Here is a 60,948-nt window from a genome sequence, read left to right on the forward strand (position 1 = left end):
ATTCCGTCCTCCCCAAAGCCCTTGGCAACCAGCAATCAGCTCTCTGTCTCTGTGGATTTACCTATTCTGGATATTTCATATAAATGGAATCATGCCGTATGTGGTCTTTTGTGTCACCTCCATTCACTCAGCATAAAGTTTTCAAGGTCCATCCACCTTGAAGCATCCGTCAGGAGGCCTCCATTCCTTTTTATAGCTGAATATTCCATTATGAGGTAGAGTGCTTATCCATTCATCCTTTGGTGAGCACTCCCATCTTACAGGCGGGGAGACAGGCTCAGAGAGGTGCATGGGGGAAGGTCCCCCTCTCCTCCGGTCTGGTCCTCACAGGCAAGGACCCCACCTGTGCTTCCCGCATACCTAGGACAGGGCGAGACCCTCAGAAAGTGAACCTGATTGCCAACAGCAGAAGTGCTGCCCCAGGGAGGTGTGATGTGCGGTCAGGAGGCTGCCTCTGAAGCCGGTTCCCAGGTCCGAGGCCTGGCTCCGCCCCTCACTGACCACCTGGCCTCACCCCTCAGTAGCTGGCCCCGCCCCTCACCAACCTCCTGGCTCCGCCCCTCACTACCTGTCTGGCTCTGCCCCTCAGTAACTGCACCGTGTTTCAGGCCAGTCATCCAACTCCTCTGTGCCTTTGTCGTCTCATCTCTGAAAGGGGGGGGGGTGACAATAACAACACCTCAGAGGGTGTTGCAAATATTAAATGAGCTACTCCTGTTTGCAATTCTAAAAAATGAAAACTAGTCTATAGCGGCAGAAAGCATCTCTGTCAGTGGCTGCCTGGGCATGGGAGGAGGGGTGTGGAGGGAGAGATTCCAAAGGAAGGGTTCTGAGGAAGTTCTTGGGGCAATGGATTCATCCAGTGCATGAACTGCAGTGAAGATTTCAAGATTGTGCATGTGTGTCAACATCTATCTAATGATACACTTTAAATACACATCATTTATCATCTATCGACTCTGCCTTAGTAATGCTGTGTAAAAATCTCCCCTGAGCTAATCCATGGAATTAGCACTGGGTGCAGCCCGGTGAGAGCTGTGCGTTCTCCTCTCCTGGCCCTGCCACCAACAACCCCTACCCCTGCCAGGGCTCCTCCTTGTCTTTTCCTCATCAACATTTCAGGGTGTCCCAAAGCCCCCACAGGCTCTAGGCAGCCAACCCTGTGTCTGCTAACATGCGGGTACCTGCTATCCAACTCCCGAAATTCTTCAAGGGCGATTGCTCAACAGCTCCCCCTTCCAGCACCCCTCAATTCCCACCATCACCTCAGCTGCCTGCATCTACTAACCCGGGGACTCTGTCCCAGCTCGAGCCTCATCACTCACTACCACCAGATACCAATGTTTTAAATATCACCCGGTCTTGGAGCACCTTCACTCAAGATCCGGCCACACAGTTGGGATACCGTGGCCACGCAGGCCCCTCCCAAACCCAGGTGTCCTGCGGTGCCACCATCCGGGAACCCCGCCACAGCAGAGGAAAGGAAGCCCCGAGAACATCAAAGACTCTCAAAGACTATCTGGCCCGGGGACTAATGAGTCATGTCATATCTGCATATAGGTTATTATTTGGTTTTCTTGGCTTTCGTAAACATTTCCTCTTCCTTAAACTGCTCAAAACTCTGAGCAAAGGACTTTTGCTGAACTGAGAGGCAAAGAGAGTGTAGACTTTGACTCTATTTCAGAGGCTGGGCTTGGGGGGGAGGAAGAGGACGAGCAGGGGGCAGTACCCCAGACAGGGGGACTGGCGTCCTCCTGATACGTGCCCTTCCCAAAGGACACCTGTCGCGCTTGGATAGGATGCTGCCCCAGGTCAGGAAACGAAGCACTGCCCTCGCTGTCTTCTAGGGCTACGTGAGTGTGCTATGGAGCAAGGGAGTGTGAAGGACAGAAGAAGGAGACAAAAGGACATAGGCATTCACTGGCGGTTCACTGGCCCGGCGAGAGATCCTGGGAGCCCAGAGCCTACAGAGCACTTGTGTCTTTTTGCATCCAGAGGGGGCTGCAGGCCTTGTAGCCCCCGCCCTCACCTCCTCCACAGGGGACCTTCCACCCTGCCTTTGCCTGCTGGGCAGCCGCCTTCCCCAGCACCGAGGGGAGGGCCGGGCTTTGCCCTGCAGCATGATCCGGGCCATCTCCACCCTCTTATCTCAGTGCCTTCATAAATACCAGGAGGCAGGCCAGAACAGAGGTTTGAACCTGGAGTCTGGGACACAGGGCAGGCAGGGTGGAGGGCAAGCTGGGCCTGGCCTGCCTTGTCCTGGGCACCCTTTGGTTTTAGTCTGATTTACATATGGGGGCTGGTGACAAGCTACTTTAGAAATCCTTGAAAACTACTGGCTCGGGACATTTTAAAAATCCTATAGAAATTCCTATCCTAACAGACAATGTTCCTGTAGGCACACGTGCTGACAAGTGACCCAGAAGGCCCCCCAGACACAGGCTGGGCAGGGAGAACCAGAGCTGCCTGAGCCAAGAAAGGTGCCCCAGGATGCCCCCTTGCCTTCCTCCCATCCTCTTTCCATCAGGGGCTCATGGGCTCCTCCTCCTCCTCCTCCCCAAGGCTTTGAGGTGGTACATGGGGCCTCGGAATTCCCACACACCCACCCAGCTACCCCAGCCTCATGGGGTAGGTGCCTCCGAACCAAAAGCTGCATGTACATGCCACTCAGCAGCTGGGATAGCATTCCTGTCGGAAGGAGAGCTCCATTTTTCATAGTCCTTTGGCAAGTGGCCCCTTCCCACCTACCCCGCTCGGGCTGCGGAAGAGGGTCCCCTTCATCCCTGGCCACCTCTCCAGCCACACACCCCCAACAATCTATGGATGGTTTCAGGAAGCTCCTCCCTGGCAAGGGGAAGCCATGTTGGGGACAGACCAGGCACCAACCCCCAGGCCTAGGCTCTTTGGACTTTTCGGGATCCCAGGGCTGTCTGAGAATCTGAGGAATACTAAGGATCTTTTTTTTGGAAAAACAATCACACACTTGCAGTCTTCTACTCTAATTTCAGAAGCCTTTCAAGGACAGCCATCAGTACCATTTGTATCCTCAGACCCCAGCTGATGGCACTGGAGCCCTTGTCATCAAAGCAGCCCAGAATGGTTTTAGGTGGCAGGGAACTGGGCTAGAATCACAACACACAGAAGGTGCTGGATAAGCTTGGATGAATGAATACACTCCCTCCCTGGCCGTGGTGTGGGAGGTGAGAACAGTGGACCAGGAGTCAACAACCTGGCATCTCCGCCTCCACCATAAACAACTTTGGGGCTTGAGTTTTTATTTATTCCTTCAAAGTTTGCCCGCCCACTCTGTGCCCAGTAGAGGGATATGGCGAGGAATCAAACATGGAGATTTTAGACGTGTTCTCCACCCTTGCGTTGCCTATAGTCTGCAAACCATCATCCAGAAAATTAACATGCAAGCACAGAAATAAATATGTGCTTTTAGGAGGTGGGTAGGACTCTTGACCAAGCTATGGGGCTTCCGGTTCCTCACCTACACAGTGAAGGTAAGTGGAGCTATTTGCTATGTTTCTAAGATGAAGAAATGAGACCACTTTTGTGAAACACTCAGCACCCAGCCTGGCGCAGGAGGGCTCCGTCCGCAGGGGGTGTGGCGGAGAGAAGTAGGCCCCTCCCTGTGCTGCAGAAACCAGACCACCAGCAACCTGGCCTGTCCAAACTCTGGCTGCACCGTTAGGCAGCATGGAGGGCAAGCAGGGGCCCAGGACCGGGGGCGGGGCGGGGGGCGGGGGGGCACTCCACTCAGGGTGAGACTGGCCCCTTTGAAGGTGAGGTTAAAGCTGTGGACTAGAATTGCATTTTTTCAGGGCTGGGTCCTAAGGGCAGTGCAGATTTCTACTTGTGGCTTCTGTGGATCAACTTTCCCACCAAAAACAACTGAAAAAAATATGAGTAGAATACATTTTTAAAATTTGTTTGGGGCCATTATAGAGGCCATGATCCAAAAGAGAAGAGAAATCCAAAGAAATGAGCTCAACATTTTGGCCTCTCCCCACCACCCCTCTCAAAGTAGCCATGAAGCTGAGAATATGCAATTTCATGGGGTTAGGAAAAGGGGTGAATGGAGTTCATATATCTTCAAGGAAGAGGAGCAGTCCTTATTAAAAAAAAAAAAAAAGAAAGAAAGAAAGAAGAGAAAAATCTTTTAGTTGGGACCCTTGAAAAATGCATGAGAAATAGATCAGCCTTCACAAAATTGAACTTAATTCCAGATTGGCTTAAAATGAGCTGCACGTACTCTCCCTTCCAGAAACAAGGGTAAATCCTCTCTGGGCCATCCAGCATCTCACACTATCTCTGTAATCTTTCCATACACATGGCTGGCAGTCAACAAAGCTTACCAGGCATACCAGGAGACAAGATCATATGACGGAAACCATGAGGGGAAAAAAAAATCACAGATAATAGCAACAGATGTACAGGAGATCCAGATACTAACATTTAAAATAACACTTTAGAGATGCCTAGTTGGCTCAATGGTTTGGTGCCTGCCTTTGGCCCAGGATGTGACTCTGGAGACCCAGGATCAAGTCCCACCTGGGACTTCCAGCATGGAACCGGATTCTCCCTCTGCCTGTGTCTCTGCCTCTGTGTGTGTCTCTCACGAATAAATAAATTATTTTTTAAAATTAATTAATTAATTAATTAAAATAAAAAATAAAAATAATAAAAATAAATAAATAAAATACAATAACACTTTAAAATAACTGTGATTAATATATTTAAAAATCAGATGAGATTAAAAAAATAAAGCAAAGAACTAGAATTTTTTTTTTTACAATATCAAATGGAAATTCTGGAAAAGAAGAGTATAAGAGTCATAATTAACAATGTAATGGTTGGGTTTTAATAGCAGCTTGATGCAGCTGATAGAGGATTAGTGAGCTGGAAAACAAGGCAGCATAAAATACTGAACACTGAAGTACAATGAGAACATCTGATGGAATGCAGAATCAGGGTCTAAGAAAAAAAGCACCTTTTCAAAAAAAAAAATCTCTAAATTTGCACCTTCCCCCCCACAAAGCACAGTATACATGGTGTGCATGTTCAGCGTTCCCCAGTGCTGTGTGTGTGCACACAACACATGTGCTTGTGGACAATATATAATAAAGAGTACACCTGTAAAATTTAATTAAAGCATTTAATTCCATAAAAAGTTAAGAAGCTGGAAGCCTGACGCATCAAATAGAAGTTCGATGAGACTCCGCGGAGTACCCGCCCGGGGCAGAGAGTGGGCTCTGGAACCTGTTGCCTGAATCCTGTGGTCTCCTACTGTCCCGTGGACCTTGGCCACGTCGCCTAACCTCTCAGAGGCTGCTTCATCCTCTGTGGGGCCGAGGCAGCATCTTCCTGAGGATTAACGGAGGCCACACACGTGCCTGATTCCCAGTGGGCTCTTCACAAGCGATGGCTTTGTTTGCATCTCCAGGAGCTGACTTCTCCTGGATCTCTCTCTAGCCCTAGAGCTGTGACTCCAGGAAAATGTTTCCATTTCAGGTCCCCACCCCACCTGGGGGAAGCATGTGATACAGTCGTTTACACCTGGAAAGTCCTCAATGCAATGTTTGCTTAACAAACAAACTGGGACAACACTTAGCGACTAGGGAATGGAGAGGGGCTTTGGGTAGGGGATTCTTCCTCAGGTTCCTTGACCCCCAGCGTGCGGGGGGCCTCCCCAGGCCCCACCTGTGCCTCTCACCTGCCTGACCACCCTGATCAAATCACTGGCCTTCTTTCAATTCCATAACTGACCGCTCTCCTTTCTGCCTCACGGCCTTTCCCATGCCGTTCCGTGTGCCTGGCAGGTGCTTGTCCCTGCCCTTAGCACGCCCCACTCCTGCTCATCCTTCAGGTCTCAACTCACATCCCACATCTGACAGGGGCCTTCCCTGACCATCCCAGCTGAATTGCATCCCTTTTCCTGACCCTGACCATACTAAGAAGTCATGTTGTGTTATTGCTTGTCTATAAATTCCCTCTATGGCTGAAGACAGCTTCTCTGGGCCCCTGAATATTATCTTCCCTCTGAGTTTGAGCCCAGGAGTGTCAACCCCCGGTTGTCCATTCACAACACGTCTCTGGAGCATTGATTCTGCTCGGCATGGCAAAGGCACTGGGGGTGTAGGGTGAACAAAAGAGACCATGTCCCTACCCTTGGGGATCTGGAAAGACACAGACACAAACAAACACAAAATCTGTGGGAGGTGCTACGTGCAATTGAGGAAAATTCATCTGTAAAAGGAGACGCAGAGGGGCCACCAAGCGGAGAGGTGCCATTGAATAAGGAGGGGGCACACACCAACCCCTCTGGTGGGGCGATACTCAAGTACCCTGCAGGGAAGGCTGGTGCTGGCCACGCACAGAGAGAGGGGGGCCGAGCCTTCCAGAGCTTCAGAGTAGGGTTTGTTATGCTTGGCAAAATAGGAGATTGTGTTTGTGTTTCTTTGGTTTCCAAAGCAAATTGTCTCTTGTGATTTAATAACATAAATCAAAAGCCTGAAAATATGCATACCCTTTGACCCACAAGTCCACTTAGGAATCCAGCTGCAGGAAAAATAATGTATACACATATTATTTGTGTATAAAGATACTAAGTAAATCAGAAAAACTTAAAGCATGGAGATAGTACCAAATGTTCAACACGACGGGAGTGGCCAAGTGAATGAAGGTCATCCTGCACAATGGACTACAGTGTGATTATTAAAAATATGTAGAAAAAGAATTTAATGACTTAGGGAAATGTTCACAACCAATTGTTAAGTCCAAATCAAGCTACGCACTATTTTGTGAGGAAAAAACTGTATGTGTAGAAACCGTTCAAAGGCATAAATACCAAAGTGTTGACAGTAGTTAAATCCATGAATGATAGAATTATGGTGGGCTCCCGCTTTTCCTTCTTTTTACTGTTCTGTTGTGTCAAGCATCTTGCGTTGAGCGTGTTCCACATTAATTTTGCAACTTGGAAATGTTATTCAATAAACGTAACCGTCCCTCATGCATATTTGTTTATACACTGAAGAGGTCTGTACTGAGGCCTACCTCGTGCCAGTAGCTAACCTGGTGTTCACGAACAGCAAACGGCAACACAACTAAGGCATTCACATCTTGTGCTTAGTGCCAGGAAGAGCGTCGCTGTAGGGGCGGAAAGGTGCCAGCAGGCCTCCACTCTGACCGTGGGATGACAGGGACAGTGAGGTTCTGAGGATGTGATGCAGGCAGGAGGGACGCTCTGCTTGACGCATGAGGCTAGGTCAACTGCTGAGCGTGGACAGAGGTGGGAGGTCTGAGGAAGTTTGAGTCTGAAGGATGGCACAGTTCCCCAGAAGCACGAGCAGACCTTGCAGGCCATGATACCTGAAAGTCTGCAACGTGCCCAACCAGCCCAGCTCCAGCATTCTCTCTGCCAAAATTCCACTGTTTGGGAAAGGAGGGGATTCTCCAAAGAGACACAAGAGAGAAAGAGAGAAGCCAGAAATGGTGGGTGAAAGCCCAGAAACGGCAAGGTGGAAAAGCAAGTGCTGTGGAGGGTGCACCTAAGGGCCAGTGGGTAGAGCTAGAGGCCCAGAGGCCGGGCAGGCGGTCAGAGACAGAGAGGCCCGAGACCAGATCTCCGGTGGAGACGAAGGTCAAGCTGTGCCTCTGGGCTGCGGGGAGAATGACGGTGCTGGAGGTGAGGCAGTCAAGGAACTGAGAACTGGACGTCCAGGGGAGGGGAGGAGGGGGAGAAGAGGGAGGAGGGGGAGGGAGGCAGGGGGAAGGGGGAGAGGAGAAGGAAGGGGGGGTGGGGAACAGGAGGAGGGGAAGAGAGGTTCTCCACTAAGGAGAGGAAACAAGGCCCCAGGGTGTGCCCTGCTGTCGGGGGACCAACAGACCTCTCCACCTCCCCCGGGAGGCCCGGCCACCTGACCCCCGGCCTCCCCCCATGGAAGCTGCTGGCTCCTGAGGCCTGTGGGTTCCCAGGCAGGCAGGCTGGCCTCCGTAACCGGGGGCTCCGGGCAGCCAGGGCAGGCCGCCCGTCTACCCGCTGGGGTGGTTCACCCTGTCACCTGCCCTGCCCAGTGAGCATCGGGGCTCTCGACCCTCTTGGGCCTTAGCCTGCACCTTGTTCCTGGACAGCCGGGCCCCCACCCCGCCCAGGAGATGCAGCCTCGAACAGCCACAGTAGTCAGCTGTGGGATCCTCCTTGGCTCTCCCAATGGTAAAAAAAATGCCCGCATGGACTGCTCGTTGCAAAACCCACTCATAATGCTCCAGCAGGTTCCTGTAGGGCCTCTAAACCCAACCCAGGAGGTGTCAGCGCAGCCTCTCCCTCCTCCCTGCCCCTTCCCCTGGGCCCTTCGTATCCCTGCATGACTCCCCCCTTAGCTGCCTGGCCCCCCTGCTGCACCCTGCGATCGGCTCCTGCTCCCACACAGCTGCCCAGGCCCCCGTGGCAGGGAGCTGCCTTAAGCCTTACATCAAAGCCGGGAGACCCCAGGGGGCTGGGGGGCCAGGTGGGCAGGCGGGCAGGCGGTCGGGGCATCTGTGAGGCACCAGGTGAGGGGCGGCGGCTGTCGGGGAGGAGGAGCAGGGTGCAGAGGTAGTACCCCTCCAGACCTCCGGGCACCTGGCAGTGGGCACCCGGCTCCTGCCCCGGAAGCCCCGGGGCTCTAGGAATCGTCCAGGGCCCTACGCCCGTCCTCAGGTTGTGCAGGATCCAGGCCGGCATCTCATCTTCTCCCAGCAGAAGCCTTCGAGGTGGGCCTTTCTAGCCCTACATGGCAGATGAGGAACCTGAGGCTCAGAAAGTGTATGCTCCCCAAGAGCCTTGCTTAGAACGTGGCTAAGGCAGAACTCGAACCCAGCTCTCATTTTACTCTGAAGCTCTCCATCCTTCCCGGGACCTCTCTGCCCCCTGGTCTCCGCTGCAATCCTCGATGCCCCGCTCCTTCCCCTGATCCTGCAGGGCAGCAGGAAGCAGGCATATGTGGCCACAGGGCCTGTGGCCTCCCCAGGTTGGATGGAACATGGCCAAGCCCCCCAAGAAGCCTGTCAGGGTCGTGCCACAGGACCTGGGACCTTCCCTGTGTGATCTGCAGAAGCTCTCTGCATGGAGTCAAGACTCGGGGTTCTCCACATGGCTGCTGGCAAGCTCCGGGGCCTCCCATGATGCTCTCTGTTGAGATCACACCTCGGGCTGGAGGCTGCAGGTCGCCCGCACGCAGGCCTTGTCATCTGGGCCCATTGGGGTCGTCTTCTGAGTGGCCCAGAGCAGCCTTGGCCATGTGCCTTAGAAGTGGCCCTTAGAGCCCAGGGGCCCCCAGGGGCACCCGGAGGTGCCTACAGGTAGAGGGCCCCCAGGGACGGCCAACATGTAGCCCCAGGGTCACTGTCGGTTCTGGAAAGCTCATGCCTCTCAGGCAGTCCTGAAGAGCCAATCCCCCGGGCCCGCGGGAGGGGGTGCGCTGCGCCCAAGGACGGGGCAGGGGCCCGGCAGCCACAGGCTTTGGGCTTCCAACCCCAGCAGACCACCTACCTCGGCCGGGCTGCACTCTCCTCATCGACGCAGCTGGTATTAAAACCCACTTCATTTTGAATTTCTATGGTCTCTAAAAAGTAAGAGACAATGACACAGTGTTTCCCCAGCCTTGGCGAGTGGGAAGTGGCCCGTGAAGTTAGCCGTTGGCAGGTGAACACAGCTGAGGAGCTGGACGTTGCCAGCCACGCACCCGGACCCCCAGGGGCAGGAGCAAGGCGTTGGGCCTGCTCAGAGTGCTGGGCCCCGGCCTGCAGGGCGGAGGGAGGCAGAGTCGGGGATCCGGCCTGTGGACCCCAACTCTCAGGAGCACGGTGTGATGTTCAAGTCCCCGTCCTGGGGGTAGAGTCAGGCAGGGGCACATGGATGGGGGCCTGCAACACAGGAGTCCTCTGAGGGCCGCTCTCGTGTCAGCAGCACACTCGGGCCACACCTCAGACGCACACGCAGCCGGGCCTGGCCGGTGCACGCGTCCCGGCCCGGGATGGGCCAGACGCCAGCGGGGTCGCGGTGGAGGAAGAAGGCATCTCCGCACGGTGCTGCCAGTCCTCACCGTGTTCCAGCTTGTTGACATGGTGATGGCATAATTATAGTTTCGATCGCAGATTAATAATAAGTCGTTTTTGCAAACAAGGAAGCAGGTCTGCACTGGAAAGGGCCCCAAAGGGCCTGTCGCCTCTGCTATCTGAAGCCACTGGCCGCCGTTTGATTTTTTTTTTTTCCTAGTTGAGACTTTTCTAAGGTGGATCGTAACAACAACAACCACCCAGGTAATAATATCCCTGCCTGCCCCGCTGGGCTCCAGATGGAAGGGGACCATGGTGGAATTTGCTTTGGAGAAGGCGAGAGATCCCCCGCGTCGGTCAAGGTCTGGGGGGGATGCCCGCAGGTGCCGGTTTGTGTGTATCGATGTGTCCACGTGTGAGCACGCGCGTGTGTTCCCATCCGACGTGAGCAGTGCCAGGGGAGCCCCGCCCCGGAGCAGCCAACGCCCCTCCTCACCCCGGGGCTGTGTCGGGAGCCTGAGAGCAACGAGGCAGGTCTGGACCCTCAAGGGGCCCCTGAGAAGAGTGCTGGGGTGCAGCAGGGGTCCCCACAGGGTACAGGCGGCCTGGCACCCCCAGGGCTCCCAGCGGGGCTGAGAGCCGCCCGGCGGCTCTGCCCTGAGTGGGGTTGGCGACAAGCTAACTAACAATAACAACGGTGACAATAGCAACCACTTACGTGCCTTCTGAGCTTTCTTCTTCTCATGACCTCCTTTGCTCATACACCCACCCCGGAGGGAAAGTGCACAAACCTCGTGGCTCCCGCGGGCCCCATGGGAAGGGGGTCGAGGAGATGCGGGGCCGCGCAAGGGGACCCCGCTGCTGGCCGGGGAGCCTCGGGCATTGCCACAGACCGGGCGAGAATCCTGGCCCCGTGCTGGGGGCCTCTGCCAGACTGGCCACCCTCCCCGTGACAGGTGGCCCCAGGTGGCCCCCAGCCCGGGCAGACCGCAGAAGCCCGCCTCGCACTCCCGGGGATCGCTCTGGAACGAAGGGGCGACAGCATGAACCTGTAGCCGGAGGTCCCAGGGCTGGAGCACCTTGGCCTCGCTCTCAGGCCCGGCCCCACACCCCGCTCCAGGGGGACCGGCCGCACTCAAGCAGGCTGCGCCTGGCCCCGCGTCCCCCCGGGAGTGACTTGGGAGCTCATGCCCGTGGCCCAGCCTGGCCCAGGTGGGCTTAGCCGCCCGTGGGAGAGGCCCTGCCTGGGTGCTGTCCTCCCGCCGCCCTGGTGACAGCGTGGCGTCCAGCGGAGGGGTGGCCAAGATGGACAGGGGGAGGAGGAGGCGCCCACACAGACTGGCTCCCGGCTCCCTGGCCCCACTCCAGGCCCGTGGGGTCCCACTCTCCCCATGGGCTCCCAGCCACCGTACGTGCCTGGAGGTCAGGCCTGGTGTCTGGCCCACGAGCAATGGGGCCACCATGCTGTTCTTGCTTAGCTCCTGACTGCCCTGCACTTTGAGGCAACCGGGGCAAGGGCACCGACACCCAAGCTTGGGGGACGGCCATTGGGGGAGGGGGTGGAGGGTTCCATTTCCCAGCAGGGGAGGCAGAGGTGGAGCATCACGAAGAGGAGACTTGGGCATCAGGCCAGGGCACTGCATGGGCGGCCCCATGGGGCCCCTCAGGCCAGAAGAGGAGCTGAGTACAAGCCCCGCCTGACGGGCTCCCCTCGCAGCCCTGTCCCGCAGGCCTGTGCCCCAGATGGAACCAAGCCCCTTGTCCTCCGGGGCTACCTGGGGTCATCCACACCTCTGTCCGGGACCCTCACCTGCTGCTCCATGTCCCTGCAACTGGCCCCAACCCTTGGCTAGAACTCTCCAGCCCTTCCAGGGAGTCACCTTCCTACGGCCTTGGCCTGATGAGCGCCCTGGCCCCTCTGCCTCCTCCCTGCTCCGTGCCATCCCTCCTCCCCTCTGCCTCAGCCAGCTTTCAGCCCCTGTGCACACCTCCACTTCCTCCTGCCTGCCCAGCAGGGCCAGCACCGGGCTGGTGTGCTCCCAGCGTTCCCAGGACTAGCAAGTGTGCAGCCAGTTGGCCCCCTTAGCCGACGGCTCTGCCCTCTGAGCCTTTGGAAAGTGAAGTACATGAGCTTGTCCAAGTAAAGTCTAAGCCCCAGAAGCCAGGCGGGGCCAAGTATCCCCCTCCCTGTGTCATCAGAGGCTCCGGCACGACCCCCACACCCACAGGAGGCTCCAGATTCACACTTTGGTTAACAGACCCAATAATGGAGGACTTGATCTAGCCAATAATGACATTTTTAAAAAATACAGTTTCTGCTCTTCATCCCAGAGCCCACTTCCAATCACTAAGAATATGAGACACATTCTTCTGTTTTGACTTTGATTTTGGGTTTTTTTGTTTTATTTTTGCCTCTGCCGCCTGATAATGGTAACATAATGATAACAACAGATAAGATTATTGAGTGCTGCTTCCAGGCTGTTCTTTTTTTTTTTTTTTTTTTTTTTTTTAAGATTTTTACTTATTTATTCATGAGAGATGCAGAGAGAGGCAGAGACACAGGCTGAGGGAGAAGCAGGCTCCCTGTGGGGAGCCTGACATAAGACTCAATCCCGGGACCCCAGGGTCACGCACTGAGCTGAAGGCAGATGCTCAACCACTGAGCCCCCCAGGCATCCCAGGGGCTCTGTTCTGAGTTAACTACACTAACACCGCTAAGCTGGTACTTCTCAGTCAGGGTCAATTTTGTCATCAGGTATCAGACACAACTTGGTCCGGGAATGCTCCTGGGATCTATGAGCAGATCCCATTCCACAGAGCACAGGACAGCCCCTCACAACGAATAATCACCCAACCCCAAATGCCAATAGCCTTGAGCCTGAGAAACACTGTTCTATGACCTAGAATCCAAGCTAAGACCCGAATCCTCATCCTGTTTTACCACTGAGTAAACTGAAGCCCAGAGAAGTTCATAATTCTCTGAAGGTCACACAGCTGGTCAACAGGTGGCTTTGACCCAAGCAGTCTGGGGCCACAGTTCACACATCTGGCCTCACCTTGTGGCATCTCACGTCATCCCTATGGCCAGGATCCCCTTCCTGGTGGACAGCTCTGTCTGCCTACCCACAACCCTGAGGCCATCTCCCAGTCAGAGAGTCCCAAAGTACTTAGCCACATCCCACCAGCCCCAAGAACCTGAGGCATCCTGCATCAAGCCCCCCACCCACCAGCCCTGTAACCCACACCGACCCCTCGTTCCTGAATGGGTCACAGTGCCATGCATGATGTCCAGTCATGTCATGTGCAGGGCCTTGCATGAAAAGGAGACAGGTGCCAAGGCTGGGACCGCATCTCCTCCTTCATCCCCACCAGCCCCAGGGCCATTTACCCACAGGTGGGCCTCAGTCAGCTTTCTGTGGTTTGGCCTATGACATGAGGGTGTGGGAATGAAGGTTCTGGTGTAAACGGTAGACAGATGTGAGGCTGAGGGTGGGCAGTTGTCCTCCAGGCACCAGGAGGCCTGAACTGAGAAGAAGCAGCTTGAAATGAGGAATCTGTTAGGACCTTCCAGATTGCAGGCAGGAGGAAGAGGTCCTTCACAGAGGGACAGAGATGCCCAGCCTGGCGCTGGCTGTCTCAGAACACAGGCCCCGGCCTGGCCAGGCCTCCAGAGTGGCAGAGTGCCACTTGGGATGCAGCTGGCCAGGGTGAGGGACCCAGCCTGAAACTAGATGCAGAAAAAGCCAGTTGGTGCAGGGAGAAGTCTCCCCACTGCTGGCCTGCTGCTTCTGGGAGGGGGCAGCAGGGAAGGAGGCTCCCATCCTTCTCTCCACCCAGTCTGATGGACAGGGCCTGGCGCAATCCGAGGGTCCCTGACAGGTCCTGCTAGAGAGGCACAGCGGAGGAAGGAGGGAAATGGCAGAAGGAGACATTGGCGAAAAACAAGAAAACGCCCCAAGGGGATGTGAAATTGAGAAGAAGCCATAAGACGAGAAATGAAAACCTGCGGAGGAGGAAGCACAGCTCAGGGGTAAGAGTAGGGCTGCTTCCTGCAGGAACCCCTTACAGGTACCACAGGTCTGCTCTGGGCCCCTCAGCTTGGCCCCCTCCTCCAGGGCTCCCAAGGATACCCATTTCCCAGGACAAGCTCCCCCTGCCTCCCTAGAGTCTGGTTCTGGTCTCACAGCCACCAAAGACATGTTTGCCCCCCTTGTAAATCCCTAGGTCCTCCAACTGCTTTGACTCACAAGTCTTCTCTAGAGCTCCCTCCTGCCTCTGCAGGAGGTCCTCGTATGACGAGCTTAAAGAAAAGGGGGAGGCAGGAAAGACAATAATACAAAGTACATTATTATGCTATAATATGTTATCTCATTCATCCTCATAACATGCTTTCACAGTGCTGAACATAATAAGCATTTGTTTGCAAATCCCTGGGAAATCCAAGAATGAAATTAAGAAAACAATTCTATTTCCTTTTTCTTTTTTTTTAAGTTTCTTATTTATTCAAATAATCTCTACACCCAACGTGGAGCTCGAACTCACAACCCCAAGATCAAGAGTTGTGTGCTCTTCCAACTGAGCCAGCCAGGTGCCCTAAACAATTCTATTTCTAAGGGCATCGAAAATAATGAAATACTTAGCAATAAATTTAACAAAATAAGGGCAACCTTTATACTCTGAAAACTACAACACTTTGAAAGAAATTTCAAAAGATCTAGATAATTGGAAGAATATCCCATGCTCTGGGTCGGGAGACTTAACAATGCTAGAATGGCAATCCTCACCACACTGATAGACAGATTCAGTGCCATCCCTATCAGAATCCCAGCTGAGCTCCTCGTAGAGATTGACAAGCTAATTCTAAAATTCAGATGGAATTGCAAGGGACCCAGAATAGCCAAAATAATCCCCAAAAAGAAGAACAAAGTAGATGAACTCACACTTGTTGATTTCAAAACTTAACTTCAAAACAACAGTAATCGAGACAGTTTGGTCCTGCCACGAGAATGGATCCGTAGATCAATGGGACATAACTGAGAGCCCAGACATAAACCCACCCAGCTGTAGTCTAAGACCATCCAATGGGGGAGGAACAATAGTTTTTCAACAAATGGTGCTGGGACAACTGGACATCCACACACATAAAAATGAAGTTTGACCATTACCCCACATCATATATAAACATTAACTGAAATGAATAAAGGACCTAAATGAAAGAGTTAAAGTTGTAAAAATCTTAGAAGAAGCATAAGGGTAAACCTTCACGACTTTGAATTTGGCAAAGGATTATTAGATATGCCACCAAAAGCCTGAGCAACAAAAGAAAGAATAGATACACTGGACTTCCACAGGATTAAGAACTTTTGTACTTCAAAGGATATGGACACCATCAAGAAAGTTAAAGAACAACCCACAGAATCAGAGAAAATATCTGCAAATCATATATTTAATAAGGGACTTGTATCCAGACCATATAGAGAACTCTTACAATTCAATGATAAAAGAACAAATAAACCAATTTTAAAAATGGATCAAAGGCAGGGCACCTGGGTGGCTCAGGGGTTGAGCATCTGCCTTTGGCCCAGGGCGTGACCCCAGGGTCCTGGGATCGAGTCCCAGATCGGGCTCCCCACAGGGAGCCTGCTTCTCCCTCTGCCTGTGTCTCTGCCTCTATCTGTGTCTCTCATGAATAAAAAAAGTTTTGGGATCCCTGGGTGGCGCAGCGGTTTGGTGCCTGCCTTTGGCCCAGGGCACGATCCTGGAGACCCGAGATCGAATCCCACGTCGGGCTCCCTGCATGGAGCCTGCTTCTCCCTCTGCCTGTGTCTCTGCCTCTCTCTCTCTCTCTCTCTCTGTGTGTGTGTGTGTGTGACTATCATAAATTTAAAAAAAAAATTTAAAGTTTTATAAATAAATAAATAAATAAATAAATAAATGGGCCAAGGGGATAAATAGATATTTTTCCAAGGAAAATGTACAAATGGCCAAAAGTATATGAAATGATATACTTTTAATGATGCTCAACGTCATTAGTCGTCAAAGAAATGCAAATCAAAACCACAATGAGATACCACTTCATACCTTCTTGGATATTGAGACTTAAAAAGTCACATAATGATGAGAACGTGGGAAAATCAGAACCCTCATTCTCATTGTTGGTGGGAATGCAAAATAGTGCGGCCACTTTGGAAAATAGTTTGGCAGCTCCTCAAAACATTAAACACAGAGTTACCAGATGACCCTGCAATTCTACTCCAAGGCATGTACCCAAGAGAAATGAAAACATATTGTCCTACAGAAACATACATGGATGTTTACAGCAGCAAATCCACAATAGGCAGAAGATGGAAACAACTGAAATGCCCATCAGCTGATGAAAAATAAACAACATGTGGCATATCCATACAAGGAAATGTTGTTCAGCCAAAATTACTATACCTTAATATAAACTACGGACTTTGGTTGATAATGATGTGTCAATATTGGTTCATTGACTATAACTATCCGGTGCTGCACTGTACTACCCTGGTATGGACTGTGTTGGATGTTATGGGAGTTCATGGGTGGGGGGACAGGGTATGTGGCAACTCTGCACTTTCCACTCAATTTGTTGGGAAATTGAAATTGCTCTTAAGAAATATATTAATTGTTTTAAAAAGGAAAAGTACCGATACATGCTACCACATGGGTGAAACTTGAAAACATTATGTTAAGTGAAAGAAGCCAATCTCAAAAGGCCAACATACTATCTGATTCCATTTATACGAAAGATCCCAAACTGGGAAATCTTTGGAGACAGAAAGGTTAGTGGTTGCCTAGAGTTGGTGATGGAGAAGGGGCTGAGGAAAGTAAATGGATCATAGCTGGAGAGTATAGGATTTCTTTTGAGGGCGATTGAAATGTTCTAAAATTCATGGTGCCAATGGTCACACATACGTGAATATACTAAAAACCATCTAATTATACACTTCAAATGGGTAAATTCTATGGTATATGAGCTCTATCACAATAAAGCTGGTAAGAAAATGACATTATGGGGGCACCTGGATGGCTCAGTTGGTTAAGTGTCTGACTTGGTTTCAACTCAGGTCATGATTTCAAGGATCGTAGGATTAAGGCCTGCATCGGGCTTCTCCTTCAGCAGGGATTCTGCTTGGAGGGTCTCTCCTTTTGCTCTTCCCATACTCTCTCTCTAATTAATTAATTAATTAGTTAATTAATTACATCTTAACAAAAAAAAATAGCTTTGAAAAAATAAAAGAGCCCATGAAAATCTCTAGTGCAGATCCTGGCTCATAGTGGGTACTCAGTAGATATCTGTAGTTTGAAGGGCTAGATGGATGGGTGAGTGGGCAGGTGGGTGGCTGGGTGGCTGGATGAGTGGGTGGATGGATGGGTGGATGGATGGGTGGATGGAAGGGTGAAGAGGTAGGTTCTGGACCAAGGCAGACCGGGCCCGTCCAGTACTCATCCTTCTCACCTAGCTTCCTTCCCTCTCCTACTCCTACCTCCTTCCTGTCCTGGCCTTCAGGCCCATCACACCCTGAGACCCACCCTCCCTGCATGGCCCCTCCTCCCTTCCTCCATGATGGCTATTCGAACTTGCCCCATCCTACCAGGCCTCACTTCCTGCATGGTCGGCCCAGGCTGTGCCGTCTGTCCCTTCCCTGTACTTCTTCTAATGTGCCATATTTGATGGACATCATCATCCATTACTTCTAACAGATGATCCTGTCCTGAGATTCAGATATGGAACTTGGGGAGGGCACAGGCCTTGGCTCCCTCCTCCTCTGCTGTCCCAGGGGCTGGTCAGTGGCAGGCACTGATGTGAAACCATCACATCAGCCACATGCGTAGAAGTCATGGCTTCTCTCTTGGCAGAGGGGGAGGACCCAGGCACTGGTAGGAGCAAGGCCCTCAGCAGTACCAGCTCCACGGAGTCTGCTAGGCCCAACCCTGGTGGAGGCTGGGCCAAAACCTGACCCCTCAGCCAGGCAAGGGCTGGGCTGGCAGGGGGACGCAGGCATGCTGGCCACAGCAGGGGCCAGGCGTGGGCGCCTCCCTCCCCTCCCGAGCTGGGGCCGACCAGCCCCAGGCAGGCTGGAGGCCTGTTTGCCTTGGCCACGGGCCAGGGCCGCCCCGCCAGTGAGTAATGCGTGAGGACCGCCTGGCTCCAGTTCAAGGGAAACGGGCTGGAGATGGGGCCTCCTCGGCCTGCACTGGGCTAGGTTCTGGGGGCGGCTTCCCAGAAAGTGCCTGCTGTGGCTGCTTCAGGGCCAGCACCCTGCTTGCCATGCCCCCTTCTCCTTCTTGTCCTCTGTAGAGACCAAGGAGGACGGAGAGATCTTGAGTTTCCAGAAAAAAATCCTCAGTCACGGCCCAGGAGCCAGCCACCCACCCATACCCCTTAACAGAGCCTGTCACTGCCCGGACTGTCAATCCACACTTTTTGAGCACCTACTATGTGCTGATAGAGGCTTCCTGGGAGTTCAGGGCTTAGGTAGAGGGCAGGAGAGGAGTAGAGGCTCCGTGCTCACACTGGAAGCACTAGTCCTAGAGGAGGCCTCACGTTTATCTGCCTGCGCCCCAGGGCTCCAAGTGAGGACTCTGAGACCCAGGGAAAGAGTGACTTGCCCAAGCCACACAGTGAATTAACTGCAGCAAGACAAGAACCCAGGCCACCTGAGCATGAGGAGAGAGGGGGCGGCCCCTGCTGCTCTGAAGGATGGCCTTGGCTTTATTTTATTTTCATTTTTTAAGATTTTATTTATTTATTCATGAGACACACACAGAGAGAGGCAGAGACACAGCAGAGGGAGAAGCAGGCTCCCTGAAGGGGGCCTGATGCGGGACTTGATCCCGGGACCCTGGGGTCACAGCCTGAGCTGAAGGCTGACGCTCAACCCCTGAGCCTGCCAGGTGTCCCAGGATGGTCTTGGTTTTAAAACTGCATGGCTCTTATGATGGAGGGACACAGCCCAGGACATCTCTGTTTCGAGGCTGGGTCCTCCTAAGAGCACGCCCCAGGGCTTTTGTTCACTTTACAACTCTGCCCCGGCTGAGTGGCCTCTGCCTGCTTAGGGCCCAAGAAACCATCAGGTGGGAAGGAGACCATGAGCAGCATCACCCCCAGGAGGGCAGAACCTCCCAGCCCTCCGGTTCCGGTGGGACACCCGCGGCCAACCATGCCCTCTGCCTCTCTAGGCTTTTATCCATGGTCCGTCTTCAGAGCTGCAAACTGCAGAAGATTATCCTGGCTGAGTTCAACGCAAAGGAAAAGTCACGACAGGATCCCAGGGAGGTCACAGAATCAACAGGAGGCCGGAGAACGTCTCCATAGCAGGGGTGGCTGCCAAAACCACACCATCAAGCTAGCCTCTGGAGAACCCACTGGCCCCGCCACGGAGCTCCAGATGACTCCTCTCCCCACTGACATCAGTGCTGGACACCAAGCCCTGGACCGCGCGGTTGGCCCTGCAGACACTGCTGTTCCCCAGAAACAGGATGTGGCTGTTTCCCACCTCTTGAATGACTCTGCAGCATCCCTGCTTCTATGTTCCCAGATCCTGCTGCTAAGACCGGAGCGGGGGCACCCGATTGGCCATTCTGCTCACGTGCCCGTACTTGGCCGCTAGGGAAGCTGGGAAAACAGGCGTCTTGCCCCTTATCCTCCCCCGAGCCAGGTAGAGAGCCGGGGGACATACAGCAAGTCACCAGTCACAGACACCCTCTGGACTGCGCTCCTCCCACCCCCGGGTACCTGTTTCCCATGCCCTGCCCACGCTACCAAAAGTGCACACGCACAGGAGGCTGTCGCTGATGGGCTTTGGGGTTCAGCCCGGAACCGCATCACATAGGTCGAGTTCTGAGCCTAGGGCTTGGCGCACAACGGCAGTCGAACAACGGTTCTTGTCTGTGAGGAGTGCGTGCAGACGGAAGAGCAGGGGGAAGGCGACCTGTGGCCCAGCTCGCTGGTGACAGGATGTGGCCTGGACAGACAAGAAGGCTTCTTCGAGGAATAGATGGATATTTGGCTGAACCTTGAGAGAAGAAATGAGTTGCGTCAGATGGGACAGGGTAGAGGGATGCATTCCAGGCCGGGGAAGTTCATCGCTTTTAGGAACAAAACAACTCGCAGCTGGGTTTTAGGAAAAGCCCTCTGCCATAGCCAGGGGTGTGGATCAGCAGGGTGACAGCATGGGCACCAGGAGAAGGGCCAGGGGGTCTCTGGGGTGCTCAGGCCGGAGGCCAGGCGTGCCTAAGCTCAGGCTGTGGCAGGGAAACAAAAACGATGTGCTACTCAGAAACTCCCAGTCCAGGGTAAGAGAAAAGCACATGGTGTGAGGGGTAAAGGAGGAAGGTGACTCCATTTTCCAGGGCCGATGGATCTGAAGTGCTGGATGGAGGCCCCTTTATATGACAGGCACCAAAATCCCTGAGAAAGCAACAGGAGAGGGCATTCCGCTGCCGAGGGCTCTCCGGCTCTCCGTGCAGTTTTGTCAGGAATGCAAGTTGTATGGGGTCAGGGGTGACTCCCAGAGGGGGAGCTCCAGTGACAACGGAGGGCCTAGGTGTCAACAGGGCTTCACTTGTGCTGCGTGGGCTCTGCAAGCCCAGGGCTACCACAGAATCGCCAGAGACGGTGGAACAGGGGCTGAGGCTGCCAGTGGCTCCTTCCCTCTCCCCCTGTACCACGCAGCCTTCAGGCAGGTGAGAGGGAGCGGGATGGAGCAGGGAAGACGTAGTCCAAACAGTATTTTAAAATGGTGGGCACTGGGGGTTCTGGATGGCTCAGGGGTTGAGCGTCTGCCTTTGGCTCAGGGCATGATCCTGGGGTCCTGGAATCTAGTCCCACATCAGGCTCCCTGCATGGATCCAGCTTCTCCCTCTGCCTGTGTCTCTGCCTCTCTCTGTGTGTCTCTCATGAATAAATAAAATCTTTAAGAAAAAATTTCAATAACTAAAAATGATGGGCACCAAAATGGCAGACTCAGCCAGGATGGGTCAACTCACAAGCTCTAGGAACAAGGAACTGAAAACAACAGAGAAGTAGGGGGATGCTGGGCGCTAGGCCAGCAGGGCAACCAGTCCGGGTGGCAAGAGCAGAAGGATCAAGGCTTGAGGAGAGAACCACGCTGTCTGATGGGTTGGACCTTGAACAAAACCGTGTGGAGGAGGGCCTGGGATCCATGGAAAGCACTGGCAAAGAAAGTACAATGAACTCTAAGAACATGAGAAGAACCTGGCATGTCTTAACTCCAGGGATATCAAGGAGTCGTGTAAGAAAATAAATGCAATTGGAGTACACTCCAAGGTTCAACGGTGAACAGTACTGGCAGGGTCCGACACAGGGACTGAGCACTGATGAGAAGGGCAGAGTGTGAAGGTTCACAAGAGCCAACCCCCAGCTAGAAAGGGACTAGAAACTTAATAGATAATATCCAAAATCGGTGCATCGAGAAATACCAGAATAAGAGTATTATCGCAAAATATGGGGGCATAGGGGCACCTGGCTGGCCCCGTCGGAGGAACATGCTACTCCTGATCTCGGGGTCATGGGTTCAAGCCCCACCTTGTGTGTGGAGAATACTAAAAAAAATAATAATAATAATGAGTAAACTTTAAAAAAAATTTTTAAGACTTTATTCATGAAAGACAGAGAGAGAGAGGCTGAGACACAGGCAGAGGGAGAAGCAGGCGCCATGCAGGGAGCCTGATGTGGGACTCCATCCCTGGACCCCGGGGTCATGCCCTGAGCTGAAGGCAGACACTCCACCACTGAGCCACCCAGGGATCCCTAAATAAAATATTTTTTAAAAATAGAAATAAAACCTTCCTTAACTCACTCAAAGTAAATAAGTAAATAAAATGCTTTTGGCAATAATAAATAAATAAACAGCAAAACGAACAGAATTTTATTTATACATTCATCTATTTTTGAGCACCCCCAAAATAAGACTTAAAACAACGAATATCGGTTTGGCTAAGCACCCAATTATGAACCTGTTAAAGACTGTATGACACTCCAGTCATTTACCTCAGTGCACAACAGGATCTAGCACATAGGAGGGCCTCAAATTAACAAACTGAACCATCAAAATTAAGGGGTGGGTGGGATACTATAGGCAGGGGGCTTATTCTCTGTGTGCAAGCCTCTGGTGTGCACCTGGGATGCTAACAACCACCCACAGAGGCATTAAAAGGGTCAAAATGAGGGCACCTGGGTGGCTCAGTGGTTGAGCATCTGCCTTTGACTCAGGTCATGATCCTGGGGTCCCAGGATCGAGTCCCACATTGGGGTCCCGGCAAGGAACCCGCTTCTCCCTCTGCCTGTGTCTCTGCCCCTCTTATGAATAAATAAATAAATAAAATATTTTTTTAAAAAATCATTAAACCATTTTATGTGCCATCCTCAGAAGGTTCCAGTCGCCCCACACCTTCACTCCCATTCAGCATCAAGTGGTACGTCTTTTAAATGAACACCAGCATCCTTTAAACTCAGCTCCAATACTAGACATGAAAATGAATGGTCTACAGACTTGTCTGGGATGTGTTATTAAGTGACATAAGCAGATTGCAGGCCAATACGTATACATAGCTTCATTTATGAAAATTGTGTATGTGTGTCTATAGAAGCAGAGGCCAAGTTTAGAAAGGGGATGTATTAAAGCCTCCATGACCTCTGGGAGTGGCTCCTGAAGGCATGATTTTAAATGATGACATCGAAGATATCTTTTACTTTTGATTGGGGGGGGGTTAGTTTTTTTAAAATTTGAAAACAAAAGTCTGTATAAATAAAATAAAACTATCCACACCCCCATGCCCCATTACCAGTACACACCGTTCCATTACCTAAGGCTGGCAGCCTGACCCTGTCTTTCTTGTTATTCCAAGCATCCTCTCCCGCTCTGGAATTACCCTGGGCAGGGCCTCTGGGACGAGTCTCCCGGGCACTGTAATTTCCCTGGCTGCAGTGTGTCATTAAAAACTCCGGTGCTGATGACACAAAGCCCAGATGCAGGAAAGATTCCAGGCCCTGATGGGACAGGACCACTTGGCCACGGAGCAGAAGCCTCCTGCCAGAGACACCCCTGGAGTCTTTAGCTGCCTGAGTGGGACGTGGGCTTCAGGATGTATCCTTATTTTAAGGCAAAGAAACCATGAAAATTGCACTTTCAAAGCTTTCGCCCTCCCGTGGGGGCTCGGGGCTCGGGCCTCAGGGGTGTAGCGTTGGGCAGACCTGACGTCTCTTGGGCCACTCGCTAACTGTGAGGCCCTCCTTTGGCCTCCATCTCTTCACCTGTAAAATGGGGTGCTGACAGCCCTTACCTGGAGGGCGCCCGGGGAACCGCAGCCCGCTGGGCCGGCTAGGAGGGGCAGTGGATGTCACTGTCACTCCAGGAGGCAGACTTTTGTGTTCACCTTTTTTGGGGAAAAATACAAGAACGCACTCTTTCTCTTTACAAACATAAAGCAAGTAAACTCCCTTTTCTTGGGGAAGACGGAATCTGCCTGGAACTTGCGCGGGCACATTTTAGTTGAAGGTGCGCCGCCGTGCTACACGGCTTGCCCAGGGACTATCCGTGGAGCGCCCACCGCGTGCGCGAGGCACTGGTCCAGAGATCGGGGGCCAGCAGCCGGCAGCGTGGAGCCCCTGCGTCCCCAGCGTCGTCTCTCTCTGTGGGGGAATCGGCCAAACCGACCAACAGAGACCTCCCACAGGGTTAGACAGCGGAGACACAGGACGCGCCTCACTGCCCAACAGCGCTGTGCAGGCCAACGGGGGAGGGGTCTGGGTGGGGGCTCTCCTGGGAATGCTACCTGGTGAGTCACCTCGTGTGCTCCGTTGAGCCAGGCCTCGGCTCTGGAACTTTCTCTCTCTTTGGCTGAGTGAGGAAGCCCAGGTGGGCACGGGCCTGGGCTCAAATGGTGTAAGTGGCTTGTCCCAGGGAGACAGGTGGCTTGAGGGGGAGAGGGGCTGTGGGTGCCTGCAGGAGGTACAGAGCGGGCCCTCGGAGGGCACCCAGCCATCCGTCCCGGGGCCGCCCTGGAGGTGACCTGGGGCCCACGGCCACTACGGTGGGTGCTGGTGGGTGTTTCCTATGCCCCTACTGCAAGCTCCGGCTGGGTTGGGGCTCCAAAAGATTCGAGTAGAGACAGAGCTGGTGCCTGACCTCCATAGGCCCCCTTCATGCCGCAGGGACAGGACCAAACTTGGTGAACAGAGGGAAGCAGCACAGATTGGGGGGAAGTGCCTGAGTGTGCGGCGCGGGCCAGGGGCCCTCAGCCAGGTAGCATCCCCGCGGCTGCGTGGCCCTCTTGGAAGGAACTCTGGGACTCCCACAACCCCAGACTCAAGAGCAGCTGTCAGGAGGGACCTTAGCAGAACGTCTGACCTTGGAGCCATTGGGGGTATTGGGCCAGTGAACCAAAGACCTGTGGGGGTGCTCCTGTGTGGCACTCAAGACTCTTCAGTGGTATTCCCAATCCGGGCGGTGGCTCCACCAGGGGCCTCCATCAGTCCGGTGCACCTGCCAGGTGCCTGCAGCAGAGGGAGGGCAGAGGGAGCACGCGGGGCTCGGCTGAGCAGCCCCGGGGCGCTTCAGCCCAGAAGGGGCCTCAGCCCCCAGCCCACGCGAGCCACGGGGCTCCCTGAGTGGCCCGTCCTCCTTCAGGGCGGCCAAGAGGGGCGTCCTCGCACAGAGGAGGCAAGTGCTGTGCTTTGGGAAAAGAGCCCCGGGAGGGCCTTTGGAGCCACCCGGAGGGGCTGGGTCACCCCTGGCTGGGACACCACGAAGCCACGGACACCTGTGGTCCTCAGTTTCTCCTTCTTAATGGGCACAGTCGGAGCCTGTCTCCCCGACAGGGCACACAAGGGGCTCTCTGCACCGCTGCACCTGTCCTGCCCGCAGGCCCGAGGCCCAGACCCCAGACCCCGAGGCGCTACTTTCCCCCGGGTGCCCGCACCCGAAGCCGCACGGGGAGCAAAGCGTCTGGCTCTTCTTTCAGCAGCTCGTGTCCAGTGTGCGCTCCACGGCGCGGGCTTGTCCCGGACAAAACACACTCGCAGCCTTTCTTCCCTGAAGACCCCGCTAACCAGCAAGGCCAGGGAAGCGCCCCGGGTTTATCCACCAGCCTCGCCTGGCCCAGGGCAGCACGTGTCCCTGGGGTGACCTGGGGCTGGGGACTGAGGTCCTGCAGCTTCAAAATCCTGGGGAAGGCCCACTGTGTGGGCGCCCCAGGAGGAAGCCCTCCGCGCTCCCGTTGCTATGGCTCCGGGCACCGGATGGCGAGTCCAGCCTGGTGGCCCAGCCCTCCCGCAGCCTGCGTCCCCCCGCCCACCCCGACCGCCAGTAAGTCGTCCCCAAATTCATTAAGGTGCTCGCGTGGGTCCAAACGTACTCAGGGCACCTCCACTTGGTGCTCAGTAGATTAATTGCGGCTGGGGGAGGGGAGGGACTCCACTTTTAGAAAATCATTACTTTCAGAAAGAGAGGGGGGCACTTAGGGTTGGGAGAGTGCTGAGCTGGCAGCCTAAGCACCGGGAACCCCGACTCTGCCGGTGGCCTGTGGCTCGGGCCCCCACCCCGCAGCCGGGACACCCCAGGCCTCCTGCCTGATGCCGGCCTTGACCTCTTGCCCTGGCCACAAGAAGGGGGTCACCCCAGTATTGCTCCCCGACCTCAGTGACGGGCTTGGCGGCCCTCTGGCCCCTGCCTGCAGCTTCTCGAATCAAGCATCTAGCAGATTAAACAGTACGAAACTGCCATCCTGGTAGGTCCCCGGAGTCAGACACGAGCAGGCCTGCGTGGCTCAGCTCAGCACCCTCCGGCCAGCTCCTCAGACGTATTTACTCACTAATCCCTCTCTCGGCCCCCTGAGGCAGGCAGTATGTCCATTTTGTTTCAGAAAATGAGGTTCAGAGAGGTTAAGTGACTTGCCTCAGTGAGTCCTCCAACCCTGGCCTCCCAAGCCCGAGCCCCCCTGCCCCACTTGCCCCCAGCCTCATGCAGCCTCCAGCTATGCTTTTGGGCCTCACCCTGCCCACAAGCTTGCGGGGGAGCTCCTGCGCAGGCTGTGCGCATGTGCAGGCCTTGGGAGCCTGTGATGCCAGCCTTGCTCCTGCTATTCTCGGGCCTGCCTGCAAGGCTGCCGTGCAGGGGCCCAGGGGGCACAACACCCGCAGGTCCTCCGAGCACGACCAAGACCCTCTGAGCACGACCAAGACGCACACACCTTGTCGCTTCTACTATTTGGCGATCAGATCAGCTTGGTCCATTCAAACCAGAACTTGTTTTAGGAAAAAGAAAAACATGGGGCCCTTGGGTGGCTCAGGGGTTGAGCGTCTGCCTTTGGCCCAGGGCATGACCTTGGAGTCCTGGGATTGAGTCCCACATCAGGCTCCCTGCATGGAGCCTGCTTCTCCCTCTGCCTGTGTCTCTGCCTCTCTCTCTCTCTCTCTCTCTCTCTCTCTGTCTCTGTCTCTCATGAATAAATAAAATCTTCAAAAAAAAAAAGAAAAAGAAAAAGAAAAAGAAAAAACCACTCTGCCCCATGCAGTCACCCCATGACCCAGGGCATGAGATACCCAGAGATGAGATAGTAGAGAGAGGCACAAGTTGGCCACTTACCAGCTAGGGGCCTTGGGCAGCTCTCCAAACCTTGGTTTCTTCATCTGCAGAATGGGCCTAACACTGGCAGCTGTGTTTAGGGCAGTGGTGAGGATTACCTGGGATCTTCCCCAAGCGCCGGGAATGCGCCGAATGCTGCCCAGCGCATGATCAGGACACCAGGACACAATGCAGACAGTTCTGACCATTCCCAGCCCAGGCTGATCCCACGGGTCTGCCTCCCCTTCCCTGGTTCATGGGACAAGCCCTGCCTGAGCCTCATGCCAGGAATTGTCAGGATAGCAGATCCTAAGTGGGGCCCCAACCAAGGCTCCGAAGTGCCAGGAGTGTATGGTTCAGTAGGGGAGACAGATTCCTACACCTCAGATGTCTATGTAGGGCAGATATTTTTCAAAGGGAGGGAGGCTTCCTGGAGGAGGTGTGGCCTGGGTTCCATCCTGAAGGAAAAGGGTCAGACAGCCCATTGAAGAAGCTGGAAAGCACTTGCTTGGAAGAGTGCAGGAATATCAAGTGCCCTCAACGCCTGGGGTCTGGGGTGAGGAGGTTAAAAGGTGAGGTCTACAGGGAAGATGCTGAAAGGCCCAGCCACTCGGAGGAGATGAAAGAAGGCCACGGAGGCGCCAAAAGCTCTGAATTGAATCATCCAAGTGGAGTCCAAGAAGGGAACGTGGGTGAGAGATATTTGCATTTTATGATTACAGATTGAATGAGGTGGGGAGGGCAGGGCTTGATTGTTTATTCGGCAATGGCAGACAGGGCCAGGGAGATGAGGGAACCGGGGCTTCTGGTTGCGGCCAAGGGGTATCCACAAGGCGTGGAGACAGTGACGCGGCTGCCCAGTGAGAGTGCAGAACCCAGCAAGCCACCCCAAAGCTGGAAGGTGAGCTGAGACACAGGAGAAGAGCCAGGCAGCGGGAAAGCTTCCTCCCAGTGGGGGCACCTTCCCTCCCCTCGGCTGGTCCTGGGTCCTGGCCACACTCACCTGCAGCCAGGGGAGGAGTGTCGGCTACTAGCGAACCCCCTGGCTTCCCCCAAATGTACCTCCTTCCCTGCCCACCCACAGCCGGCCATACCACCGGGGGCCATGTGCCCCCACCCCAATTCCAGCCTCCTGGGGCTGGAACAGAGGGGCAGCTTCCTGCTTCCGGAATCGGAGGCCCTGCCCAACAGTGGGACCGGGTGCCAGTGGGGTAGCCACCTTCCCAATTTTGAGTTCCAGGGCAATCACCACGCAGGATCCCATCAAATCAACATCCCCGTAGGGACCAATGACAAAGACCACTCAGCGCTGGAGTCAGATCCTGGTCTCTCCTAGGGCTTCCTCCCTGAGTGACGGTGGGCAAGTCTTTTAACTTCTCAAAGCCCCACACGTGTGCAGAGGGTCCTTGTGAGGATTAAGTAACTCCCTCAGACGCTTAGCTTAGCATAGTGCCTGGCACCCGGTTACGCATCCAGTAAGTAGCAGTTACTATTATTATTAAAGTGCTTCCTGCAGGCCAATGCAGGTTGGAGCAAACTAAAATGGCTTTGCCGGCTCCCTAATGTAACACCTCCCACCCCCACCCACCCCTCCTCCACCACTACCACCCTGGAGTTAATTAAAACCCTCCTTGGGTGTTTTCCAGACATGGGATTTTACACTTATTCTGGGTTGCAGAACTAGAATGGAGGCGGGTTTCACTTCAACTGATAAAAAGCAAAAAGCTGCTCTGAGAGGTAGTGAGCTCCCCGTCACCTCATGTGAATAAGGCTGGCCCAGACCATTTGGCACTAACGCTCCCACATAAATGAACATGTACTAATATTTCTCACTACGCAACTCTGTTGTAGCCCTTTTGACTGAGATGGCGGTGCCGGGAGGCCGCATGGCTTTGTGTCATTACTTGGCAAAATAAAATATTGATAATCCTACTTTGACCCTCCAGAAAGGTTTTTTGAAATTGTACCGGTTTGTGATATACATAGTCTTTTTTAGTATTTTATTTGAGAGACAGAGGGAGCACGAGCACAGGGAGGGGCAGAGGGAGAAACCCATTCGTGGTTGAGCAGGGCTGGATCCCAGGACCCTGAGATCATAACCTGAGAAGGCAGAGGCTTCACCGACTGAGCCCCCCAGGCGCCCCTGTGATGTACAAAATCTTAACCCCCACCTCTGAGACCTCCTCCCTGGATCTTGGGTTCAAGACACCAACACAGACACCCACACAACCCTGTTTGGTGCCCACTGCTTCCGCCAAAGGCCTTGAATCCAAAACCTAGTTCAGATCAAGCAGAAATCCCAGGGGCAGGGCTGGGAGGGATTCACCAGCAGACAGGGACTGGTCACGAAGAGCTCAGGCAGAATGGGGAGAGGTCATAGAGTAGGACCTGGACTGTTCCCAGAGGCCTGCTCCACCTTCTGGACCCGCCTGGTCCCTCTTCCCACCACCAACACCCAACCCCCAGCAACCTTCCCTCCAGGTCGTCAGCCTTCGGGGAAGCGGTTTCAAAATCCGGGTGGCAGGGTGGCAGGGACCCCCTCTGTGAAAGGCGCAGTGGGGTTCAGGATTTAACTGGATGGACCCAGGTTCCTGGGATCACAATAACCCCACTCCCGCCCCATATCCCAGTGCAACCTCCTTCCCAATCAGCTGAGATGGCATTCCCTCCCAACTCTGAGAGGTGAAGGATTACCTGCTTGGGGCACCTGGTGGCTCAGTGATTGAGCGTCTCCTTTTAGTCCAGGATGTGATCCTGGGGCCCTGGGATCACATCCTGCAACAGGCTCCCTGCATGGAGCCTTCTTCCTCTGCCTGTGTCTCTCTCATGAGTAGGAAAAACCACCCTATTGGTCAGGGGTCCCTGAGGTCAACAAATTAAGGACACCTGCCAGCTGCACCCTAGAGTCGCTGGTGCTAACAGGAGGCGGCCCTGTGGCTATAGAACAGAGGCTGGGACAGCAGGCTGCGCTGGGTGTCTCCTCTGTGGCCCCTCCTCTTCCTCCCCAAGAGAGGAGACCCACCCCACTGTCCCGGACTCCCATGCACCCCTCCCGACTCCCCTCCCACCAGAAGGACATGGAATCAAGGATACATTTTAAAAATTGTTTAATGGAACATAAACTCCTTTAGAAAAACATTCAGCCAGGTGATAACACCCATAGAAAAAAACACCAATCTCGTGTTTATCTTTTTTAATTTGGCATTTGTTATTTGCATTTATATTAAAGCAAAGTGCATCTTTTCTTTATTTTTCTTGTTTATACACATTGCACAATACATAAATAATGATGCTTATAAAACGTCTTTATATTTACAAGTAATAATATATTTATATATAACATAAAATACATTTTTTTCTTTAATAAATCTCAGGTTTTTTTTTTTTCCAGGAGTCCTTTCTCTCTCAAAGCACTACAATGCTAAATTTCCAATGAGAATGCTTCTCTTGTTCATTTAAACCTTTGTAGTTAGAAAAATAGCTTATGTTAAAGTCTAAACATGCTCATTGAGCTAAGAGCAGTGTCAACGTATCATACGAGTGTATGAGTTGTAGGAGAAATGAAAGAGTTAGGTGTCAGCCCAGGGCGGTACCTTGGGTTATGATGGACCGAATCCTTCTTGGTGGGAAGGGGTTGCTGCTGAGAAGTCTCCCCTCCCAGGGCTGCTCCCCTGGCTGGTCTAACAGCAGAGCTCAACACGTGGGCGGCAGAGGGGAGGAAAGTGCTGAGCTGGTTTTCGGGGGCGGGGGGGGGGTGGGAGGGGGGGGATCTGATGTGACCAGAGCAGGGGAGAGGCTGAGGGGCTGCAGAGGGCCCTGGGTGGGCACCAGTGCGGCGGGGTGGCCGGGCAGCCCTCAGGAAGCCCATCTCAGATATACCCAGGAACAGATGGCCAAAAAGGAGAGACGCAACAAGGACAGCAGGGCGGCTGGAGGGGAGTCGGACAAGGAGGAAACAACTGGTTCTGGTTCAGCCTCTTGTGGGGCTGCTTCTAAGAAGCCCGCAGACAGACCCATGTCCTAGAAGGGGAGAAGCGGGGATTCCCTGGAGAGTGGGGGACGGAGCCCGGCTTCTGGCTGTCTGGAACCTCAGCCGCCAGCTTACCCGGGGTCCTGCCTCTGTCCCCCGAGCCTGTCCAGAGGCAGGAGGGAGGGACACAGCATGGGGGACCACAAGCTACTGGCACAGACACCTGAAGGAGACGCCCGACGCATGCATACTCGCCCAGACACAGGAATCCAGGGACCCCCGCCCCCCAAAGTGAGGGCCTGCTGCCCGTTCTGATGCTGTGTGTGGTGGTGCGGATGGCTGCTTCCCCTTTTCTTCCCGGGGTGTCCTGCCAGCCAAGCCCCCCCCCCCCCCCAGAGCCTCCCTCCACGGACAATTCTTTTCATAAGCTATTTCTCAAAGAACAAAACAGAACATAAACAGGAACGACAAGGAGGGGCGGGGGGGGGGGGGCGGGCATAAAAACAACACACTGACCGACCAAAGAGTTTGCATGAAAAGCAAGCACTCGGGAGGAAGTATTAGCAGCAAAGTAGTTTGGGCCGGGCCGGCTGTGCCCACGGCTACCGGCTGTTGAAGATGACCTCCAGCCAGCACGGGCAGCTGCTGATGAACTGGCGCGTGTAGCACTGGCCCCAGCCCTTCACGAAGCTGATCTGCACGGTGAAGCCAGTCCACGGCTGCTGCGTGAACTCGTGGTCGTTGGGCCGCCGCAGGCTGTACGCCTTCTCGTAGTCAAAAGCCTTGATGGAGAAACCGGGGAACACTTTGTGCACCAACAGCGTCCTGGAGTCCGGGTTGTCCAGTGTGGCCGACTTGATGAAGATGGGGTAACTGCTGCGGTTGTATACCCACACGCCGTCCACCTCCCGCGTCAGCTGGATGCCGCAGCCGATCTTGCTCCGCACCTTTTGCACCAGCTGACTCTTGTTGTCCGAGTTGAGCTGTCCGAGGCAAAAGCCATTCCCCTGAGGTAGATCATAGAAGATATCCAGGGAGGGCTCCTGGACGCAGTAGAGCCTCCCCACTCTCGTCTTCTCCTCCCAGTATGCCACCACGCACCAGTGTGACCGATCCCCAGGCTCCAGAAGAAGTTGGGAATCTGTAAGACACGATGGTGGACGCGGTTGGTGGTGATGGCAGCACTGGCTGGGGGGACACTTCCTCCACCCATCAAGGCACGGGGACACCCACACGTAGCCCCACACCACCCGGGCTCTCCTGAGGGGCGGGGGTGGTGGGGCTGCCAGCCCTGCAGTCCTGGTACCGCCTGGTACCGGGGCCCAGTGACAGAAGAACCCGCACTTCAACACAGGGCTCACTGGGGGCTCCACCTCCCTCCACCCCCGCCTTCATCGGGTCAGGGACCCAGGAAGCCAGCCCGTTTGCCTGTGGGGCCAAAGGAAGCCCATCCCTGTAGAACCCAGGAGCCAGGGAACTTCAGTCTAGCTTCACTGGCCCTGGTTCCGGGACAAGAGAAGGCCTTCCAGATGGCCTAGAGTCACGGACTTCAAAAGTCAACGCAACGGGAAAGGCTCGCTGCTCTTGTCCCTGGTCCTTGTCCTCAGGAGAAAACCAGGGTCCAGAAAGCCTGTTGGGCGGGTCCCCAGATGACAGACACAGCCAGACCCGGAACCCGAGTCTCCAGGGCCACCTACGGGGCGGTCTCTGCATGCGTCCCCAACTTCTCAGATGAGCAGCTCGCCCGTGAAGGAGCGCTATCTGGTAAAAATGAAACTGCAGGTGGTTTGGGGCAAAAGCGTCTATCTTTCTAATAGAAGAAAATCAGCTCTCAGTGTGTCTGTGAGCAGCAGCCTTGGACACAAAGGGTGAATTCACTGGAAACGCCAAATCACAGCACGCAGACTGGTGTTAACCCAGACTACTTTGACGAAGCTTCCTCCAGCCCAGACAGATTATGTGTCTGAAAGGGGCTGACCTTCCCTGCCTGTACCTCCTCTCCCCCCGCCCCGTCCCCCCACCCAGAACCAGGAGACACCTTGCCCTGCTCCACATCCCCCCGACACCGGGGGCCCCTCCCAGTCTCCCTAGACTCGGTTCTCCCCGCAGGCAGCCAGCAGGCTGGGGTGATTCTGGGAAGGTGACTTTCCTAAACAGGCGCTGGGAGCTTTAAGGGGGGGGGATACAGAGGTAGAGGGAGCCCCAGTGGCTGGCATTCCAACTCCTCCTTAAGCTGGAGCCAGCAGGGCAGGCCTCAGACTGGGAACCATAAATCTCCCCAGCCGGGCCAGGCTGCAGGAACGCTGTGGTTTGTGGTGGCAGGGTGGGGACCGGAAGTCTTGTATTTGTTAACAAAAATGGGGAAAGGCAGGCGGCAGAGGCCTCCTGCCTTCCCCTGCAGCCCTAGCTTCTCACTCACTGGGGGTTCGGGGCCCAAAGGTGGGGGTTGGCCGCGAGAGGGGGTGGGGTTTTTTTGGTTTGTTTGGCCTCTGATTTTGGAACAACAGAGGGTGGATGCTGGTGGCTCCACCGTATAGCCTGGCAGCAGAGGGGTGCAGGCGGCCTCAGGGACCCATTTTCTGCTGCCCCAGGAGGCTGGGTAGAGCCAGGGCAGCTCAGCACACAACTGCTTCCAACCTTTACAGGCATGTTAGGACCTGGGAACTAGGCAGCTCCATTTTTTTTTTTTTTTTTTGCGGAGGGGAGCAGCAGCCAGCCTCGCACCTCCGGAGGTGTTCTGTAAAGTCTGTTCTGTGAGTTAGTACAAGCATGCACTGTGACCACGGAGGCAGATGCCACCGGCCTCCTCAAAGGCCTACCGGGACAGCCACCCAAAACGGGGAAGCCCAGGGCTCACTGCTCTCCCTCCATCCCCTCCCTCTGAAAATCCACCCCGGAACCCTGGCCCATCACCCCCAAAACACATGGGTCTCTGTAAAGCACAAGTGTGTCCAACGAGCGTGAACACACGTGTGTGTTATGTGAGCATGTGTGTGTTTGCGTGCGTACTCTGGAACATATGGAAAAACAAGAGAAGGACATGGGCTCCAAGCAGAGGTGACTCATCAGGCATTAACTTGTTTCTGCAAAGTATCCATCAACTGCTAATAAACTCGTGAGTGCTGGCAATCTTTGAACTCTTGTCGAGGGAGTTCAGCTCTGAAGGCTACACCAAAGACCCATAATATCCATGTAAATAATACTCTGGCGAGTTTGCTTGAGTTTGCTTGAACGGAGAAAGCCCTCTTCTGGAGGGCCGGGGAGACCGCCCTGCTGTTTTGGGGAGGAGGGTGTTTTGAAACGTAAGAAGCTCTGGCTCATGATCCCCACACAGGGCAACAAAGCTGGTCTGGAAAGAGGACTGGGGGAGTCGCGGGGCAGGAGGTTCGGGAGACCCTCGGTGGAGCTTCGCCAGGGGCACGGTCCCCCTGAAACCTGGCCCCCCGCAGGCCCCAGGAAGAGAAGGGGAGGGGGACAGGGTGCAGGGGGGCTGGACCTGAGGTTGGAGGACTGGCCTGAGCCCTGGGCGGGGAGGGGGAGTGTTCTTGGCGGTTCTCTTTCATCTGTGCAGCCTGCCAGACATCCCTGGAAAAAGCCTTTTTCTGTTGAGCTTAATGGCCCAGCCCAGATAAACAGCGGTGTACTGGGTGTCCCCGTGTGCGACAGCGACCCCCATAAGGCCACGGGGAGACGAGCTGCCACCGCAGGACCCTGGCGGGCTCCCTCCTCCTGCAGGCCTGTCTGCTGTCACCCCCACGTCACCCCCGCGCCCCGGCCGTGCCCCGGCGCCCGCTACCCCTTCCTCCTCACTGCTCCTGGACTATCTATGCCACAAAAACATGCTCCCCGGCAAGACGATGGCACCAGCGGGGGCCTCCTCTGCGCACCACACTTCTGGGGGCCCGGGACAGCTGCTATGTGACCGGCTCAGGGCCTCACCCCCAAATTTCCCACCATTTGGGCTCCTTTCTGGGAAACACTCAGCATCACCTTCAGAGAAGCATAGTTCCCTGAACTGGGCCACAGCTCACAGGCGGCTCCCCACAAAGGTCCATGCTGTGCTCCTCAGGGGGCTTCCCTGGCCTGGGGCGAGGAGCTGAGGGGCTGAGAGGCTCCTGCCCAGAAGTCTCCTTCCCTCCAAAGACTAAGGAAGCGGCTCAGGAGCCTGACGTTGGCTTCTCCTCCCGGTTGCTGATACAGAACCTCCAAAGGCAAGACTCACAGGCCCTTGTTAACTCTCCCCAGCTTTACAACCTTTTCCGGTATTTTCAGCAACTTCTCTCCCTCCTCAGAAAACTATACAGGGGCTTGTTTTAAAACTATTTGTGCATTTTAAAGCATCCAAAAGAAAAGCTGTGTTGTAAAAAGCCAACTAATCAGATGCCTGCTCACAACTTTTTCTTTTTTATTACAGTTGAGGGAATTTTTGGAGCAACCCCAGAAAAATGTTGAATCTGCCTAAAATTCCTTTAAAGGTTGTTCCCCCCCCCCATTCCTCATTTCCCTTAAAGCATAAAAACCTCCCCTTTAAAAGGAAGGGGGGTGGGTGTCGAGAGGGAACGGATTTTGCTTGTGTTTGCACTTGCACGAGGGAAGACCACTTAACAAGGAGCTCCCTGCCTCTTACAAAGAGTTATTTAATTACCCTGGTCATGAATGAACAGACCTGACCCTTTTCGAGGACGGGAGGCTCATGAAGGACTCTCGTGGCCCAGGGTTCTCAATGGCACCGGGTGACCAGCCCTTGGGATTTTACGTTTTCACTTGAAGGTGCTGGGGGCATGAAGAGAAAAACGGCAGGAGGCTCGAGGAGAGACCCAGCTCAGTGCCTCAGTCATACCACTTCTGGTCTCCAGCTTACGGAGCTGGTCACAGGGGCCAGAGAGGCTGACCTGCTGCCAAAGCACCCAGGGGGACTGTGAGGGCAGGGCGTGCACGGGAGCGAGGCCAAAGAGGGATCCCCGCGATCCTGGCCTCTGGGGATGGGAACACAGTGGGGAGCAGGCCACTTCGGGCAGCCCCAGGGCTGGGGCCTCTGGGTTAGAAGTGCCCCAGGGCTGGGAGTAAAAGGGGTGCAAAGGGGGCTCTGACCCATCCCGACCTCTGTGAGGCACTGGGTCTCCCCTGGAATCTGCCAATGGGACTTGGCCTGCACACACACACACACACACACACACACCCGCTGGCCCCACACCTGGACGCAGGGCACGGGGACGCGGGGCAGGGCCGGCCGCCCGCAGGCAGGTGGGTGGGTGAGGGCAAGCAAAGGGCATCAGTGAGTGGGAGACGCACAAGGTGAGCCTGGCAACCCCAGAACGCAAACACGGCCCCGCCTCGCCCGCCGCGGGTCCAGGGTCCTCCCTCTGCAGGACTCAGGCGCCACCAGCGGTTGCCTCATCCTCCCCCCACCTCAGACATCTCAAAGGTTAACAGCTCCCGTCGGCCCTGTTCCCCACCCAGCTCAGGAAACTGGTTGCTCGGGCAGCCGCAGGCCCACTCCTGGGACAAGGACCGAGATAACAGGGCGACCCAGTGCCCATCTGTCCCGTCGGCTCTCAGCCCCAGTCCCGGGGGAGCCCGCGCGCCCCTGGTCCGGGACGCCAATGACCCAGCGCTAGAATAGACGCCTCAAAACCAGCTCAGGGGTCTGGGCCCGATTCGCGGTCTGGGGTGAGTCCCTATCTACAACCTCACCCGGCAGCACCAAAAATTCTGCCAAGGTCCCCTCGATTCCCCCGGAGGGCAGCCCGGGCGACCCTGGGGTTTGGAGACAGTTACCAGGCGGCAGGGTTGAAACAAACCCGAGACCTTTCCGGTTTACCCTGCACACACTCAGACAACCATCAGCTCTCCCCCAAGTGCCTCCACCGAGGACAGGAGGTGGTGGATTCCGGCTGGCCCAAGGCAGGACTGAGAAAGTGGGGTTGTTTTCAGGGCTCTGCAACAACATCACCTCCAGGGAGGTGGCCGGACTGGGGCGTACACGGCCTGCTTCAAAGGCCGGGGTACTTGCTTGGGTCCCCGTGGCCCAACCAGCCGAGCTCCCCCCAGACCCACCCCCAGGGAACTCTGGTGTTGTGCAATACCCACTGCCCCCCAGCTATGGAGCCAGACACCCCATGCAGGCCAAACTCCATGGTGCCTTGGTGGGGGCTTAGGCTTTTCCCTAAAACAGAGCTCCCACTGCCAGCCTAGGGCTCTTAGGACAACCTGACCCAAAGTGGCCAGGGGCCAGGACCTGGCTTGTGCCTGTACATGCTGGTCTCATCTCTCAGACATCTTGTCTTAGGTTCTCTGGCTGCTTAGAAAATGCTACCCACCCCCTCTGCCCCCAACCCCACAGGGAAGAGAACAGTCTGGCCCATGCCCAAACCTAAGAAGCGTTTACTATGTAACAGGCCCAGGTGGAAGGGGTTCATCCTGAGAACCCCATGAGGTGGCTTCCTACTACTGTCTTCATGCTAAGGAAGGGGAAAGGGGCACAGAGCACTAGCCAGAGCTGGAACCCAAGGCCAGAACACGGGCCGGTCTGAACACGGGACGGTCTGAGCCACAGTGGGCAGCCAGCTCAGACCTCTCAGGCTACTGGCCCTCTCCGAATACTAGAGGGTGAAAAAATCAGTGTCCTTCAGAACACGCTTTGGAAATGTGATGCCTACGTTAGGGCTGAGCGTAGGGTCCAGATCCCCTGCGCCTAGTGGGGAATGGACTGGTTTCTTTGCCAGCAAGCACTGGACTATCTTGGCCGAGTGGCCTGCCCTCCTGGGGGCTCTGTGTGACCTGTCCCTAACTATTAGGAAGGAGGCCGGGGCACCACAGGCGCCCTTTGAGCTCTACACTCTCAGGTTACCCTCTGGGATTCCCAGAAGTGCCCAATCAGTATTAACACTCGTTCCATTTGTTTTTACTGCCTCCAGGAGAATAAGAAAATCGCTCTGGGGAGCCAGGGCACATTTTTGCATTTGATTTGCAACGATAAGGCAAAAAAAAAAAAAAAAAAAAAAAACCCAGAGGGGAAAAGAGATTTGAGTCAGATTTTGCTGCACCCACCTACAGACCAATTGATTTCTTTTTTAAACTTTGGGAGTTCCAAAACCGTGTTCTTTTTGTCCCGTAGTTCCCAGCCCTGGGGAGAAGGTGGATTCCCCAGGCGACGGTCTGCTCATCACCACCATGCTTCCAGAGTCCACCCAGGCCTGGCGCCCTCAAGCTTCTCCCCCATCACCGCCCTGCCTCCCGCGAGCTCTCTGGAGCTTACCGATTTGGCAGATCCTGCTGGTCTAGAAGACTGATTCGTGACTGTGCCTTACAGACAAATTATGATGAGTAATCGGTTACTAAAGCTACAGTGGACCCCCCTTGCTCCCCAAACGGGCCCCACCCGGCTCCCAAGACCCTTCAAATGTCCAAGGCTATGGCTCCCCGCCAGGGGGTCCCTCCTAAGAGCAGTATTTGGCCAGCAGAGAATATAATTGAGGGTAGTGGCGGGCAGGGGAGGGAAGCCACACAAATCAAAAGCTCCCGTCTGTCTCGCCAGCCGGGCTGACACGGCTTCCTGTGCCCCAGCCTTCCGCCATGCAAATTATAGCGTGTACCCGGCTGCCTGCCTTCTGAGGAGGCCAGCTCTGCCCGGCTCCAAGAGGACTCAGAGGAAGGGTGGGGACTCCCGGCCCGGCCAACTCCATTCATAATATTTACAGTAAATGGGCCTCTCTGGCTGTTGGTGGTGTGCACCCAGCCTCATCATTTCAAGTTTGAATTTCAAGACACTTCCCCTCCATTACGCATCATAAAGTTCCCACCGTTACCTCCCCGCCCCCCGCCGAAATAACTCAGCAACTCTCTTCAGAAAGGGGGTTCACACCTGCATACGTATACAGCCCCCCAGACCTGCATGGCGGCATCTGCCCCACTGGGTAGGATCCTAGCCACTCCCAGGAAGACCCAACAAGAGGTGGGACCACCGCACCACAGGAAGATGTCCAAGACCAAGCCTGAAACTCCCCCACTCACCTCCCTTCTGGGGAGACACCGACCCCCACTCCTCCTGCAAATTCCACATGTGGACTCCCAAGGGGGAATGCACACACAAATTCAACAAAAAAATCTCTTAAGCCACCCAAAGGTCCCTCATTTTCACCTGTGTTGACCCTCTCTGGGTATGTGGCTACTGCATGTTCAAGCTCAGTAAGAATCTTAATAAAAATGGATGCAAATGTCAAGGACGCGACCCCCAGAGGTACAGAAAGACCAGTTCTCGCCTGGTCGGGCCGGTCTGGGGGCTCTGCAGCGGGCTGTGGGCCCCGCTCTAATAACACCCTGTGCACACTGACCTCCAGTGCCCTGACTGGCAGGACAATATTCCAGGACCCAGACACAGGCCCAGTCCTGCCTTCCCCCCTGCCGCCCCCCCGCCCCCCCCCCACAGCTCCAGCTCCACTCCAGCTTTTCTAGAGGGTAGGAAAACCGGCAAAGACGTGGAAAAACACAGGGAGAAACAAAAGTCCTTTTCATCCCTCCCCTCCCCCAGCTCCCCTTGTTCCATAACAATTATGAAAACTGTTGGATGGGATGGCATTTTGAACATTTACTGCATTCCGGGCCCATACATTCCAGTGCAGGATCTGATGGAAAAGCCTCCTCTGACCAGCTCCTGGCTCCCCCACCCCCCTCCCTGCTCGCTCCCAGAGCCCGTCATTCCTTCTCTTTCTTTACAACCCAACACCAGGGCCTGGCCAGGCCAGGCCCACACTGTACTCAGGGAAAAACAACACTACGACAGACTGGAGACAGTGTGCAGACTGGAAAAGTTAATCATTACTTCTGTCTACCTCTGTAATCTAATCTCTCTGGCTTTGACACACTTGCTGTTCAGCCATCTCAGCCCTTTCACCCCCAAAGCACCCAGGGCCTCCCAGGCCCCGGGCCCGCCCTGGGCCCTCCCTGTGAAGGAAGAATGAAGTCTCCCCCACCCCGGACTACATGGGAAGGCCCCTGGAGTCTACCATAAATCGCCAGCTGCTCTGTGCCCCACATTTTAGAGGACTCTGGGAGCCTCATCAATTTGGGTTCCAATCTGGCTTGTAGGGCTTGTAAGAGAGTCAGGGCACCCCGGCCCCCACACCCCTCCCCGCCAGGGCTCCCCCTCCAACCCACAAGTAGGATGGCCAGTCTGAGTCCCCCACCCCGTGCTGCCCTGGGCCACCAGCCCACAGACACACAAGACAAGATGGCTCTGCCCTCTGATGCGGCCTCAAAAACTCAACCTAGAGATACCATGTGACCCAGAAATTCCACTTCTGGATGTATATCCAGGAAGAGTCTGGAATAGATTATTTACATACCCATGGCCACAGCAACATCGTTCACCAACAGCTAAAAAGTGAAAGCAGCCCAAGTGCGTCCACTGAAGGATGAAGGAATAAAGACAGACACACACACAGGAAGAAATGACACTCTGGTGCGGCTATGACACGGATAAACCGCGAGGCCACTGCGCAGAGTGAATAAGCCAGCCCCAGAAGGTCAAATACGGGATGATTCCACCGCATACCATCCTATGCGGTACCTACCTAAAGCAGCCAAATTCAGAGATGGAAAGGAAACCGGGGGCTGCCAGGAGCCCGGGCTGCGGGGGGCAGTTAGGGTTTTGTGGGGACAGAGTCTCATTTTGGGAAAGCGAAGAGGTCCTGGAGAGGGATGGTAGGAAGGCTGCATGGCGACGTGATGGACCTATGCCACTGAGCTGTCTGCCTCAAAATGGGACCCGATGGGAAATGTTGGGCATATTTTGCCCAGAAAGAAGTTGGAAGGGAAAAGAAAGGAGGTGGAAAGGGAGAAAGGAAAAAGAGACAAAACAGTAAAGAGAAGGCCCTGCCTCTCCCTCATGTTTTCCTGTGCTCCCCTGAACCTACTGGCCTTCAGTACAGGAGACCCACCCGGAAGGCTTCCGCCCATCACAAGGATAAAGGCCCCCTGGAAATGTATGCAAATTTTTGGTATGCATATGTATTTTTATGGGGAAAGATTCCACGACTTTCACTCATTCTTGGGAGAGTCTGTGAGCCAAAAATGCAAAGAACTATAATCTTTTTATTCGAGAATGCAAGAGGCCATCAGCTACCCACCACCTCAGCAACAGGGGGTCTCATTTCTATCCGCCCTCAAATCCAAGAACCAAAGAGCACAGGTCACAGGATGCCTTGCAAGATTACCGCAAGGGGTCTGGGGTGGGACCAGGTCCAACCTCTTATTCTGTGGATGAGGAAACTGAGCTTTAGGGCAGGTAAGGCCCAGCAGGTCGGCGAAAGGCAAAAAGCCCGGCCTTCACCCAAGAGAAGTGGGCTAGCCCCTCGGGAGAGACAGCTGGTAGGGGGTGCTCCCCTCGGCGGTCATTCTCTAGGTCCTCTCCCCAGAGAGCCCAGGAGTTGGGGAGGGGAGGGACTGGATTCTGAATCTAGGCAGGCCCCCCAACCCCAGGCTTCTTCTCCAGGAAACACCCCCGCCATGGGGTTTTAACTGTGGTCCCCCTGAGCTGGAGCTGGCCATGGGGCCAATCTACTTCGAAGGGCTGTACCGGGCACCCAGCTTGCAGGAAGACCCAGTTCTCTCGGCTCTGGGTTACTGATTAACGAGGGGGAGGAGCTGTGCTGGCTGAGAGGCTGCCCGGGACTCTCCCCCGTGCCCTCTCAAGACCCTTCCCCTGCCCCCACCCCACAAGGTCACTTAGCCTCCTAGGGAAGGAGATGCTTCCAGGTCACCAGGTGCTTGAGAGCCGTGGAAGCAGAGGGACAGGGTGCCAGGGACCACCGCTCCCCCCCGCAGTGGCAAACGCGGAGAGGCGAGAGTCCACAGGGCAGTACAGCCCCGCGTCATAAGGTTTCTGTTCCTGTTGAGCGACCATCCCAAGTTCAAAGTGAAAACGAACAAACCCGGGGGCCGCTCACAGGCCCTGGCCAGGGAGCCAGCGATGCGAGCTGCCTTCCGACACAAACTCCTGGCCTGACAGGATGAAACTGCAGCGGGCATGAGTTCGCTCCTCTCTGCCCAGATCAAACCCCACGCCCGGCCAGTTCCCTGGTGGTTCTGGCCGGTGGGGACCACAGCAGGGCGAGAAGACACATTGAATCAGTGACCTCCACGAACGGGGGGCGGTGCAGGGGGCAGGGTGAGCGTGGAAATGAACACACTTCAGTCGCTGCTGGTTAGATGGCCTCGCCCAAAACCGCCCACGGGCCGGGGGCCTCCCTCACCTCACTGGCACCGCAGACGTGGGCCTGTCCAGCACACTGGAAGTTAAAAAGCAAGAATGGGTCTTCGTGAGAATCAAGCCCTCTGGGGTTCTAAAGGAAAGTCAAGATCCAGGGCTTCAAAGGTGGCCCACCTGCCCTGTGGCTGCCAAGACATCCTAAGAGCATCCTTCCAGAGCCTGTGTCTGTGCTGACCTCACCGCCCGCTCCCCCACCTGCAGGCACCCTCCACCGGCCTAGGCGCTCGTCCCACAGCACAGCCAGTGCACGGCGGGTCACCTCCACTCCGGAGGGTCACCTCCACTCCGTACTGGGCTCCCGGTACAACCAGGGCCTGGATTCTGAAGTCTCCCTCGTAATGTCACTGCTATTATCTTAACAATCAAGGCGGCCCGGGGTGGGGGTGGAGCCGGAGGAGACAGACCTGTGCATATCCACAGCTTTGTTTTATCTCCACTCTCAACAGACCACACAACCAAAGCAGAGGCAGAGGCAGAAGCCGATGACAGGAAAGCCCTGCCTGCCCTGCGTGCTCAGACAATCACCCCAGGGGCCCATCCCTACACCTCTGCGCGTCTGACAACACCTCACCCCATGGCCCAGCTCCGAGCCCAGGGGCCCTGGCTCCTTCAGGCCTGTAGAGAAACTGCCTGAGAAGCTGCCCTCCTTCTGGACTCCCCACAGAGCCACGACCTGCACAAGAGCCCTCTACCTCGCTGACCCGGTGACACCTCCAGATGTACCTATTCGTCCTTCCCTGGAGGGGGGGGGGCCAAATCTGCATGCTCCACACCTTGCAGAGCCTGGCACACAGTAGGTGCTCAATAAATCATCGGTGAACCAATGAACCAGACAGACACATGCTATGCTGGCTTCTCCCCAAGCAGCCGGCCCACCCAGCTTTGCACCTGCCCCCCCCCCCGGGGGGGGTGCGGAACAAGGAAAGGCTGCTGGGAGGGGACCATGGCTTCCAGGCAGGGGTCCAGCAAAGCCCAGGCCGCAGCCCAGGTCCCCGGGGTGCACCTCCTTCCCCGCTAGCCTAGCTGCGGCAGACCCAAAGAGGTGTTTCCAAGCCCGGCGCCGGCCCGGCAACCTCCGTGGGCACACCACCTGCCCACAGCATTCTGCTTGGCGTCCTGCTCTGTTTGGACAAGTTCCGCTCTCCGAGTGTTCAACAATGCTCTTACACACCCCAGGGCTCTTGTTGGGTTATGAAAACAAAACAATGCACGCTAAGGGGAAAAACAGCTAGGGCGGGCGAGGGGCAGGAGTGAGGGGGGAGCAAGCGAGAGCCACACACAGACGTGGCTTTCTGGTCTCCATCCTCGAGGGGCCCTCGGCAGCACGGGCCCGGGCACTGGCCCATGTCCCCAGAACAGTGACATCATCGAAGAGAGGCCTCAGGAGCCCAGAGATAAGTAAATGGAAACTTGTGTTTTTACACTCAGGACAATATACACCTACTTCTCCGGGCCGCGTGGGGCTGCGGCGAGCCCTCCTTCTGCGGAAGCTTCTGGGTGTGAGCCACACCATCTATCCCCTTGCCCCGGGGCAGAGCACAGCTGTACCAGGGGAGCCCTGAAGCCTGCTTCCCTTCATCGCCTCATGAAAGCGCCCTAGAAACAGTCTCAGAAGGTAAGGAATTTCTGGGGGTGGCGGGGGAGGACTCGGCTCCAAGACCGGAAAAGGTGGGGTTTTCCACGTTTCCTAACGTGGGTGCCCGGCATGGGCAGGTGGGGAGTCAAGGCTGGGGTGGAACACTGAGGGCACGAGCAAGTTCTTATCCATCCCCCTGACCAAAAAAATAATAAGAGGGTTTTTTTTCCCCCTTTTGCAAGTTAAAAGTGAGCAAATGACATTGGGTGGGGCTCCGTGTGGAGGACCTCACGCAGCCAAACCAAAATTCACTTCCAGCCAAGGGCTGCTTGGCCTCACCATTTGGGGAAGGACGCCGAAAAAGTCATGAAAGATTCTTTAGTCAACCAGGAAATAAGGCTGCAGTTAACATTTCAACTGAAGGTGACCTTTCTGGTCAAATATTTTTTTAAATAATAAAAATAACATAAAGTTCTCAAACAGCCCCTTTCTTAAAGAAAATGGCCTAAAAGTTCTCGTGGGAGTGGAAGGGAAGGAGGAGGGAGAAAACCCAACAAAACAACCCTAACCCCCCCTTTCCCCCCACTCCCCCGCCAGGGCTGGCGTCCTCATAGCTGCTACCTTTCACGGACAACTTTTTTCTGGAGTTCTTCTTATAAAAGGCATGATGCAATTTCCTGTCTCATCCCAATATTTCCTGTTCTCTTACAAGGTGAAAGTTATCACTCTGTTTTAAACAACTGTCCTCCACTCCGCAGAAAGTTCCTTTCTCCATCCAGCGCCCCATTCCCAGCATAAGATCTCCCCACCTTAGCGTATAAATGCGATTGCGATCGTGTTCTTTAAAGAACCGGCTTGAGTATAAAAAGCCTCCATCTCCGTGTGGCAGACAGTATCCCGGATGGTAAGTCCCCCACCCCAGGTCCCCAAGGACACCCCACGGGGAGACATGGAAGGGGCCGGGGGCAGCCCAGCGTGTTTGGGTAGAGCCGTGGCCGACAAAGTCAATGTTGCTTTCTTGGTGTGTTAGCCACTAAATTGAGAACTGTGCCTCAGCAGTTAATAATATCTTCCTGCTGAAAATAGCCCAGAGAGGAAGCCTCTCTGTGACAGTAGGCACCCGGCCAGACTCTGGGTTAGCCATTCAACACCGAGGAGGAAGATGGTAGGACCAGTGGTGACCTCCCAGTGGCCGTGCTGTACAGTAACCTTTCACGACGCTCCTGCGGAGGGAGGGCTCCCGGGCAAGCCACCCGCCTCCCTCAGCGGCCCTATAAACCTCCGTGGGGCTGTCCCACGGCCCAGGGGCCCCGGCAGAGGTGGGGGAGGGGTCTGGGTGACCAAGAGGGGGGGCGGGGGGCCAGAAGGCCAGGGGCCCCAGGCTTCAGAGGACAGCTCCTGCATGGGTCTTGCTTTCTCATCCCTGGGCTGACCAGGCAGCAGGCAACCAGGCCGGGGAGCCCAGGAGGGGAACAGCATGTGGGGCAGAGAAGGAACAAGTGCACTCACTTCCCCTGCAGAAAGGTCAAGCTCGGAAAGAACCACAGGGAACTTTCCTGCCTCTGGTTTCTGCAACCCACAAGGAAAAGGGAAGGTTGGAAAAAAAAAAAAAAAAAATCACACCGAGAAGGGTCAGCTTCTGCCGGCTTCTTCAGGGAGTTAAAGACTCAGAGAAGACAGGCTCCCGGACTATCAAGGGGAGCCCCCCCCCAACCTAGGAAACCTCTGCGGTACTTTGGGAAGAAGTGTCTGTCAACAGTAGATCCCAGGCACCTAACCCAAGTCTCTCCACTTACATTCTCTGGAATCACCATTCTTGATCATCCAAATATCTGCGTGCATTTACAAAAAGCCAGCGCAGGTCACTGCTTTTAAAAATTGAGGTAAAATACACGTAACACTGAGCACCAGTGAGGTGGAGTGCGTTCACACAGCCGCGTAACCACCACCACTACAGAGTTCCAGAACCCTGCTACCACTGCCAGAGAAACTCCGTCCTGCCGTCACCTTTACAATGTCATTAACAACAGCTAAGTCGACAGGAGGAAGGTGCAAAGTCAATGCACCTCGTCAAGTTTCTCCAATCAAGCAGAAATCTTATTTGAGAAGAGGCTCCTTAAGCCAAGATAGTCAAATCCTTCGCTACGAGAGAGAATACACAGGATCACAGAAAACCAGCCCGGCCACCAAGAGAAGCCACCAGACAGTCCCCGCAGGGACTCCATACATTCCACCGGGGGTTCCTCAATGTGTCAGCACGCTTGCAGTCACCTGGGGGGAGGTTCAAAAAATACTGATGCTGGGCCCCCATCCGCACACCGTGATTCGGGAGATCCCAGGGGTTCACATGCACAGGCAAGTCTGGGACCACCACCCCAGGCTGGTCTCCCCCACCTGCTCTGAAGTTGCCACTCCAGGTTCCAAGCCCAGACCGAAGTGAACAGCAGCAGGGCAATCACAGCAAACTGGCAAGAGCAGTACTTCAATACAGTAACAGCAACAATAAACATGCAAAGGAAGCCAAACTTGAGCACGACTCTGGCATTTCTTCGCTTTCCACTGCCCTACTGGCTCGAGCTTGCCGCAGACGCCCCACAGGCCCACGAGTCCGCCCGGCTGCGGCCAGGCTCTGCTAAGGAGGCCCAAGGGGGGCAGTGAGACGTAAGGTGCTAGATCTTAGCCCGAAGCTGAGCCGGAACCTGGCCTTCACCTGGCCCCCCACCCCCGCCCCTCTGCTGGGAGGCCCTGTTCTGCCTGTCTCTGTGACAGGACGCAGGAGGCAGAAGCCCCTCTGGTCGGGCCAGGAGAGCAGCCTGGATCTGCTGCAGAGACTTTCAGTGCGGTCTCCCTGTACTTAACCCCTGCCCGACTACTTCATTCTTGGAAGGACAAAAGGGGTTTCATGAGTGAGCCCTCATCTGGGGCCGAGAGCATGGCCGCAAGCATCGCAGACACCTGAGCAGACACCAGTCCAGGACTGGTCTTCACCAGGGGTGGGTGTGCACCAGGTGAGCTGGCCCAGGCCCGAGTCATTACCCTGGCATTTAGTGAGATGTGGGCTGGGTCCCTAGAGATCCAGACTGTCTGGATCTGGTGGGGGAAGGGAGTGCGTAGGTAAGGAGCTCACTCGTGGTCACACGTGCTGGTCCATCGGACTCCCCCCAAAGCCCATGTGCTCTCGGCCACTTGGATGAGCTCAATTCACCACCACCACGACGGCCACCCCTGGCATTAGAGACCTCAGGGAGCCCACACGCTGCGTGTTCCCAGGCAGAAGGAGACATGAAAAATAGCAACAGGCACCCGGGTCCAGATTCCCAGGGTGCCATCACCATTACAAGCCAGACAATAAGTAATTGTTCCCATGGAGCTCATGAACTTTGCTTAACAAGATGGAGCGACCTTTCCTAAGCTACTTGGTTTGGGCCTAAATTGACCATGGGACTGAGTCAGAGCACATTTCCAGATTAACTAGGTAATTCTGTAGACTCTTCTTTCTCTGCGGCTATCACAGATGCCAGCAGGGACCAAAGAGAGAGAAGGAGGAGACAAGTTGCAGGAGTGCCCGCTGACCTAAGGACACTTCCATCACCCACAAGTGGGAATCAGAAGCTATACATGGATCTTAAGACCCTCCCTTGGGCGGGTGTCTCTCCAGTAAGCAGGACTGCACGGCCAGAGTTGAGGCTCTCCCTCCCCCACCCCCGACCCCACAGGACACGTCCAGTCCGTACCTATGTCACCACTCCCTCCCACCCTTCCTTGAATTTCATGGTGGCATCGCTCTTGAAGTTTAAATAACTACAAATTGCTGGCCTCCAATCCCTGCCTCAACCCAGGGAGGCACTTACTGCTAAGGCCCAGCCAGCTCCAGACGCTAACGTGTACAGGAGGAGGATGAAGGAGGGGTCTGTAGCCAAACACCCCAGAACCTGCAGATGAAAGACAGTGTCCCTCAGCCTGCCCAAACAAGGAGAGCAGATGAACTCAGTGAAAGCCCCACCAGAACTCCAGGTGGAGGCTGCAAAGATAGCAGCTTCTAGCACATGCTTTTGATTACCCGTGATACAGTGAAGGCTCTGAGAGCAAAACCTTCCACCTTGTACCAGCTAGCCATGCCTAGAAGCTTCCCCCCTGTACCAGACCCCTTCAATGTGGGTATTCCTGGGCCAGGACACATTCCAGGAGCAAGGGCCTACCCTGGAGTTGCATGCCTTTCGAAGGGCACTACACACACAGAGCCTAAGTGGGGGGCGCCTAAATCAGAGTTCAGAACTCATACACTAACCCCCCCACCCCCAAAGTGCATACCCTTTCTGCCCACCTACCCCAGGCTTGTCTCACAGCCTGCCTGTGGGCACCTGCCTGCTCGTGCATCTGTGCACGGGATCGTCTATCTGTCCGTCTGCAACACACACGCGCTGCACATGCGCACGCGCGCGCACACACACACACCATGCACCAAGCAATCCATCTGTCTCAGAGAGCCGGCTGTCAGAAATGAAAGTACAATCTCCTGGAACCGAGTCCCAACCTTCTAAAAATGTGCCGTCTTCCCAGACTGAGGAAACTTGCAGGGGTGGGGTATGTTTCGCTGCAAGTACCGCAGGCCTGGGCCATTGCCTCCCGGCCAGACCCAAGCTGCAAGGCTAGATTCCAAATGCAGCCGGAGGGCCTGCTCCCAGGACTCCCACCCGCCCACTCCCCTTCCCTGCAGGGGAGGGACGGGCCAGCCACGGAGTCACGGAGTCACCCCGGCAGTTCAGGAGGGGAATGCCTTTGAGCATACCCCCACCCCCACCTCCGAGGCACCACATTTTCACATTTGGCTGTTTTTTCTTTCCCTTCTTCCTTTGCCAAGAGAATCAAGCCCTGGCTCCCACTCCCGACCTTCCTCCCACCCTAAACTGAGCCCCATTCATTAAGCCCGCTCTCAGCCAGGGCAGGACAGGAAGGAACACAGAACACAGGGCCTGTGAAAGAGATACTCAGAGAGGTTATTGCAAGGGGGAGGAGGACAGATCCTTGCAGGCCAGGACGCCTTCACCACTCCCCACCTTGATGCCCACTTGCCCTCCCACTTCCTGAAGCCAGCTCCCAGCGTCCAGCTTCTGCTGACCCCTTCCCTGGGCAGCCCCCACCGGCCTCATCCTCCGAGGCAGACACACCCAGGCCACCCCCCTCCCCTGCCCACAGGAAGATCAACTTGGGAAGGAGGTTTGGACTCACTCCATTTGCAAAAACCCCCGTCCTGGCCCTGGGCCACTAACTCATCTTTTAGGGGGCACTCTCGCTACAAAGGGTGTAGCCCTGGATTTTGTCCACGCCCATCATCTCCCCTCCTGATACCCCCAAGCCACTGGGCACCAACCCAAAAATCTAAGTTTCTTCAATTTCCCCCCACAGTACATTATTAATAAACTGTTCCAACTCTGAACAGAAAGAAGAAAGAGCTCAAACTTTGAAGCCTTGGGAATTAGTAAATTAAGAGCTAAAATTCAAAACAAATGCTCTTTCATGTGGAGGCCCCCTGGTCTTTTTCCTTTTGCAGTTTTGTTAAAGCATTCGATCCCTTCAGAGACAACCACGCCTCCCTAGCAGCTCCTTCGTAATCTAAATGGTTGCAATTACCTGAGGGGGTGGGGATGACGGGGAGCAGTGAATCATTGTTTGACGCCACCACCCCCCACCTGGTGTCTTTCTAGGACCGGGAGAGCTTTGGGAAACGCAAAGCCCACCCATCTCCAAGTCCAAAGGCGTCGACTGGGGCGTGCGGTGGCTCTCGGGCCACCCTCAGGCCAAGGGAGGAGATGCTCGGGGCCGGTGTCGTCATCGTTTCCCCCAGCAGAGGAGACAGATGAGATGTTATCAATAACAATAAGACAACCCTTCCGAAAAGCCCCCTTTCAAAAGCTACCACTTCCCTTGCTTATTTCATGTGGTTCGAAGGGGCTGGGCCTCCTCCCTACACGTTCAGGATTTAAAAAATAAACCCATCTAACAACATCCTGAGTGCGTTGCTCGGCCCAGACCCCTCTTCTCTCCTGGGCCTTGCTTCTTTCAGGAACTTTCGCAGCCTTAGAAAGCAGAAAAAAACGCAGTCCCGTGTGTGTTCCCCCATCCCGTTCTTGCAGGTTCCCCTTCCTCCCCCACTGCGGGAGTCTCCCCCGCAGAAGCCCCCACCCCTCTCCAGGTCCTCTTCTTCCTGCTCACTCCTCATTAGGATCTTTGTGTAAACAATACCCTCCCCGCAGACAACAGAGTGTATAGTGCACTGAAATAAAAACAAACAGGGGTCTTCCTAGAGGTTCTCGGGGAGCTCAGTTCCTGGAGGGGGGAGCCTGGGAGGGGCTGCCCAGGATGAGCTGAGCACGACGGACCAGGCATGGAGGGCCTGACCCATCAGAGGTCACCTCGCAAAAGTGGGCACACCACAGTCCGCACCCCCTCCCCGATGCGATAACTTTACTGCTTCCATCTGAGCAGCCAGGATCCTAGGCAGCGTCGCAAAGCGAGAACAACGAACGCAGGGAATTCTGTGCAATTTCGCCCGCACCCCCTCCCTCGGTTCACTTTCCCTCTTGCTTTAGCTAGCTCTCAGAAAATCTACTGATGCCAACACGGGGTGGGAAGGTCAGGGGGAATTAGGGCATCTTTTGAAAAAGGGGGAAATGCTTCCCACTCTTACGTTGCTAGAGTTTCTCCAAGTTTCTGCCTCTCTTCTCCTGCCCCCCCCAGGGACAATGATGCTCAGGCTACCCGATGCCCCTCCCTCAATCCCATAACCCTCCAGCACTGGCCTTCCAGTGCCCGTGCGCCCCCAGGCAAACCTTCCCACCGGGGTAGCACCACCTCCATCCTGTAGGGCCCCCAGACGTGCCCTACAGAATCCTGCACTAAGCTAGACTGGGAATTAAAACCTGCCCAGGGCAGCCCTGGTGGCGCAGCGGTTTAGCGCTGCCTGCAGCCCGGGGCGTGATCCTGGAGACCCTGGATCAAGTCCCATGTCGGGCTCTCTGCATGGTGCCTGCTTCTCCCTCTGCCTGTGTCTCTGCATCTCTATGAATAAATAAATAAAATCTTAAAAAAAAAAAAAAAAAAAACCTGCCCAGAAGCATCCAGAACATCTATGCAGAACTTCCACCCTACACTCAAGATCTTTCTTCAAGTTCCCAAAAGGTGGATCCATCCCCTTTCAAGGCACTTGATGCACTAAGGACAAATGGGGAAAAAAAAAAAAAAAAGAATTTAAACCTGTGACACCAAAGTAGGCAAGTGGAAGCCCCTCGAGCCGGGAGCGGCTTCCAAAATAACCAGGAAACACAGCACCCCCCCAGTCCGCAGCTGGCCCCCACTTCCTCATCCGCAGAGCAGGCCCCTGGTCCTGATGCCTCCAGGACCACAGAATGAGCCTGAGTTGCTGTGGATGCATCCAGGGCAAGTACATAAAAGTGAGAATTCATTCCAGACCAGCTGGGGCGGCAGGAGGCCACCCCCATTCCTCCAGTCTCCAGCCACTTCAAGAGGTCTCGAAATTGCCAGGAAAATAAGATAAAATGTCTCACCTGAAAGCCCCCCAGGGGCCAGAAAATTCGTTCCCCCTGTTTCAGCGGAGGAAGGCACAGCATCTGGACAGTCTGCTGTGGATTTAAAAAGGGAGAGAAAAATAAAGACACAAATAAATACATACATACATACATCCACCAAGAGTAATTTTTAAGCACACACTAAAGAGCATTTAAGAGAAACCACACATTCCAAACAGCCAACTGACTCCCACCACGATGCTGATTATTAATGGTCTGCTCAGGCTTCGCTGCCCACCGTAAGACAGACCGCAGCACCTTGTCACCCGTCTGGGCTCTGGGCAGCCAGTTAATCATTAGTCAAGTCAGGCTCGATCACAGACTGGCTGGAATTTCTTTTATTGCAACCAAGTCCCCCATTGAGGAAACCAAGTAGCTCACAGGGTCAAAGGACGCCTGGGTTCTGCTCTCAGCCCCCACTGCTGTCTCCCTACTGTCGTCCCAGAGATTGATCAAGGGTGAAGCCTCCTTGCTCAGATCCAGCGGCCCCTCTCTGCCACTCCCACCCGCCAGTGTCTCCCCCATCTTGTTAAAGACGGACTTCCCAGTTCTTTAGGCTGTTCTCAAGACTGCCCTTGGGCTGAAAGGCCTTCCTTCTCCCTTTTAACTGACATCCACTCAGTATGGCAAAGCACACAAATCTCGAGAACCCAATGACTCCTACTCGTGTATACACCTGCGTAAAGCCACCACCAGACCAGGACAGAGAACATTCTCAGCAAGGCTCCCAGCCCGAGGGGAAATGTTCTACCTCCTTCCAGGCCTGGCCCAAACTCCTCTCTGGAGACCTTCCTGGGCAGTCCCAGACCTGCAGGCTCCCTGCCCTTGGTTCCTATAAAATCTTTCTGGCACCCAGCAAGTGGGGTTCCCTTCTGCTGTCTTTGCTGATCTTTTACCTTCAGATCCTGTCTGCCCTAACTAGACTAGAAGTTTCTCTTCCACAGCTTTGTCACCCTCGGGTGCTCAGCACGGTGACCCAGATGTGTATGAGAATGGCAATTCTAGCTGAGAAATGGCTTGACAACCTCCCTCCAAGCAACTAAACCAAAAAATAATGCCTGTGAACCACAACTAATTAGTCCCACGAAACGAAAATACACAAGACCCTGTAAGCTCGTCACGCACCATTGCCAATGCCAAACTTCCAGAGAGCCATCGAGAAAGGGGCTCCCTGGCTCCACCACAAGCACACTAGGTTAAAATAGTGCAATTCCAATCCCCCAACCACCCCAGGTCACCAGCAGGATGTTCCCTGGGGTGTGTCCTGCCAGTTTCCCACTAGAACCACTTGGCCACTCTTGGCAAAAAGGAAACCAAAAGCAGGAGCAATCCAGAGGCAAGGAGTGCACCAGCAGTCTCCATCGCCCCCCATGCCCAAAGGAGATGGGGGTCTGAGCGTGGCCTACGCAGAACCCCAAAACCACCTCTGGGTTTCTGCTGCCTCTCCCTAATCCCAGAACACCCCCTCCTCGCCGTCCCTGTACCCGTCCCCATCCCGCATTCCCTGGCATTCCCTCTCAGCCTGGAAGAACAACTTTTCAAGGATTCTTGCCAAGGGAGGGGTGGGCAGGGGAGAGAGAAAAAACTGTATGTAATCTCATTTTACCAGGATAAAGTGTAACTCCTAACAGGAATATACAGTTTTACAGGATACACTTAATCAAATGCAAAACAATGGGGGGGGGGGGGCAGGAAGTGGAGCCACTTGTTCAGTGGTGTATACCCTGCACTTTCTAAACTACTTTGATGGCCTTCACCGTGTTCTAGAGATAGGCCTTACCTACCCACAAGCGGAAGACACCCCTACACCCAACACGACGACGGATCCCACGGCCGCAGCCCCCCGCCCCCACCCCCACCTTCCTCCAGCTCTGGCTGGCTGCATCCCAGGGGCAGAGTGTGTTTCAAAGGAAGAGCCCAGCATCTCAGGGCAGAGCTGGGACCACATTCAGGGTGTCAGCCCGGCTCAGATCAAAGGTAAGCCAGCTCCGCACCGGCAACCACAAGCGTTTTTATGAAATGGTGCTCTGCCCTTCTGCAGAGCCTTTGATCTCAGGAGGGATTTACAAACATTAATTAGGCCTCTCTACCACCCCTGTGAAGTAGCAAAGTATACCTGTTCGACCCGCACCCGGGGAAACTGAGGCGTCACTGACAGCCCAAGGGGCCACCCAGTGAGCTGGGCCATGCCCAAGAACTGGGCGCTCATCCTGCCCACCCCACAGCTCTCCGCCCCATCCCAGGCATCCCAGTCCTCACTCGTCCCCACAGGCAGTCAGACCCAGACCGTCATCGCAGTATCATCGCAGTAGACTGGCCTCGGGCTACCGCCAGCCTCGGAAAGGTCAAAGAGGCCACACATCCATCCCTCACCCACTCAAAAGCTCCAGCAAGATAGACCTCCAAAGTTAGTGTCTCAGCCTCTGGTCTCCAGAGCCCGGGCTGCACACGCTCCCAAGTTCTAGGCCATTCCTGGCTCCCATCCATTGTTAGATAATACCAAGCACCCAGTAAGTTCTGGGTTCTCTGGGAGGAAAAGACAGTCCTTGAAGACACAAGTCTGGGGACCAGCCAAGGAATGAGCTGTTGAGAGGGGGAAAAGGTGACGGAGCTGTCTTCTCTCACCAAGAGGATGGTTCCAGGAAAGCTCGGATATTCTTGTCAACTTAGTTCTGAGCTCCCTAAGTGCCACCAGGGCTGGAGGAAGGAGCCCAATTCCCCACTCCCCCAACCACAGCCATCCCCTCTCCACCTCCCAGGTCTGCCCCCAACCACAACTCGGAACCCTGGGTACAGCACAATCCACTGCACTGGAATCCTTCACACATTTTTAGGGAGGCACATCATCAGGCCCGGAGAAAGGAAAGAAAGGAAAGAAAGAAAGAAAGAAAGAAAAGAAAAGAAAAGAAAAGAAAAGAAAGAAAAGAAAAAAAGAAAAGAAAAGAAAAGAAAAGAAAGAACCAATTAGTGAGCAAATGAATGAATCATCTAATTCTTAACCCTTTGATCATCTAGATTTAAAGAGGTGCAGAAAAGTTAAGAGGCTGCGTTAAGATGTAAAAACAGGGCTAGATCCCAGACTTCTCAACTACACTTTGGAGGCTTGATCCACCAAATAGGTACTGGTCACCTGGGTCCCCAGCCTAATCAAGCAGTGTCTCCAGCAATGCCCCTCCACCAGTCAGTCATTCTTCAACTGACACCTTCAGATCTGGAGGACACAGGGAGCAGAGCCCACAGAGCGATCCTCTCAGCATCCCCACTCCATACACGCACTTCTACTTCCCAACAGCACATCCTTGTCCCTATGGGAAGGGAGGGAGTCTCCTTGACTTCAGATAGCTACAGGTCACAGCCACGTTGCCCCTAGGCTGAATTATGTCTCAAATCCTTCCGGGAAGATGCTGCTGGTTTGGGACGAGAGGCTACAGCAGCGGGACGGCTTGACCCACAGCAAAACAAGCCCTGGAGTTCCTCCAAAGGCTGCAGGGGTACCAGGCCCCCAACCCCCTTCGGGAGCCGGAGACTCCGCAAAAAGGATGAAAAGAAAGAAAAGAAAAGAAAAGAAAAGAAAAGAAAAGAAAAGAAAAGAAAAGAAAAGAAAAGAAAAGAAAAGAAAGGAAGGAAGGAAGGAATCCCTTAGTTGTACAACTGGTTAAGATTTTAACAGTTGCCCATTGTAAAACCTCACTCCTGGTTCTCACCTAATCACCCAAGACCAAAAATCCAACCTACAGCTCAGACACTTAAGAATGTGAGCAGCTGATCTAAGTTCCCCAGCCAAGGCCTCTCCTCCCACGTGCGAGGTGAAGATGAAAACCCAGGGCAGCGTCCCATCTGTGTGTGTGACCTCAACGCCCCGCCCCCCCCAGCCGGGTCCCCAGCCCCACCATTTCCAGACCTGGCTGCCCTCCAAGGGCGTCACAGGACAGCTCCCTCCACAGGGGGCTTCGCCTGTTACCACCTCCTGTCCTGACACCGTGGCGCACTTTATTCATTCCTTTTTTTGTTCTGTTTTGTTTTAAACAAAACGTTTTGGGTGAGTAACCAGCTGTTTGAGTTTCCGATTGGCAGGTTAATCACTTCCTATTGGCTGATCTGGAAAACTTTTCTCCCCCTTGGAAATGGCACATTCCTGTCTTTGTGGCTTCTCTGTTTACACACATTTTGCTACCTAATGTCAACACTTGCTAATGAATAAATCTATCACTCCACTCACTGAAAATGAGGTCCTGGCCTGGCAGAAAGACTGCCTGACTCCCGCGAACAGATCTGTCCTGGTATCTCTGCAGGAAACCCAAGACAACGTGGCCCTTTCTTTTCTATGCTTTTAAGAGGTTTCTGGGAGCATTTATTTACTCCTAGCACTTTTCGCTCCTGGGGCCAAGGTGACTGGTCTTTCTTTTACAGAATCCTTCCAAATGCAAAGGATACAGAAGGAAACACAAGAACAGGACAGACAAGAGACGGCCCCTTGTAGAAGGAACCTCCTGAAAGAATTCTGGTTTTCGATGCCAGAGCCCAGTCAAGTTACATTCTTTGAGAAAACAGACCTTGGTAACTTCAGTTCTGTATTTGTTACAAATACAGAGAGCCAGTTATCTCCTCATTAATGACCATTTATCTGGTGTTTTGTAAATCGAAAGCAAAATATCACATGCTTTGCAGGCCATTTATTAGACAGGCACCAGGCAGGCAGCAACGCCTCCCGACTTCAGGGAGCGGTGGAGTCCCGGGAGGGCTGGCTGCAGAGCATGGGCTTCGTTTACACCGTTCATTAAAGTATTTAATTTATGACAACGCCCCAGCAAAACTTTTAATTAGTGGGGGGAAAGGCCCAACAGCCAAAACTCATGAGGCGGAAGGACTTGTGGAATTCCAGGAGAGAAATGGGGCCCAACCCTTCACTTCTCCCAGGACCTTGGCAAAACAAAAATGTCACAAGGGTTGCATTTTTCAGGTACTGAAAGACCAAAGGCCTGAAGACCAAAGTTGCAATCCGTCCTTTGCAGCTGGTGGATCCCAACCCAACCGTTTGAGAAGGGGCTCTGGCACACCAGGGCCCATCCCTGTTGGCACTCCCAAGCCCCAGTTCTGCTGACCCTCTGCCCCCTGGCACTGTCTGTTCCATAGGGTGAGCCCTTGCACTGCCAGCCAGAGGCTGAATGCAGACAACCGCCAACAGGGCTGGTGCCAGTCTCAAATGGGCTTTTGCTCTGGCTCCATGCCACCCAGTGACAAAGCAACAGGCAGGCACAGCTATGCTAAAAACTTGTATAGCCCCTACCATGAATTCTGAGAAAACCCAGGACAGAGCAGACCTGCAGGTGTCCTCGGCCTCCCACCCTCGCCAGGGCCCTGTGGCCTGTACTTGTTAAAACTTTCTGACCTCTTAACTTCAAACCAAGGCCTTCTCTGCACCTTCTGAACTGCCTTCCCTCTCAAATTATCCATTCTCCTCACTGACTCTTCTGGCACTCACAAAGTCTCTTGAATTTTCCCATCAACCTGTCCTATTTGGCGCTGGAGACACTCTGCGTGGATCAAATTCCACGTGTTAAAGCTGAGCCAACTCGGGTTCAGAGTGAAAACACACACACACACACACACACACACAAGGGAACAAAACGAAAAGTGTATCTGGAAACAACTCTGCAGAGAAAGAAAATCTAGGTAGATCCACGCAGGCACACACACCCCGGTCTCCAGCCACAACAACAACAAAAATCCACCAAACTTCCCACAGAGGAAGCACCTCGAGGCAAGCCCGGTGCCCGAAGGGGGCCGCTCGCTGCCTCGATGGAAAAGATCCTCCTTCTAGAGGCTCCATTTCTGACTTCAAGATAGGAAGGATATTTTTAAAATCATCCACTCACCAGTTGGTTTGAGAAAATCCATCGGGTATCTGGAGTAAGGAGGAGGGGGAGACTCTGGAATCAAAAAAGTAAGAGCAAAATAAAGGCCGAGCCATGAGAAAGAGAGATAGAAACTTACGATAACAGAGGCATTCTTTCAGCCCAACTGTTTGTCTTAGCTGTGGGGGTTGGAGGCAGGGCCGCGAGGCGGTGATTGCCTTGATATTTAGCTGTCAGATAAACAAAAGAGGCCGCCTGGCGCCAGGCTCGGCGCTGCGCTCCTCCACGTCTGCAGCCGCCGCCGCCGCGCTCCGCCAGCCCCGCTGGAAAGCACCGGCTGGGCCCGGGCCGCGCACCCGCTCACGGGGCGGGGAGCCACGCGGCCGAGCACCCCAGGGAGCCCCTGCCCCAGCCCACCCGGGACACGCGCCCCAAGCTGCCGGGTGAACTTGGGGGGACCCGCGCCCCCGCCCCGTGCCCAGACGGGGAGCGGGCTGAGAGGGGGCGATAAACCCAGGGAGACGGGGGTCCCCCAAGGCACCGAGGGCAAGGGCACAGACCATCCAGGAGTCAGCTGTGTGCTTCACTGCACTGCAAGAAATTACGTTGGGGACACCCAGCCTCTGACCCTGGCTTTCTCCCACCCGGGCTTGCAGACTTGAGGAGGCCCAGCCAGCCAGATGGACACCCCCCCCCATCCTAACCCTCTCTGCCCCAAGACCCCAGGGCCGCGGGGCCAGGGAGGATCCCGACGTGCTCTCCCTATTTACCCAGACACAGACTTCCAGCCTCCACAACTCGTGCCTCCCAACCTTCCTCGGCGGGCTTGGACCGAATCCAGCTCGGCCACACACCTCAACGCTTTTCCGGGTGCAGAGGAGGCGTGACCCCCCGCTTCTCTCCGCACCCCCCCCCCCAGCTGATGTGGAAACGAATGCATCTCACTTTCAGCCCCGTGTCTGCGTTGCGTGTGTGCCTGAGCAGTGCCCACAGCCCACCTAGGGGCAGCAGAGGAGAAGAGGCTGGAAGGGAACCCCCAGGGAATGCCCTTGCAGTTTCCCCTCGTCCTTTCTCTACTTTTGCCACCAGAGCGTCTTCCCAGGAGGGGATGTACAGCCCCCCCACCTCACCCCACCCCACCCCACCCCACCCCACCTCGAGGAGGCCGCGCACACGGCCTGGGGTGGGAGGGGGTGCAGAGGGGGTTGTCGCAGCTCCCCAGCGCCAGGGGAAGGGGAAGGGAGAGTGTGGGCGCAGAGCAACTTCTTACCTAGTTCGCAGAGTCGGCTAAGGTGATGGGGGTTGCAGCACACCAGCTCCGGGTTGATCTTCCCGTAAGATTCACAGCAACACAGCCTCTTGACTTCCGAGGAATGCCTGAGATCCGGCCACCTGAACACTTTGCACAGCAGGAGGGGGAGCGAGTAGGCCGAGGGCGGCTGCGCGGGCTGCGAGCCGGCGGGCGCCCCCGGGCCCAGCCTGCAGTCCAGGCGGCCGGGCAGCAGGAGGCACGCGGTGCGCGTCCCGCCGCGGGACTCCACGGCCTGGAGCAGCAGCTCCAACTGCCGCTCCTTCAGTTTCTTGAGCACCGAGTGCGTGAGCGCCTTCAGATCCGCCTCGGCGCCCCCGGCCCCGCCGGCGCCCGCGGCCGCGGGGTGGGGATGGTGGTGGCCTTTGGCGCCCCGGGCCGCCTTGCCCAGGCAGCAGCCAGCCCTGCCCGCGCCCCCGCCGCCGCCGCCGCCGCCGGCCCCATGCGCCCGGCCGTCCGTCGCCCCCTCTCCCCGCAGCTCGCCTCCGCCGCCCCCCGCGCCCTCCTCCTCGTCCTCGCCGCCGGGCGCACGGCTCCTCCAGAGACGCCGGACGAGCGCAGATCGTTTGGTCCTGAACATGCGGGGCGAGGAGGCGAGGAGAAAAGTCGTTTGGCGGCTAAGGAGCGAACATGACCTCCGCACACCATGAAGAAGTCGGGCGCCGAGTTGGGGCAGCAGGCGCAGGCGACAGCAGCAGCAGCAGGGGCCCGGGCAGGAGCGGCGGCGGCCCGAGGGGCGCTCCGTGGCATGCGCCAGTCTCCCGGAGGCCGCGGCGCGCACGGGGGCCCGGGGGCGCCCGCCGGGGCTCGGGGGCCCGCGCTCCGGCTGCCCCACCCCGCGCGGCCCGCGCCGAGCGCGGCTCTCGGGCCCCGGCGCCCCCCGGACGAGCGCGGCCGCCGCTTGCCTGCGGGCGGCGGGGCCTGCCCTGGTCGGCGCCTCCCAGAAGAGGGGCCCCCCCGCGGCGGCTCCCGGGTGTCGGGCTCGCCAGCCTCGGCTTCCTACATGGGAGACCCGCGGGGGCAGGACGCGAGAGGCGTGCGCCCGGGCCGCTGGGGAGAGGAAAAAGCCGCTTTCCCCCTTGCTAAGCAACTTAATTTGGGGGTGGGGAGAAACGGGCAATTAAAAAAAAAAAAAAAAAAAAAAAGGAGCAAGCACGCGATTTATTTTTTTCCTCTATATCCTTAGTAACCGGATCTCCTCGGATTCCGTGCACACGAAGACTCGGGGGAGGGGGCCGCGCGGACTTCACCCCGCATGAGATGCCTGGCGGAACGGGGCGGCTCTCCCAGGTCTACGAGCCAGACGTACAAAGCCCGAAAGGAAAAGCCGCCACCTCCTCGCGCCCCCGGAGCTCTGGGGGCGTCCGGCTGGAGCTGGGGCTCAAAAAAAGAAAATGTTTACAAAGTAGGACAAGACGTTTGAGGGGTGGGAAGAGAAACGTATCCACGAGTTACATCCCCCTTTTTTTCCTCGCAGAGCCCCGCTGGTCTTCCTCTCCTTTTCTTCTGCCAAGGGGGAAAAAAAAAAAAATCGTATATATTTTTTAATCCACAGAGAGCTCCGGCTGGGCGGCTTCGATCCTCGGCATCTGGGTGTCTTAGGGGAGTCTGGTCTTTCCTCCCGCGCTCCCGGGGGCCCCGGTCCTCGGCGGGGACTTCCTCGGGGCTGGCGGGGGCGCAGGGGCAGAAGATGCTGCGGCGGCGGCGGCGGCGGCGGCGGCGGCTGCGCCCGGCGGGGCTGACAGCGCGGGGGAGGGCGGCGCGGCGGCGGCGGCGGCGGCGGCGGCGGCGGCGGCGGGCCCCGGCGGGTCGCGCGCTCTCGCCCTCCTGGGCGCAGGCTGCTGCTCGCTAACTCGGGGGCCGCCGGCGCCCCCCCCCCGGCCGCGGCTGGCCGCCGGGACGCCCCCCAGGAGCTGCTCGCCGCCACCCGGCTGCGGCCGCGAGCAGGCCCGGTGTCCTCGCGCCGCCTCCTCCTCGAGACTCTCCTCGTCGCGCCCGGAGCCTCCTTGTCCCCCGGCCGCCCTCTCCTGGCGCTCGGTCCTCCTGCCGCCGCCGGGGGCTCGCCGCGCCGCGCGCAGGGTCTCCGGGGCCGGGCGCTCGGCAGCTCGGCCGCTCGGCAGCTCGGCCGCTCGGCAGCTCGGCCGCTCGGCGCCGGCGGGCTGGCTCGGTGTCCGCAGCTCTCTCCCGCGGGCGAGCGGACCGAGCAGGGCGCCCGGCTGGCGCGGCTGGCGCGGCTGGCGCGGCTCGGGGGCAGGGTGCTCCGTGCGCCGAGCCGGGCAGCGAGTGTGCCCGCGGCTCGCCGCCTCCCGCAAGGCCTCCCGCCCCCGCCCCCTCCCCTCCCCTCCCCTCCCCTCCCCTCCCCTCCGCTCCCCCGCCCCGGCCGCCGCCGCCGCCGCCGCCGCCGCCGCCGCCTCCTCCCCGCCCCCCGCTCCCCCCTCGGGCCCTCTGCTCGGCTGGTTCCACTGCGCAGTGGCGCGCCCGGCTCCGGCCTCGTCACGTGGCCGTCTAGACACCCTGTCGCTTTAAAAAAAAAAAAAAGCGATTGTGTTTCGCAAACAACAGATCGGGTTTCTAAAAGCTATTTCTCCCCCCGCGCCCGCGCCCGCGCCCCCGCGCCCCCGCGCCCCCGCGCGCCCGCGCCCCCGCCCGGGTCTGCAGGGGGGTCCCCCGGCGGGGGCGCGGCAGAGATGCGGGGCGGAGACCGGCCGCGCCGGGGGAGGAACGGGAAGCCC

At 55.6% G+C, this 60,948-nt stretch overlaps 1 protein-coding gene across 5 annotated transcripts; it reads right to left on the reverse strand.

Moving 5' to 3' along the window:
• Positions 1–29,741: 29,741 nt before the first annotated feature.
• SMAD7 (SMAD family member 7) lies at positions 29,742–59,970 on the reverse strand. Of its 5 annotated transcripts, XM_072828549.1 has the most exons (6): positions 58,178–59,970; positions 56,929–56,982; positions 51,032–51,103; positions 37,880–37,926; positions 31,723–31,762; positions 31,263–31,628 (listed from the first exon to the last, which is right to left on the reverse strand). In XM_072828549.1, the coding sequence occupies exons 1-6, from the start codon at positions 58,794–58,796 to the stop codon at positions 31,396–31,398; spliced, it is 1,065 nt and encodes a 354-aa protein (XP_072684650.1). In that variant the 5' UTR covers positions 58,797–59,970; the 3' UTR covers positions 31,263–31,395. The 5 variants fall into 5 exon arrangements, with proteins under 5 accessions (XP_072684647.1, XP_072684645.1, XP_072684649.1 ...); XM_072828546.1 differs by lacking the exon at positions 37,880–37,926 and adding an exon at positions 47,318–47,398 and having other exon boundaries at positions 29,742–31,762; positions 58,178–59,968; XM_072828544.1 differs by lacking the exon at positions 37,880–37,926 and adding an exon at positions 47,318–47,398 and having other exon boundaries at positions 29,742–31,762; positions 51,032–51,106; positions 58,178–59,967.
• Between the last annotated feature and the right edge of the window lie 978 nt (positions 59,971–60,948).

The sequence above is a fragment of the Canis lupus genome, chromosome 6, assembly GCF_048164855.1.
Source record: "Canis lupus baileyi chromosome 6, mCanLup2.hap1, whole genome shotgun sequence".
Lineage (NCBI taxonomy): Eukaryota > Metazoa > Chordata > Mammalia > Carnivora > Canidae > Canis > Canis lupus.

Coding starts and splice junctions, on each gene's coding strand:
- SMAD7 (XM_072828544.1), bottom strand. CDS start 58,796: ATGTTCAGGACCAAACGATCTGCGCTCGTCCGGCGTCTCTGGAGGAGC. Junction 56,983..58,177: donor TAGCCGACTCTGCGAACTAG/GTAAGAAGTTGC, acceptor TTTTGATTCCAG/AGTCTCCCCCTCCTCCTTAC. Junction 31,763..47,317: donor GAGCTGGCTGGGCCTTAGCA/GTAAGTGCCTCC, acceptor CGTGTCTTACAG/ATTCCCAACTTCTTCTGGAG.